The 72,089-nt window shown below is 43.9% G+C and overlaps 4 protein-coding genes across 7 annotated transcripts in view; 3 read left to right on the top strand and 1 right to left on the bottom strand.

The window, feature by feature from the left end:
- LOC109891348 (zinc finger and SCAN domain-containing protein 2-like) overlaps positions 1 to 1,708 on the top strand; it is a 5,656-nt gene extending 3,948 nt beyond the window's left edge. Inside the window, exon 2 of the mRNA XM_020483818.2 lies at positions 1 to 1,708. This exon is cut by the window's left edge and continues 2,309 nt beyond it. The gene's annotated coding sequence lies outside the window, so the exon portion shown is untranslated.
- A 10,370-nt stretch (positions 1,709 to 12,078) lies between these two features.
- LOC109891347 (zinc finger and SCAN domain-containing protein 31-like) lies at positions 12,079 to 19,586 on the top strand. Its single transcript, XM_020483817.2, has 2 exons — positions 12,079 to 12,370; positions 17,648 to 19,586. Exons 1-2 carry the CDS (start codon positions 12,178 to 12,180, stop codon positions 18,967 to 18,969), a joined length of 1,515 nt encoding a protein of 504 aa, XP_020339406.1. The 5' UTR covers positions 12,079 to 12,177; the 3' UTR covers positions 18,970 to 19,586.
- Positions 19,587 to 29,874: 10,288 nt separating this feature from the next.
- On the bottom strand, positions 29,875 to 54,467 carry LOC109890277 (transketolase). Of its 4 annotated transcripts, XR_004210095.1 has the most exons (15): positions 54,035 to 54,352; positions 51,822 to 51,939; positions 51,222 to 51,335; positions 48,548 to 48,660; positions 47,404 to 47,595; positions 46,965 to 47,083; positions 46,273 to 46,469; positions 44,281 to 44,445; positions 36,477 to 36,633; positions 35,419 to 35,549; positions 34,502 to 34,585; positions 34,021 to 34,114; positions 33,366 to 33,488; positions 30,638 to 31,605; positions 29,875 to 30,602 (listed from the first exon to the last, which is right to left on the bottom strand). XR_004210095.1 is itself a non-coding variant. In XM_031825537.1 (14 exons), exons 1-14 carry the CDS (start codon positions 54,139 to 54,141, stop codon positions 31,418 to 31,420), a joined length of 1,893 nt encoding a protein of 630 aa, XP_031681397.1. In that variant the 5' UTR covers positions 54,142 to 54,467; the 3' UTR covers positions 29,875 to 31,417. The 4 variants fall into 4 exon arrangements, 3 of the variants coding, with proteins under 3 accessions (XP_031681397.1, XP_031681398.1, XP_031681396.1); XM_031825537.1 differs by having other exon boundaries at positions 29,875 to 31,605; positions 48,548 to 48,651; positions 54,035 to 54,467; XM_031825538.1 differs by having other exon boundaries at positions 29,875 to 31,605; positions 48,548 to 48,645; positions 54,035 to 54,353.
- A 3,752-nt stretch (positions 54,468 to 58,219) lies between these two features.
- Positions 58,220 to 60,329, top strand: LOC116374117 (extensin-like). The gene is made up of 2 exons (XM_031823908.1): positions 58,220 to 59,492; positions 59,614 to 60,329. The coding sequence occupies exons 1-2, from the start codon at positions 58,220 to 58,222 to the stop codon at positions 60,327 to 60,329; spliced, it is 1,989 nt and encodes a 662-aa protein (XP_031679768.1).
- The last annotated feature ends 11,760 nt before the right edge of the window (positions 60,330 to 72,089 follow it).

Genomic DNA, 72,089 nt, shown 5'->3' with positions numbered 1-72,089 from the left:
TGATCATGTGTAACATTTAAAACGTGAAGGCTAATTTAAAGAAATGTGAATGATTACCTTGTTTATTCCTGTGATTGTTGAGGGTGGTCTGTCCATTTCCTGATCAGAGTTTGACAGGTAAACAGTGGGAGTGTTCGAGTGCATGGTTAATTCATGGTACGGGGTACTCGGAAGAAGCATATTCCTGGGAGGGACTTATAAAGCATGTTGTAGCACCTTTATAAGTCCCTCCCGGGAACATTACACATGTATTGTAATAGTTGCCTTTGTCAATTGATCACCATTTTGTGAATGTATTCTCATTGGCCGTTGCATTATGGGTAGCGGTATTTAAACCTTGCCATTTCGTTGTTTGAGACAGGACAGAGCCAGGGAAAGGTTGGCATGCTGCTGGGTTAATTGACATTATTGTAGCCTGGATTTTTCTTTGAACAAGCTCTTATGTGGAACAGTTTATGATCCTGTTGCAACCAACAGTCTATTTGGTTTTGTAAATATTGTAAAACTTTGCCCACTATTTCCTCACTGCAAATAAAAAGCCTCACCCTGAGCAGAAAATCAGTTTTATATTGTCTTGCCGATTCCGGATAAAAGTCCAACTGCTGGGTCACCCTCAGGGAGGGGAAAGGGCTTCAGATTTGAAAACATGCTACCTTTATACCTGTAGTAGGAGGACAAACAAACCCATCAGGTCAATGATATTGGCTGAATGTATTAAGGGATAAACATGCACTACATTGTAGAATCCCGCAATGTTGTGCTTAACAGAACAATGCATTTTTAAGCATACATGTATGTAGTTACCTTCCTTTTGCTTAGAATTATACACAATACATTTCAGTGACTGTCTTGTAGCTGTACTAAAATCAGCACATATTTTGTTTCATGCAGAAGGCACCTGGTTCAAATGTTGGACTGTCACCTCACCAGCTCTAGTCTGTCATTACCTCTTATGTCTGTGTAGTGGGTTTGACACCACTGCATGGTGTTCTTTCTCATAAACCTGACATGGCATGGCATTACATGGACTGGGGCTATGTTGTTGTGAGTATCTTAGAGTGGATTGGTGTATCATGCTTCTTCTTAATAAAATGTTATTTTTAATTAGTTTATCATTTTTACGTTTTTGTTGTCGGTTATTTTTATAGATTTGTTAGTACAGGGGCTCAAATAAATTGAGTACTTTCTCAACCTTTATTATTAGTCATACATCAGGTAGAGATGAGTTGTAGGATATTTCACAGTGAATATATTTGTGAATATATATAGTGGAAAGTTAGTCCACAACTTTTGCTGTGTGTTTGATTTGCATTATAGAATTGGAACACAGCCAGGTGGAGATTGTTGAGTTCAGATGCGCTACATTTCCATTACAGCAGGTGGCGGTATAACAATTTTACCTCGTGTAGGTTCAAAAAGACAAGCCGATATGGGGGGTGATTCATGCCAGAATTAAGTCTCGTGAAGCTACTGATACCTCTCACCAAGTCACCTAACGTCTTCCTAGCGCCATAATAATAACGCCATGAATTAACATGGACTGTCAATGGAGACAAGTTTGTTTCTAAAGAGTCAAACTGCAGACGGTTTCACAACACGTGACACATACACGTCATGTAGACGTGGTGTTCACTTCTCGCAACGTGTCACTGACACGACGCGTGTAACTTCATTATGAATGATCTTACCATAAAAGCCTTAACGTCTACATGTGTTACGTGTTAGTTTGTGTCTGTTCAGTTAATCAATTTCATTTTCGATTTAGCTAAAATAGGCCTATCACCCCAATGCAAAAATGATTAGGCTAGTTAATATTGCAGCCATCATTACTGTGTAGATAGGCCTATTTCTCGCATCAATACAAACACAAAGGCTTCTTGGTAGCCTAGTGTTAGAGCGTTGGGCCAGTAACCAAAAGATTGTTAGATTGAATCCCAAAGCTGACAAGATTAACTTTCTTTGTAGTTTTGCCCGAGCCAGGTAGTTAACCCACTGTTCCCTGGGTGAGGAATACGTGGATTTTGATTAAGGCAGCACCCTGCAACTCTTTGATTCAGAGGGGTTGGGTTAAATGCGGAAGACACATTTCAATTGAGTGCATTCAGTTGTACAACTGACTAGGTATCCCCTTTCCTTTGTTAGAGGTAGCCTAGGTCTCTAGTGGCCCATTCAAAACAACTCGGAAGTCGGCAATCTCTGACTTTTGACTTCAGTGTGTTCAAGACAACTGGGAACTCTGGGGGGGAAATGAGCTCAGACTGGGATTTTTGTTTTGTTTTGAACAGTCATTCAACTCAGAATCTCTGGCATCTTAGGCAGTAGCCTAGTGTTTAGAGTGTTGGACTAGTAACCATAAGGTTGCAAGATCGAATCCCGAGCTGACAAGGTAAAAAAATCAGTCGTTCTGCCACTGAACAAGGCAGTTAACCCACTGTTCCTAGGCCGCCATTGAAAATAAGTATTTGTTCTTAACTGACTTGCCTAGTTAAATAAAGGTTTTAAAAAAGTATTTCTCTGACCTGAAAATCACTGATGTCATGATTTGACCTCGATTTCCCCCCTTTACCGGATTAACAGACACAATCACTGTCACCATGCAATCCTTCGTCTATACATTTGTAGAGATGTCTTATGGTTAAAAACAGGGTTCGAATTGAGGGGGTATGTGAGGATATAGGCTTTGTTATAGAGACGTGCAAAAAGCATGTGCTACCACTTGTTTGCTTAGCCATAGGAAAAGCAACGGTCCAGATTTTATACAGCAATCTATGCTATAACAATGACGCTGGGCCAATTGTGCGCTGCCATATGGGACTCCCAAACACAGCCTGGAAACGAACCAGGGTCTGTTGTGATGCCTCCAGCACTGAGATGCAGTGCCTTAGACTGCTGTGCCATTCGGGAGTCCCAAGCATGTATTTTTTGTTGGTCCTGTCAATGTTGAGTGATCACACATGCCTCAGCACAAATAGGTGACTTTGCCTGCTTGCAAATGTGTGCTAAAAGTGGGGATGTTTCATAGTATTTCTGATTATCTTAACTTACCAGCACCATTTTATTTTACACAGATATCCACAGAACCACAACTGCCAGATAAGGCTACACTCATATACAAAGGTGCTATCTATAAACTAACAGTATTCTTCCACTGTCCACATAGGAGAACCCTTTTTGGTTCCAGGTAGAACCGTTTCTGTGTCTAGGTAGAACCCTTTTGGACTCTTTTGGTTCTACATGGAACCAAAAATACTTCTACCTGGAACTAAAAAGGGTTCTGTTTGAACCCCTTTCTCAAAGAGTCTCAACCAGTTTAGCCTGTTCAGTTTACACCATTTGATTCTGTATTCAAACATCTGCCTGGTATTCAAGATAACATGCAACAGCACCACCACCTTTGAAGGTTTTCGTCAACCTCTGCTCAGACTTAAATCACAGTGTTCCAAGAACCTCCACCAGGGGTGACTGTAATATCCTCAAACGGACAAAAAGGAGACAAGAGGCACCCCACACTCATTTTAGATCCCAAGGGGTCTTTATTTCCATACTGTATGCTCTCACTCTCATCACTATTTCCTTTGCCATCTTCTCAAGTCTTTACTTGGAACTCCATACATACATACATACATACATACATACATACATACATACATACATACATACATACATACATACATACATACATATCGCTTACATTTCAGGCATCCAGCTGAGGCCTTGGATGGATCATGTTACACTGAGATGGGCACAGGGGTATATGTACAGTCATTTTTAGTGGGGTGGCACAGTAGTTGAACAGGAGAAGAGGATGTGGTTACTTGTGGAGGGAGAACAGTGAGAGGGTGGTGGGTTGAGCACCTGCAGTGAAGCTGATTGGTTGCTCTGGCTCATCACATCTTGATAAAAGAAAGAGATTTAGAAATTAGTTTGACACTGGCATAATTCAACAGCTGAAAAGCCTTCATTAACATACTCCCAGAGATAGCAATACATGCAGTATTCACTGAATGAAGTAGGATACCGTTGTGATATTGTCAGGCATGATTTTAGGTATTCGATTGAAGTTGCATGTTGTACCTCGTTTCCCTTCAGTGAAAAGTAGTTATTTCATTTACAATTGAATGAATCCATTAAATAAATAATACTAGCACATCAAATGATGTTATTGTACACTAGCCTACTGCGCTATCGACACAGTAAATAATATTGCCTTCATGCTTTTGACAATACATTATAAACAAAAAAATATTATTTTCAAATAAACCACATTTACCTTAACACGGTAGCCCTAAATATTTCCTTACGATATCACAACTTAAATATAGCCTACTTACTCCTCAATTGGATCAAGTACATCTGGGTAATTGTTTTCATCGTCTCTAATGAAACTATCTGGGGCAGACACTCAAATCGCTTCTGCAGCTTGTAAAAAAAATAATAAAAATGAATGTCTGTGTCGCCGCCGAGCTCTCAAATACCGTGCCAGTCTCTCACTCTATGAACGGTCACCGCAATCCGGATTCCTTTGGATGTCCTTACTCTGAACCCTAAGTTAACACTAAATTTAACCAATGTACATTTATACTTGATAGAGGTATGGACATCCCGAATAGCACGAACCTCTGGGGAAGTCTATGAACTGCTCTATTCGATTGAAGGGACATCCCAAGGATTCCGAATAGCACCTATGAACTCCTCTGAAAGCCGTGGACACAACTTTTATTGGTTGTCTGATGTGGAACTGGTAACAACACAGTCTGTGATTGGCTAACAACATTTAGATTTGTATACAGCTAGATAAGATAACATACATACCATGAGGTGTTGAGGGAAAGACAGATTATCTATAGATTGGGCATCATCTTCTCTAGGCCATTAGCGATAACAGGAAATACACAAGCCGTAGGCTACACTATAGTTCAAGGTGGCTATTGCGGAATGTCTGCTTGCAGTCAAAAATAGTAAGTTTCTAACATTTATGGTTAAGATTGAATTAATATAAATGATGTGAATTATGAATCTCATTAACACGCGATGTGGGCGTTGGTATCATGTCAGCTGGTACGGTTGCCTAGGCTTATATATGTCCCTTATCACCCCCCATACTATAAACTGATATCTTTGACTAGGAAGCGTTTGAATTGTTTACACTCTTGCATGCACGTCAAGGCAGCAACATTAACCAGATCCTACCCGCATTTATACTTCCTGCTTTTGGATTTCGCCTTCAAAATAAAAATCTGCTGTAAACAATATTTTTTTTATTTAACCTTTATTTAACTAGGCAAGTCAGTTAAGAACAAATTCTTATTAACAATTATGGCCTACCCAGGCCAAACCTGGACAATGCTGGGCCAATTGCACACCGCCCTATGGGACTCCCAATCATGGCCGGATGTGATATTTTTTTATTTTTACAAGTCAGTTAAGAACAAATTCTTATTTTCAATGACGGCCTAGAAACAGTGGGTTAACTGCCTGTTCAGGGGCAGAACGACAGATTTGTACCTTGTCAGCTCGGGGATTTGAACTTGCAACCTTCCGGTTACTAGTCCAACGCTCTAACCACTAGGCTACCCTGCCGCCCCTACAGTCCCTGGAATCAAACCAGGGACTGTAGTTGACGCCTCTTGCACTGAGATGCAGTGCCTTAGTCCACTGCGCCGCTCGGGTGCCCTTAAGTGCTGTGCATAATGCAAAAACAAATATAACTCCACGGGGAAAATCTCAAGGATAATTGCTACTTTCTTTATAAGATTTATAAGATAAAGAATATTATAAGGTGGAGCACATTGAGAAATAGATGGAGCTTAAGTAAATGAATGTCAAGAACATAATAGCCTACTGGTAAAAATATGATATACAATTAAAATTAAAACAAAATAATCATTATTTTGACTGTTTGATTCTTGTTTATTTATATAATTGTATCATGTCATACGTAGTAGAAAGCGATGGGTTAGAAGAATCCGACATAATCAACCCATAAAGACATTTTTGACATCTATATATGGGCAGCTATGTAAACGTTAACATTGATTTATCCTGCAATAGATGTCATTCAATTGGTAACATACATTTTTGTCTTCATCTAATGCCTCTTAAGGGGAAAGTAATATAAAAGTAACTCAAATCAAATCAAATGTATTTATATAGCCCTTCGTACATCAGCTGATATCTCAAAGTGCTGTACATAAACCCAGCCTAAAACCCCAAACATCAAGCAATGCAGGTGTAGAAGCACGGTGGCTAGGAAAAACTCCCTAGAAAGGCCAAAACCTAGGAAGAAACCTAGAGAGGAACCAGGCTATGTGGGGTGGCCAGTCCTCTTCTGGCTGTGCCGGGTGGAGATTATAACAGAACATGGCCAAGATGTTCAAATGTTCATTAATGACCAGCATGGTCGAATAATAATAATAAGGTAGAACAGTTGAAACTGGAGCAGCAGCACGGTCAGGTGGACTGGGGACAGCAAGGAGTCATCATGTCAGGTAGTCCTGGGGCATGGTCCTAGGGGGGAAAGAAAGAAAGAGTCCTCTGAGAGAGAGAAAGAAAGAGAGAAGGGGAGTATTAGAGAACACACACTTAGATTCACACAGGACACCGAATAGGACAGGAGAAGTACTCCAGATATAACAAACTGACCCTAGCCCCCCAACACATAAACTACTGAATGTAATCCGATTACAATTTGACAGGTAACTAGTAACTGTAACGGATTACATTTAGAAAATAACCTACCTAAACCTGATGTTATACCATTGCTAGCACATAATTTATTTTTCATCTGTTACGGATACAGTTATCCTGTGTGTGTGTATCCTGTGTGTGTGTTTCTTTTCTCTCCTTCTCCCCTCACAGGTGAAAATCATCACTCCCCAATCAGTCAACAATCAATCATCAATCAGAAGACACACCTCCTCCTGTTTCCTACCGTATCACAGTTCCTTCCCCATGGTTTAAAAACCCCATCATTTGTTTGCTCTAGGGCTAGCTCAATATCTCTCTGTAAATGCCATGTCTGTAGGTCTCTGTGTTTCACTCTCGCTTTGTGTCTTAACCTCTTGTTTGTTTGAGCATCTCCATAGCACTTTGTCATCACCTGTGAGTATTGTTTTTGTTATGGTGTTTGTTTGTTGCTGGTGGGAAAAGGGGGAAACCAAGACAAGTCGCCCATGGGCATACACTACCCGTAGGTGAACTTTGTTAAATACACTAGTTAGAACTGGGCGGACCACCCACTGTATTTTTGGTTAGTTAGCTGTTGTTAAAGTAGGCTAGTCTAGCTTAGGGGTGTTTTTGTATATTTATTGTTTCTTTCCTTGGGTCCAGCTCAGCCCCTTTTCCTGCTCCCCCCATTACCGTGTGTTTATAAATAAACTTTGAGTTTGACGGTAGATTTCAGTTGTCCTGGTTATTTCGTTCACACTTTTACTTTGTCACAATTATAATTTGCATGAGTTGTTACGGGTCTCATTACCATCCCCCCCTAGACTGTCGGGCCAAAAGGGATTCGTAACATCATCCAATGTGCTTTTTTCCAATGTGCTTTTCACAGCTATTATTGCATTCTCAAAACGAAAGTGGAGAACCTCTACACATCTTATGCTGTCATATGCAACTAGACAAAGTGTGGCTTTGTGCAGCAATTTGTTGAGTAATTCGAAAACTATAGCCAACTGACACTTTTGTCTTAGTGCAATTTACATGCCAAAGCTGGTCATTACTAGTGTACATTTTCACAAATTGGTATTCCTCTGAAAATGTGACTATGCTGGAAATAGTATATGTATGTTTGCTAAATATGCAAGGTAGTGTAAAGCTTTCAGGTCATTTGCCGTGTCCATTTTTACAAGCAAAGTCTATGGGGCATGGGTTACATAAAAGCTTGAATGTTGACAGAGAGCCATTTGAATGTGTAGATATATCACATGCTCTGTTCTATTCATTTGAACCAAAAAGGTATTGGCCTATGCTTTCTGCACATGTCCCTCTGTTCTACAATCAGTTGTTTTGTATTCTAACCATACACTGCCTGTGCATCACACGTTGAATGTAACAAATTATCTGCCAAACATTCACAGTCTAAGAAATTTGCAGGTAGAACAACATTTTCAACTATGTCCTTTGCACCACTGTAATGAAGTTGCTCTATGGATTGTGAATATCCCGAATTCAATGCTTCAATGTCACGATCGTCGTCACGGAAATGACCGGACCAAGGTGCAGCGTGGTGGCCATACATTTTCCTTTATTATGAATGTCGCCAACAAAACAAGAAACAACCGTGAAGCTTACTAGGGCTATACAGGCCACTAACAAAGACAACTTCCCACAACTAAGGTGGCAAAACAGGCTGCCTAAGTATGATTCCCAATCGGAGACAACGATAGCTGCCTCTGATTGGGAACCACACTCGGCCAAATACAAAACATAGAATGCCCACCCCACATCACACCCTGACTTAACCAAATAGCAAAATAAAACGGCTCTCTCAGGTCAGGGCGTGACATTCAAACTGTGAAGTGGCCTTTTTAAAGTGAGGAGACCTGTTTCACTTGGTCAGCTCTAAGTAATCTCTTATGGCATTCAGAAAATACTGATGTAGTATTCAGAAACATTCAAATGGGTAACACTTTATCCACTGTGTGATTTGTATTTGTTGTATTTATTATGAATCCCCATTAGCTGCTGCTACTCTTCCTGGGGTCCAGCAAAATTAAGGCAGTTTATACAATTTTCAAACATTTCAATACATTCACAAATTTCACAACACACTGTGTGCCCTCAGGCCCCTACTCCACCAGTACCACATATCTACAGTACTAAATCCATGTGTATGTATAGTGCGTATGTTATCATTTGTGCGTGTGTGTGCGCATGTGTCTGCCAATGTTTGTGTTTCACAGTCCCTGCTGTTCCATAAGGTGTTTTTTTTAATCTGTTTTTTAAATCTAATTTTACTGCTTGCGTCAGTTACTTGATGTGGAATAGAGTTCCATGTAGTCATGGCTCTATGTAGTACTGTGTGCCTCCCATAGTCTGTTCTGGACTTGAGGACTGTGAAGAGACCCCTTGTGGCATGTCTTGTGGGGTATGCATGGGTGTCTGAGCTGTGTGCCAGTAGTTTAGATTGACATGTTGAATGCACCAAGCTGTCTATCTCAATCTCTCTTCCACTTTCAGCCAGGGGAGATTGGCATGCATAGTATTAATATTAGCTCTCTGTGTACATCCAAGGGCCAGCAGTGCTGCCCTGTTCTGAGCCATTTGCAAATTCCCTAAGTCCTTTTTTGTGGCACCTGACCACACGACTGAACAGTACTCGCCTGTAGGACCTGCCTTGTTGATAGTGTTAAGAAGGCAGAGCATTGCTATATTATAGACAGACTTCTACCCATCTTAGCTACTACTGTCACGACTCCTACCTAAGGTGCCTCCCCTTCCTGTTCGGGTGGTGCTCGGCGGTCGTCGTCACCGGCCTACTAGCTGCCACTGATCCCTTTTCCCCCTTTTCTGTTTATTGGTTGCACCTGTGTTTAGTTTAGGCTATTGGTTGGGCCCGCCTGCTGGTTGTGCGGGATTATTTCAGTGTACATGTGCACATGTCTGTATGTCATGGTTGTCCGGGCATTTGTTTGGGTTGGCGTCTGTTCACCGTTGTGGTGCATTAAAAAGTAGCGCTACCCTGAACTCTCTGCTTCCTGCGCCTGACTTCTTCCCCACTACACCCCGGGCGTTACAACTACGGTACCAACATGTTTTGACCATGACACTTTACAATCTAGTGTTACACCAAGCAGTTTAGTCATCTCAACTTGCTCAATTTTCACGTTATTCATTACAAGATTTAGTTGAGGTTTAGGGAGTGTTTTGTTCCAAATACAATGCTTTTAGTTTTAGAAACATTTAAGGCTAACTGGCCTAATCAGCCACCCACTCTAGAACTAACTGCAGCTCTTTGTTGAGTGTTTCAGTCATTTCAGTCGCTGTAGTAGCTGACTTGTATAGTGTTGAGTCATCCGCATACATAGAAACTCTGGCTTGTGATTAGTAAAAATGGAAAAAAGCAAGGGGCCTAATCAGCTACCTTGGGAAATTCCTGATTCTACCTGGATTATATTTTATAGGCTTCCATTAAAGAACACCCTCTGTGTTCTGTTAGACATGTAACTCTTTATCCACATTATAACAGGGGGTGGAAAGCCATGACACATACATTTTTCCAGCAGCAGACTATGATCAATAATGTAAAAAGCTGCACTGAAGTCTAACAAGACAGCCCCCACAATCATTTTATCATCGATTTCCTTCAGCCAATCATTAGTCATCTATGTAAGTGCTGTGCTTGTTGAGTGTCCTTCCCTATAAGCATGCTGAAATTCTGTTGTCAATTTGTTTTGTGTAAAATAGCATTGTATAAAGTCAAACACCATTTTTTCCAGAAGTTTACTAAGGGTTGGTAACAGGCTGATTGGTCGGCTATTTGAGCCAGTAAAGGGGGCTTTACTATTCTTGGGTAGTGGAATGACTTTAGCTTCCCTCCGGGGCTGAGGGCACACGCTCTCTAGTAGGCTTAAATTGAATATGTGGCAAATAGGAGGGGCAATATCGTCTGCTATTATCCTCAGTAATTGTCCATCTAGATTGTCAGACCCTGATGGCTTGTCATTGTTGATAGACAACACTCATTTTTTCACCTCTTCAACACGGACTTTACGGAATTCAAAAGTACAATTCTTGTCTTTCATAATTTTGTCCGATATACTTGATATATTTGTGATTGGAGAAGTATTCATACTGTGGAATGACAGAAATCTCTGATTCTGAATCAAGTGTTTGTACATCAATGCAATTTGTTTGTGTGAGGCTCATTAACTACTTCCTAGAAATATATAATTCCTTCTGTTCTCGTGCCAACAGAAATGTGTTAGTCATCTGCTCGTATATTGGTGTCAAATCCAGCTCTGCCCCCTCTGAGATTTTGCACCTGAGTGACATATTACAGAGCTCAATCTGTACATCTGTTTCTTGTTGCCAACTGGGATTTTAATTGCAATGGATGGAAGAACTGGGTTTCTCTTAACTCTACCATTTTCTGCTACACGGGGCTAAAAAATAACAAGAATATCTGGTGTGGTGGTCCAAACAGTCTGTCTAATCAATACGCCATCACATTGACTGCAATTTGTGGGTGCACCCTCTTTTGTGATTAATTGCCTGAATAGAATATCAAGCGATGTGTCTATTTAGTTTAACCTGAAATGTTGTTGAAGTAAAGCTGATTGTGTGAGATGCTGATCACAGCTATCAGCATGCATGGCACTGACCACTGTTTCATGCCCAATTCTTGTAACCAGGGAAGTAATTGATATATACAATCTAGTGGGTCATTATGCTGACCTATTACCAATGATGGATTGACATGCTTTGGGCCACATATTTGCCACATACAGTATTTGAAAATAGGCTGACAACATAACATTCTAAAATGATAGCTGTCCATGGTGCTGATATGTCTCTCACTGTTCAAATGTCAACATAAAGCTTCCTATAACATAGCTTTTTGTTCAAACTCACCTGTTTTGTATTTTAGGGACTCTAGGGAGTAGACTGGACACTGGTTTTATGGACACACAATTGATGGTTTTTCCTGTACAGTGCTAAATTTGAACCATATAGTATCAAACCATCCAATTTTAAGCTTTTTGACCACAGTAAAAGGCCAGCAATAATCTGTATTTTTTGGGAGCCCCATGAAATGACACTATATTTAGATTCTACAAACCCTACTGAATACTCCCCACCCCACTTTTACAAAAATAATCATTTTTTCTCTATAAGCCAATATGAGCTGAATGCATATATAGTGATTTGAATTGGGGGCATTTATTTGAACATGTTTTAAAACCCAAATTGAATGTACATTGAATACTTAACAATTGCTCATATTTGTTAATATTTAATATTTTGACAATTATGTTCCATACATCATGAATAAATACAGGTTACTATTTTCTACTATTACATGGGACCTTTATTTTGAAATTGGTTAATTTCCTGACGCGGAAGTACTTTTTATTTTATTTCGCTGATAATGCTTGCTACCATTAGACACCTTGTTAGCAGCAAAACACATATCTTCATAGTAAAACAAAGTGTACTTAGATTTCCATCAAAATGTCGAAAATTCAGCTTTTGCAGGTTTTTCTAAACGAGCGCTTAACAGCAGCGGCAGTTGAGATATTAGGGGCTGTGGAAAATACCATAGCAGAGTACCAGGAAGAAATCTCCCGTGCGAAGGAGGAGATCGAACGTCTACAAAGGCTGCTGGATTTGGCTTTCAATCCCGACATAAAGTTACATATTGCAGGTTAGTAGTGAATAGCTATGACCCCGTTATAACAATCTAATTGAACCACCTAGCAGGCCATAGCTTTGTCCGGCAACTAGCTACAGTAGCCATTTAAATAATCATTTATAGTAACTTTTATTGTTACAGATATCATTGTAACATTCAAAGGAAAAGTCAAAATTGTTAATTTTAAATGGCTAGTTGCGAGACGAAGCTAGTCAGGCCACAGCTCATATTTTCTAGCTGGACCTTAACATGGTCCACCTTGTGAGTTATTTGCCAACCCGTGACTGTTTGGCAACTTTTCCAAGGTCCGGGCATATATCGGTAGAAGGTTCTGATTAGGAAGTCCTCGTTTGTATCACAGATCAGTGCCCAATAAATAATTAGGCCTAAATATAATTGTAGATGCTATCACACCCAGTCCCCCATCGAAATGAAAAGCAAACAGATTTCATGTTGTGTTCTTGCTTTGTGTGCACACCTGTCTTTTTCCTAGTCAGCCTCGCAATTAGCTACAGATTGATACAACAGAATGTGATTTAACCAGATCTTTTTAAGAGGTAGGTACAGTTTGGTGTAGCCAAATATTGGACTTAAGAAGCCCAACGTTGCTTCTTAGTCCAAGGACCTTACATTTTCCGTTTAAAAGGCCAATTGGCTCTAGAAGCTAAATACTAAACATGAATCGATTCTCAATCGCGGTACGGTTCTAGAAACATAAATCCCTCTACTTTTATATCACATCAAAATTATTTAACAAATGCAAAATACACTACACTATTTTACCCGTTTTTAAGTTTGGCCGAGAGTGTTTTTCAGTGACAACACGTTTGTGGCGTCTGTCTTCCGTTTACACACTGGTGTTCAGAGATACATATGGCTAATTAGCACAGATAGGCCACTGTCTAACGTCCGTTTTCCGTAAACAAGCACTGCCATATGGCGGTGTGGGAACCCGAACCCTATAAGTGTGTATCAATTTAATTGTTTTTAAAAAATTATGTATTGCCAATATGAAAGATAATCCAAGCAAGTCACATCCCTACACAGGCGCAGGGCCCTGTGAGGATGGAACGTTAGTTGATAGTATTCTTTGTAATTCCTCTGCTGTAAAATCCCCAAAAAACATTCAGCCACACTCGCAACCGGAAGCTGCACTTGACACATTTATGCAATTCCTTATTCCAGTTACTAATATGCATGCAATCATTAAGAAAATGACTAAAAACTATTAAATCCCCTTGGATTGATGAGGAATTGTATGGTTGAGAGGCAAGAGGCAAAAGGAATGGCAAAGAAGTCTGCCATCCCAATCAATTGGCAAGCGTACTGCAAATTTAAGAAAAAATAACTATACTATGAAACAAAAATATGATAGTTAAAAGCTTTGGAGGACCTTAAATTACAAGTTTGGAAAAAAGGCAAACTCTGCTCTGTCATTCATGGAATCAGATGGCTCATTTATTAAAACCCACTGATATTGCCAACTACTTTAATGACTTTTTCAATGGCAAGATTAGCAAACTTAGGCATGTCATGCCATCAACAAACGCTGACACTACACATCCAAGTATATTTAACCAGATTATGAAAGACAAGCATTGTACTTTTGAATTCTGTAAAGTGAGTGTGGAAGAGGTGATCTAATTATTGTTGTCTATCAACAATGACAAGCCACCAGGGTCTGACAATCTGGATGCAAAATTACTGAGGATAATAGCGGACGATATTGCCACTCCTATTTGCCACATCTTCAATTTAAGCCTACAAGAAAGTGTGTCCCCTCAGGCCAGGAATAGTAAAGCCCCCTTTACTGGCTCAAATAGCTGACCAATCAGCCTGTTACCAACCCTTAGTAATAAAATACATTTCGGTAACAAATTGACAACAGAATACACCATATTTGTTTTTCTGCACCTTTGAAGTCACAGTGCATAAGAATGTAGTACAAAACATCAGTAGAAAAACTAATACACATACACTGAGTGAAAAAAACATTAGGAACACCTTCCCAATACCCAGTTGCACCTCCTTTTGCCCCCAGCATGCATATAGGGAAGGGCATTCAACAAGCACAGGACTGACGATAAATTGATGATAAAAATATTTGGGGGGCTGTTTTATTAGACTTCTTTGCAACTTTTGACATTACTGATCATAGTCTACAGCTGGAAAAAACGTATGTGTTATGGCTTTACACCCCCTGCTATATTGTGGATAAAGAGTTACCTGTCTAACAGAACAGAGGGTGTTCTTTAATGGAAGCATCTCCAACATAATCCAGGTAGAATCAGGAATTACCCAGGGTAACTGTTTAGGCCCCTTACTTTTTCCAATCTTTGCTAACGCTATGCCATTGTCATTGAATAAAGCCAGTGTGTCTATGTATGCGGATGATTCAACACTATACACGTCAGCTACTACAGCTACTGAAATAACTGCAACAAAACATATTGATACAACAGTAGCTAAGATGGGGAGAAGTCTGTCCATAATAAAGCGCTACTCTGCCTTCTTAACAACACTATCAACAAAGCAAGTCCTACAGTTCCTATTTTTGTTGCACCGAGACTCTACTGTTCAGTAGTCTGGTCAGGTGCCGCAAAGAGGGATTTAGGAAAATTACAACTGGCTCAGAACTGGGCAGCATGGCACGCCCTTAAAAGTATACGGCGAGCTAACATTAATGATATACATGTCAATCTCTCATGGCTTGAAGTGGAAGAGAGATTGACATGTTGAATGTACCGAGCTGTCTGTTTAAACTACTACCATACAGCTCTGTCACCCATGCATACCCCACAAGACATGTCACCAGAGGTCTCTTCACAGTCCCCAAGTCCAGAACAGACTATGGGAGGCGCACAGTACTACATAGAGCCATGACTACATGGAACTCTATTCCACATCAAGTAACTGATGCAAGCAGTAGAATCAGATTTTTTTTTAAACTGGTAAAAATACACCTTATGGAACAGCAGGGACTGTGAAGACACACACACAAAGGTACAGACACACGTGTACATTGTAATATTGTTGTATGGTGGTATTATACATTTAGTATGGTAGATATGTAGGGCTTTTGTCTTTTGTTTAATATGTCATGTAAGTGCTTTAATGTGTCTGAAACCCAGGAAGGGTTTATATACAAACGCAACGATACCTATTTTCTCAGATTTCCTCATCGTTTGCGCTATCAAGTTTAACTAGTGCAAGAAACGATACAAAGTCCACCTTTTTAACATGCATCATGTCAGGATCCTGTTGGCGAGTAACATTTTACGGTTGTCTCTAATCCAACTAGCATGGTTTCTTCAACGTTACTCCCTTCTACTCTTCTCAACGCCTCCAGATAGGAGACATGCTGGACAGCCCTTACTCTTGTCACCTCTGTCTCCTTCACTCTAACAGGGCACTTCAGGAATCAGGTGTTTGCTCACTACCATAATTGCAACATTTTGCCTCAACTGGCATACAATACTCCTCCTGTCTACATACACTTGACACATGTCCAAATAGTTTTATCACACTTCATGGGCTTGGGCACGAAGTCTCTTACAGGGTATCTCACATAACTGAAATATACACTACTGTTCAAAAGTTTGGGGTCACTTAGAAATGTCCTTGTTTTTGAAAGAAAAGCACATTTTTGGGGCCATTAAAATAACAGATCAGAAATACAGTGTAGACCCTGTTAGTGTTGTAAATGACTATTGTAGCTGGAAACGGCTAATTATTTTATGGAATATCTAGAGGCCCATTATCAGCAACCATCACTCCTGTGTTCCAATGGCACGTTGTGTTAGCTAATCCAAGTTTATCATTTTAAAAGGCGAATTGATCATTAGAAAACCCTTTTGCAATTGTTAGCACAGCTGAAAAATGTCATTTTGATTTAATGAAGCAATAAAACTGGCCTTCTTTAGACTAGTTGAGTATCTGGAGCATCAGCATTTGTGGGTTCGATTACAGGCTCAAAATGGCCAGAAACAAATAACTTTTTTCTAAAACTCGTCAGTCTATTCTTGTTCTGAGAAATGAAGGCTTTTCCCATGCGAGAAATTGCCAAGAAACTGAAGATCTCGTACAACGCTGTGTACTACTTCCCTCACAGAGCAGCACAAACTGTCTCTAACCAGGATATAAAGAGAAGTGGGAAGCCCTGGTGCACAACTGAGCAAGAGGACAAGTACATTAGTGTATAGTTTAAGAAATGGGCGCCTCACATGTTCTCAACTGACAGCTTCATTACATAGTACCTGCAAAACACCAGTCTCAACGTCAACAGTGAAGAGGCGACTCCGGAAAGCTGGCCTTCTAGGCAGAGTTCTTCTGTCCAGTGTCTGTGTTCTTTTGTCCATCTTAATCTTTTCTTTTTATTGGCCAGTCTGAGATATGGCTTCTTCTTTGCAACTCTGCTTAGAAGGCCAGCATCCTGGACTCTTCATTGTTGACTTTGAGACTGGTGTTTTGCAGGTACTATTTAATGAAGCTGCCAGTTGAGGACTTGTGAGGTCGTCTGTTTCTCAAACTAGACACTCCAATGTACTTGTTCTCTTGCTCAGATTTTGGCAATGATGCCATTTATCTACTTCCCCAAAATCAGATTAACTTTTGGATATAATTTTTATGTCTCTGTGTCCAGTATGAAGGAAGTTGGAGGTAGTTTTGCCAGCCAATGCTAACTAACATTAGCGCAATGCCTGGAAGTCTGTTTCACGTTTTAATGTGACATGCACAAGTATAGTGAAATACCTTCATCTTTGGTTAAATCACGCTATCTGGTGTAACAATCTACCTCGCAATATGGTCACCATGCTGCCGCAGACGAAGTAGAATGGAGCGCACGCAATCATTGACATCCATGTTTGGTTTTAATTTGGAGGGGGGTGGTAGCATCTAACAATTAGATGTAATTATTTCCTGGGCATCACACGGTGATGCAAACAACACATTCTTTATCAGAACGGTCCACCGACCACGGATATACCCTTCAAAGTGGGAAAAGCGTTGCCAAACAGACACAGGTCGGTAAATAAATCCCACTGCATTGTGGGCTAGTGTTATAATGCTAGACTGAGATATAATCTTTGTCTAGAGAAGATGGGCTAGCCAGGCCACTGCCACTAAACACCTGATTCATTCAATTGTTTAGCTGTAATGTTAGAACTATTTACAACTGATGAAATTGAACATTCCAATTGTAGCTTACTGTCGTTAATCTAATAATTGGGCTCAAGTCCACATTGAACTTGAAACTACATCTTATTGATACCCTATTCTTCTCTTCAGACTCCCAGCAGCTCACTCTCCCTGTCCCTGAAGACGTTCCTCCTGAGCAGCAGGACTGGAGCCCCAGTCTGGACCAGGAGGACCCAGAGCCCACTCAGATTAAAGAGGAACAGGAGGAGTTTGTGACCAGTCAGGAGGAAGAGCAGCTTGAAGGGCTGGAGTCTGATATCAAAGAGTTCATATTCACTCTACCCTGTGTAAAGAGTGACTATGATCCGGACCCTCCTCAGCCCTTATATCTTCCCCAAACCCAGACTATGGAGAACAGAGAGAGGGACTCTCTTCCCACCAAAACAACTGAACAAGACATCAAAACAGAACCTAATGGAGAGGGCTGCAGTGCATCAGAACCAACATGTGAATCTCAACCCCTCTCTACAGTACACTCAGACTGCTCTGCAACTCAGATTGGTAACAGTGAAAGTGACAATGGGGTGGATGGTGGAGGATTAATGTCAGGGTTACAGCCACTCAAATCAAAGACAACATGGACAAATAAAGGACTAAGCTCTAAGACCAGGGAAGCCAGTGAGTTGAACGTTCCATTGAGGGAGGCTCATTCAGGGGAGAGACCACACAGGTGTCCTGTCTGCAGGAAATGCTTTCTGAAAAGTAGCATTTTAAAAGCACATCAGAGAATTCACACTGGGGAGAAACCATATTTCTGTAATGTATGTGGCAGAAGTTTCAGTCAGAAGGGAACCCTAACGGAACATATGAGAATTCACACTGGGGAGAAACCATATCAGTGCAAAGATTGTGGAAAATGCTTCAGCCGAATGAGAAACTTGGCAGGACATATGAGGATACACACTGGAGAGAAACCATATAAGTGCAGTGATTGTGGCAAGTGCTTTAGTCAGAAGATATGCCTGAAAGATCATATGATGACTCACACAGGGGAGAGATCATATATTTCCCCGCTTTTGCCATCAAACCCCTGCAACATATCCAGATCGCCGCAGCACGCCTGGTGTTCAACCTTCCCAAGCTCTCCCATGTCACCCCGCTCCTCCGCACACTCTACTGGCTTTCAGTCGAAGCTCACATCATCTTTGAGACCCTGGTGCTTGCCTACGGAGCAGGAAGAGGACCTGCCCCTCCCTAACTTCAGGCTATGGTCAAACTCTACACCCCAACCCAAGCACTCCGTTCTGCCACCTCTGGTCTCTTGGCCCTCCCACCCCTACAGGAGGGCAGCTCCCGCTCAGCCCAGTCAAAGCTCTTCTCTGTCCTGGCACCCCAATGGTGGAACAAGCTTCCCCCTAAGTTCAGTACAGCGGAGTCCCTGCCCGAAAACATCTGACACCCTACTTAAATAACCCCCCCCTAAGAGTATAGGTTTAATCACCGTGCACAATGTCAAGCGTCGGCTGGAGTGGTGTAAAGCTCGCTGCCATTGGGCCCTGGAGCAGTGGAAATGCGTTCTCTGTAATGATGAATCACACTTCACCATCTGGCAGTCCAACGGACAAATCTGGGTTTGGCAGATGCCAGGAGAACGCTACCTGCCCCAATACCGAATGCAAACTATAAAGTTTTGTGAGGGAGGAATAATGGTCTGGGGCTGTTTTTCATGGTTCAGGCAAGGCCTCAACTGTACAGCATACAATGACATTCTAGACAATTCTGTGCTTATAACTTTGTGGCAACAGTTTGGGGAAGGCCCATTCCTGTTTCATCTTGACAATGCCCCATTCACAAAGCAAGGTCAATACAGAAATGGTTTGTCGAGATCGTTGTGGAAGAACTTGACTGTCCTGCACAGAGCCCTGAACTTCTATCCATGTTGTGAAAATATTGAGAAATTGAGGTTGTCCCTTGATGTTCAATTCATTTTAGATTTTTTTAAATTTACATCTCAAATGTTATTCTTGCTGTTATTTACGTATCAAATGTTGATACTTTTTGATGTAATAAAAATGTGCTTCCATGTGTATAAAAGGGGCTGAAGTCTTTCAGAATAATTAATGTAGTTTATTCATACAAAATAGACAGAACAACACAAAGGACACTGAGAGACGATTTTTATTTAACATTTATTTAACTAGGCAAGTCAGTTAAGAACAAAATCTTATTTACAATGACAGCCTAGGATCAGTGGGTTAACTGCCTTGTTCAGGGGCAGAACAACAGATTTTTACATTGTCAGCATAGGGATTCGATCTAGCAACCTTTTGGTTACTGACCCAACGCTCTAACCACTAGGCTACCTGCCTATAAGAAGATTTTATGTGGTCCAGAGTTTCCGTATGGAGGGTGTGACGCAATTGCGGATGTCAAATTAAGCTCTGTACCGCATTGTCCATATTATGTAATGATGCAGAGGGTTCCGTAAAGCTCCGCATTGATATGATTGGTTGAAGGTAGGTGGGGGCGGTACGTCCTGTAGAAACAAACTCACTTCCTTGACAGCTTCCTTCACAACAGCTCTCTGAGAAGTGCAAGAAGTATGAATGCCCTGACTTCTGCAGAGGCCGCATCGCAGTAAATGCTGCATGGCTAATGCAGACTCCGGATTGACCATCATTTGGCTTTAAGTGTTCAATTATATGACATGTCCAAGAAGATGTACACTGAGTGTACAAAACATTAAGAACACCATCCTAATATTTCCCTCAGAACTTGTCAGGGCATGGATTCTACGAGGTGTTGAAAGTGTTCCACGGGGATGCTGGATGTTGACTCCAATGCTTGGTGGCTGGATGTTCTTTGGGTGGTGGACACTATTTCTATCCCTCTCACTCTCTCCCCCTCTTCTCTTTCCCTATACATTCTCCCTATAGCTCTCATATCTCTCCCTCTATCTTTATTTCTCTCTCCCTCTCCTCTCTTTCTATGTCCCCCCTATCTCTCCTCGATCCCTATATTGCTCCATATCTCTCCCTCTCCTCTCTCCATACATCTCTCCCTTTATCTCTCCCTCTCCTCTCTTTGTATCTCTCCATCTCCTCTATTCATGTATCTCTCCTTTACATCTCTCCCTATGTCTCCTCTCTCCCTATATATATCTCCCTCTCCCCCATCTCTCCCTTTCCTCCCTATATCGCTCCTCTCCCCCTCCATGTGCCCCTATCTGCTATTGTCCTCCCCATCTCTCATTGTCTGTCACTTAGGATAATGCTTTATTAATGTGCATTACTCATCTATTATCATAATTCACAGTTCAGCACACACATTGCTTCCCCTGAAAGTGGATGGATGACTGTATGTGCCTTTGAGTCTGTCTGGGTACGTGTTTGTTAGTGTTTGGCGGGGGAGGAGCGAGTGTGGATTTATGTGCAGGGATGGGTGCATGTCTGTGTTAGGGGCGGCAGGGGGTAGAAATGAGCAGGGGTGGGTATGTGAGTGTGTGTATGTCGTGTGTACGCACACGTGTGAATGGAGGAGATCTCATACGGGATGTTTCCAGTCAAAGGAATTCTAGAGCCACATTGCAGAGAGATTAAATACAGTCCATCTCATTTGTGAACACATGCTGCCATTAAACAATTTCCTTTTCAGAGACCCATCGCTCAGAATCATAGTCATTATATATTTTTTTATTTAACCTTTATTTAACCAGGTAGGCAAGTTGAGAACAAGTTCTCATTTACAATTACGACCTGGCCAAGATAAAGCAAAGCAGTTTGACACATACAACGACACAGAGTTACACATGGAGTAAAACAAACATACAGTCAATAATACAGTAGAAAAATAAGTCTATATACAATGTGAGCAAATGAGGTGAGATAAGGGAGGTAAAGGCAAAAAAGGCCACGGTGGCGAAGTAAATACAATGTAGCAAGTAAAACACTGGAATGGTAGATTTACAGTGGAAGAATGTGCAAAGTAGAGAGAGAAATAATGGGGTGCAAAGGAGCAAAATAAATAAATACAGTAGAGGAAGCGGTAGTTGTTTGGGCTAAATTATAGATGGGCTATGTACAGGTGCAGCAATCTGTGAGCTGCTCTGACAGCTGATGCTTAAAGCTAGTGAGGGAGATAAGTGTTTCCAGTTTCAGAGATTTTTGTAGTTCGTTCCAGTCATAGGCAGCAGAGAACTGGAAGGAGAGGCGGCCAAAGGAAGAGTTGGTTTTGGTGGTGACCAGAGAGATATACCTGCCGGATCGCGTGCTACAGGTAGGTGCTGCTATGGTGACCAGAGAGCTGAGATAAGGGGGGACTTTACCTAGCAGGGTCTTGTAGATGACCTGGAGCCAGTGGGTTTGGCGACAAGTATGAAGCGAGGGCATAGAGACTTCCAGAGGCCTGGACAACACGCCCTCCTATTTGACACACTGAACTCTATCAGAGAATTAGTTGATGAACCAGGGGAGGCAATCATTTGAGAAACCAAGGCTATCGAGTCTCCCGATGAGGATGTGGTGATTGACAGAGTCGAAAGCCTTGGCCAGGTCAATGAAAACGGCTGCACAATATTGTTTCTTATCGATGGCGGTTAAGATATCGTTTAGGACCTTGAGCGTGGCTGTGGCGCACCCATGACCAGCTCTGAAACCAGATTTCATAGCGGAGAAGGTGCGGTGGGATTCGAAATGGTCGGTAATCTGTTTGTTGACTTGGCTTTTGAAGACCATAGAAAGGCAGGGTAGGATAGATATAGGTCTGTAGAGGTTTGGGTCAAGAGTGTCCCTCCTTTGAAGAGGGGGATGACCACAGCTGCTTTCCAATCTTTGGGAATCTCAGACGACATGAAAGAGAGGTTGAACAGGCTAGTAATAGGGGTTGCAACAATTTTGGCAGATCATTTTAGAAAGAAAGGGTCCAGATTGTCTAGCCCGGCTGATTTGTAGGGGTCCAGATTTTTCAGCTCTTTCAGAACATCAGCTGACTGGATTTGGGAGAAGGAGAAATGGGGAAGGCCTGGGCGAGTTGTTGTGGATGTCTATCCATCTTGTACTTAAAACAGTATGTCAAATTAAGATATACGGTGCAATCGGAAAATATTCAGACCCCTTGACTTTTTCCACGTTTTGTTACGTTACAGGCTAGTTTTAAAATGTATAACATTTTTTTCCTCCCCCATCAATCTACACACAATACCCCATAATGACAAAGCAAACACAGGTTTTTAGAAATATTACATTCACATAAATATTCAGACCCTTTACTCAGTACTTTGTTGAAGAAACTTTGGCAGTGATTACAGCCTTGAGTATTCTTGGGTATGATGCTACAAGCTTGGCACCTGTATTTGGGGAGTTTCTCCCATTCTTCTCTCCAGATCCTCTCAAGCTTTGTCAGGTTGGATGGGGAGCGTCACTGCACAACTATTTTCAGGTTTCTCCAGAGATGTTCGATAGGGTTCAAGTCCGGGTTCTGGCTGAGCCACTCAAGGACATTGAAAGACTTGTCCCGATGCCACTCCTGCGTTGTCTTAGCTGTGTACTTAGGGTCGTTGTCTTGTTGAAGGTGAACCTTTGCTCCAGTCTGAGGTCCTGAGCGCTCTGGAGCAGGTTTTCATCAAAGATCTCTCTGTACTTTGCGCCGTTCATATTTCTTTCGATCCTGTATAGAGCTGCCACCACCATGCTTCATCGTTGGGATGGTGCCAGGTTTCCTCCAGACGGGACACTTGGCATTCAGGCCAAAGAGTTCAGTCTTGGTTTCATCAGATCAGAGAATCTTGTTGCTCATGGTCTGAGAGTCCTTTAGGTGCCTTTTGGCAAACTCCAAGTGGGCTATCGTGCCTTTTACTGAGGAGTGGCTTCTGTCTGGCCACTCTACCATTAATGCCTGATTGGTGGAGTGCTGCAGAGATGGTTGTCCTTCTGGAAGGTTCTCCCATCTCGACAGAGGAACTCTGGAGCTCTGTCAGAGTGACCATTGGGTTCCTGGCCACCCCCCTGACCAAGGCCCATCTCCCCCGATTGCTGTTTGGCCGGGCGGCCAGCTCTAGGAAGAGTGTTGGTGGTTCCAAACTTCTTCCCTTTAAAGAATGGAGGCCACTGTGTTCTTGGGGACCTTCAATGCTGCAGACATTTTGTACTACCTTTCCTCAGATCTGTGCCTTGATACTCCTGTCTCAGAGCTCTACGGACAATTCCTTCGACCTCATGGCTTGGCATTCGTTCTGACATGCACTGTCAACTGTGGGACCTTATAAAGACAGGTGTGTGCCTTTCCAAATTGTGTCCAATTGAATTTACCTACAGGTGGACTCCAAGTTATAGAAACATCTCCAGGGTGATCAATGGAAACAGGATGCACCTGAGCTCAATTCTCATAGCAAAAGGTATGAATACTTATGTAAAAAAGTTTTATTTTAGTTTTATACATTTGCAAACATTTCTAAAAATCTGTTTTTGCTTTGTCATTTGGAGTATAGTGTGGAGATTTTAGAATAAGGCTGTAACATAACAAAATGTGGAAAAAGGGAAGGAGTCTGAATACGTTCCAAATGCGCTGTATAAAAAAGTTTGTGGACACCTCTTCAAATTAGTGGTTTGACTATTTCAGCCAGACCCGTTGCTGACAGGTGTATAAAATCGAGCACATAGCCATGTAATCTCCATAGACAAACATTGGCAGTAGAATGATTTTGCTGAAAGGCTCAGTGACTTTAAACTTGGCACCGTCATAGGATGCCACCTTTCCAACAAGTCAATTTGTAAAATTTCTGCCCTGCTAGATCTGCCCCAGTCAACTGTATGGGCTGTTGTTGTGAAGTGGAAACATTTAGGAGCAACAACGGCTAATCCGTAAAGAGTTAGGCCACACAAGCTCACAGAACAGGATCGCCGAGTGCTGATGAGCGTAAAAATCGTCTGTCCTCGGTTGCAACACTCACTGCCGAGTAACAAACTGCCTCCGGGATTCAACATCCGCACAAGAACTGTTTGTTAGGAAGTTCCATGAAATGGGTTTCCATGGCCAAGCAGCCGCACACAAGCCTAAGATTGCTAAGCATCGGCTGGAGTGGTGGAAAGCCTGCCGCCATTGGACTCTGGAGCAGTGGAAACACGTTCTCTCGAGTCACGCTTACCCATCTGGCAGTCCAACGGATGAATCTGGGTTTGGCTGATGCCAGGAGAACACTACCTGACCCAATGCATAGTGCAAACTATAAAGTTTGGTAGAGGAGGAATAATGGTCTGGGGCTGTTTTTCATGGTTCGGGCTAGACCCCTTAGTTCCAGTGAAGGGAAATCTTAACGCTACAGCATACAATTACATTCTAGACGATTCTGTGTTTCCAACTTTGTGGCAACAGTTTGGGGAAGGTCCTTTCCTGTTTCAGCATGACAATGCCCCCTGACAGGTTGACTGGCCTGCATAGAGCCGTAAACTCAACCCCATCGAACACATTTGGAATGAAATGGAACGCCGACTGCGAGCCAGGCCTAATCGCCCAACATCAGTGCCTGACCTCACTAATGCTCTTGTGGCTTAATGGAAGCAAGGCCCCGCTGCAATGTTCCAACATCTAGTGGAAAACCTTCCCAGAAGAGTGGAGGCTGTTATGGCAGCAAAGGAGGGACCAACCCCATATTAATGCCCATGATTTTGGAATGAGATGTTTGTGCAGGTGTCCACATACATTTGTTCATGTGGTGTATTTTTGTTTGTGTTTATGGTAAGTGAATAGGAAAGTGATATGTCTGGGATTTTCCACTGTCCCTCATGTCGGAGCAGTATAGGACCTGTATACCAGTCTGACAAGTTGCTGTAGTATAGGACCTGTATACCAGTCTGACAAGTTGCTGTAGTATAGGACCTGTATACCAGTCTGACAAGTTGCTGTAGTATAGGACCTGTATACCAGTCTGACAAGTTGCTGTAGTATAGGACCTGTATACCAGTCTGACAGGTTGCTGTAGTATAGGACCTGTATACCAGTCTGACAAGTTGCTGTAGTATATGACCTGTATACCAGTCTGACAAGTTGCTGTAGTACAGGACCTGTACACCAGTCTGATAAGTTGCTGTAGTATAGGACCTGTATACCAGTCTGACAGGCTCTGACAGTTTTACACTGCCTGTCTGGCTTCACTTGAATGTTACCACCCCATCATACACTGAGGGGCCATGAGCTAGTGGCCTACTACACCCTACTACTCCTTCATGGTAGGTACCTCTCACCATGCGAGGCCCCTGGGTTGGGAATGGGATTTTGGTTAATAACCATGGGTTTGCATCTTCTTTCTGTCTCAAACAATCTCAAAGTTAAAATGTTGATCTTTTTCCTGTATTGTATCAATTGTCTGGACCAAGGACAATACTTTTAAAAAATCTGTTTCTTCCACTACTGTAAGTTCGCATGCTTGCTTAAACTAAAATAAGAAAATGCAGATCATTTTAATCTTTTGACCAACATGCTTCTTTTTTGAAGATAACTTTTAAAATGTATTCTCAATTTGCTTTGGACTGTGTTGTGGTATGGCAGTCTATGGACCATATTACTGTGAGTAAATGTCATTGACTATTCAAAGAAACCTGAGTAATTGTTACTTTGTTTTCTCGTCACTCAATATGGGCGGTTTTGTGTCTACAATCAGTGTCCTTGTCTTTCCAGTCATTATGACGGCAGCATTTCTCTGTCGTTTCGACGCTTGCATTTTTCATTTGTGGTCAAGCTCTCTGGTAAGGTCACCTGTACTGTCCGTCTTGTGTGTATGTTTACACTGTAATTTGAGGTGTTTATAGTCTTATGTATAGTAAAAAGCATGAGCTTCTTGTGTATAGTCTTGTGTGTGTAATGGCTTACTAGTCAATGACAATGAGAAATAACACAATACATTCCATCTCTGCCAGCTCACACTAAAGATGGCCCTCCCTATCATAGCAGAGGTACTGCATGTTGTATATATACTCTCACACGAACCTCAAGTCCATCCCAAATACAGAACAACAGGATGTCCAAAACTCTTCTTCACATCCATAGTGAACTTCAAAAAAACTACCTTTTTGACGAATGCAACGATATCTCATTCTGCCTCTACCTTCCTAGTATCTTTAACAACCCACAGCATATTACTGTCTTCTCTGAGGTCTACTGGGGGTTGTCTGTTGCTCTGTTTGTGGCTGTTTTAAACCTTCCCTCATATTATGGTACAATTGATTATTGATTGAAGTAATTGTGATGAATACAGTGTAATATGATTGTAATAATGTAATACAAATATAATCATGTTGAACTCACTATTGATTATAATTCAATGTAAATGATTATTTCCCCTGTCTACACACTGTCTTATGGATGTGGAATCATGGAGTTTGCAGTTTGAGGAGCCAAGCAGAAATACAGTTATCTATGGTAGGTAACTGACAACAGACCTACTGTATATAACACAGCTGTCTAGTGCACAATGAAAGCTTCCATAACTCGTGTGAATTGACGGAGACGCTTGTGATACAGGATGTTATTCTGTGTACTACAGCGTTACACTGTATATGCTGTAAAACGGTGTGGCAGCTGTGGTATCATTGACAAAAGACCCTGCTAAATGGAACCTATAACCAACTAAACTTGTATTATTTACATTTTACATTTACATCTTATCCAGAGCGACTAAGTTTAGTAGGGAGAACAACCAGTCATCCTATCTAAGTAATCTATTCTAAATAATACTGTCAAATGTGGTGGCAGGTAGCCTAGAGGTTAAGACCGAAAGGTTGCTATTTCGAATCCCTTAGCCCAGTGTTTCCCAACCCTGGTCCTCCAGTACCCCCAACTGTACACGCTAGTATTGTAACCTTGGACAAGCACACCTGATTCAACTTGTCAACTAATCATCAAGCCCTCAATGAGCTGAATGAGGTGTGTTTGTCAAGGGGAACACTTCCCTAGCAGACTAGGTGACAAATCTGTCGATGTGTCCCTGAGCAAGGCACTTAACCCTAATTGCTCCTGTAAATTGCTCTGGATAAGAGTCTGTTAAATTACTCAAATGTAAGTATGATGCACTGTTGGTTTTGTCCAGGGAAATAATACCAAGGTGGTGACCCAGGTGGCCCATGCCGTTGTCAACAATAGAACACTGTGTTGACGTTGGCCTGTTGGGGGAGGTTTATGACCCCCATAAATATCTACCCCATTTTCTCTCTCTCTCTACTCTACCGATGTGAATATTGAAAATCCCTTTGTTAACATAGAGTCTGGTAATATCAAAAGGTGGGAAACAGAACCATATTTCGGTATTCCAACCAGTTGAAAATATGCGTTGGTACTTAATGAATATGATGTCAGATCAGTTGGCGTCTGAGACATTATTACGGATGATAGGATGACATAAACTGTATCTTGGAAAGTCTACACGTTCTAGTTATCAGATTCACATGGAATTGTTGTGCAATTTAAATGTTTAAATATGAAATTATTTGTGAAAATTATTATTTATATCAGTCAGAATATAGCATGAGCTTAAAGTATGGCATCTTGGCATGAACTTTGAACTCTTATTCACTAAAGAAATGATACCTCCTAGCCGATTGAGTTAGCCGCAGCAACTGTAAACGTGGGCTAGGAGAGGACGGACAGAGTCCATTCTACCACGCTCCAGTTCACCACTAGAGATTCTTCAGAGGACAAGAGATCCATGCTGGACAACCCGGCCTTCTATCTACAACCAATCTACCGAAGCGCAGCTCAGAGTAAATATTTATTGCATTTTCATTTTCCAAATGGGCAGTTATTTAGAATGCATAAGATACTGTATTTACGATAGCATAGCTGCCTACTGCCCGATAGAGACACAAAATATTTTTGTTCCTCAGTCCTCCCGCTCTTTCATTCAAAACCCACCCCCTTTCTTTCTGTAACCAACCGTCATATCTGTTCCGTCAGCTAGGGACGTTTTCCTTTATGACATCATTTGTAATCAATGTATGATCTATTCTGTGTAGATGTAATTCTGTGTGATTATTTAGGTATTTAGTAAATAAATCATTAAACCAATTTTTGTATTACTTGTTAGCCAGGGTTCGTGAAGATAACCAAGAATTTACAACTTTCAGATGAGACTGAGGAAGGTGATGATTAATAATTGACTGCTACTGATGTAAAAGACTACCAGGTCTTTAAGAGTTTATTCGGTAGATAACAGCTCTATAAACATTATTTCGTGGTGCCCCGACTTTCTAGTTAATTACATTTACATGATTAGTATAATCAGGTAATATTAATTACATATTATTCTTTTATAGAATAGCATGTCATATCATTTAATCCAGCATAGCCAAAGACACGACAACAAAGTAGAATGGGCAGTGGCATTTACTGTGCTACCTACGCACATTACTGCGCTACCTACCTGTGCACATTGCCGAGCTGCCATTGGATGAACTGATCTCAGGACTTGATATATTCAAACTTATACTGTCTGCTGATAGGATCTCAGCATAACCATGGTGACCGATGGACCAACTCTGCTCTGTCATCTGTCAATCTTTCCCGATCATATCTGGATACTCTCTGTAGGTGCTGGTTTTGATCAAATGGAAAATTTGACAGAGTTTTAAAATGTACAATTATTTTTTACACGGATTTGAACTATTTTCTAAGTTTTTAATATGAAGTTTATTTCCAAAATGCTATATGTACCAATTCTTCACATGTGTTTTTTTCATCAGAAATGGTTGCTTATGGGTACCTTCATGTGTGTGTAAAATATTACTTCTCTCAGATTTTTATTAACAGATTTTAGATGTATGAATTTTTTTTTTTTTTATGCTAAACGCTATATATCTATTGTTTAGCTGGAATGGAACTTTTGTATCCTGTATATTTGACTGTGATATGGGATTGTCTCACCAAGCTATCTTAAAAGGAATGTACTTACAGTAGTGTCAGTCACTCTGGATACAAGCATCTGCTAAATGTAAATGTTTTACATATGGATTTTTAGCATTTAGGGAAAAAAACATGGTTATTTGTCTCTCTGAAATGATTTTAAACAAATACTGTATATGTCTGTCATTCAACAGCCCCATGCTATGATTAGATAGTGAAAAAACACACCAAAGCTCATTTACCAAAATTTCTGAAAAATGTATATATAGTGTTTTGTCATGAAACTCTTCATATTGTTTTATATTAGTTTAGTAGTCTTATCTATTGAAAATGTACGCTTTGGTTAGTCTTCCGTGTACAATAGTCTAATACGAATGTTTTGAATAAGCAAATACACCAACCTGCCTTTCAATAGATCTACACTCTGATATGCATGCACACATACAGAACACACAGATACACAGTCAAAAAAACACACAGAACTACTTGCAAACTCTAAAATTCAAATGCAGAGGGCTTTAATAAATAAAAGTATAAGGTACATACAGAAGTTCAAGTAACGAAGGAGGTGTTTGTACTAGGTTCACAGTTCAGATGTAACAGCATGCTCCCAACATCACCATGGCCACAAGCACAGAGACTCTCTCTAATCCAGGGTTAGGATCAATTCACTTCCTGAATTGACTGAATTCAAATGGAAACGCTGAACCCTACTGTAAGTCCTAGCTGGCCCTGTATCCCTCTCCCCGACCAAGTCAAACTATTTGCTGTAGAGAACACATTGATCCTGCTCCTGTAAGTCACTCTGGATAAGAGCATATGCTAAATGACAAAAATGTAAATGGAATAGAAACATTATTGGTATGTTCAGACAGCTCGGGCTAACGTACTTCTTCTTGTTTGCTCATCCAGGTAAAAGGTGTTAATATGGAGTTAGATATCTGCCAAAGGTTGAACGCACAACATTTTGGCAGTTCTCTGACGCCATATGTTTAGCTAGTCTACGCCTGAGCTGTAGAGATGAAAAGAAGTTCATGTGTGCTGTGCTAACACGAGCTGTCCAGTACAAGTTGGGTGTTGTGGTTTAAAGAGACATATGGTTCAAACTGTATGGTCTTTTCACTTCACTGATATTTATGGCCCACATACATTTCTATTTGATTGTCTGTATACATTTTTTATTGGACTACGTTCTACAAACATGTCATGGAGACGACACCTAGATTTCACTACCACATGTCATGGAGACGACACCTAGATTTCACTACCACATGTCATGGAGACGACACCTAGATTTCACTACCACATGTCATGGAGACGACACCTAGATTTCACTACCACATGTCATGGAGACGACACCTAGATTTCACTACCACATGTCATGGAGACGACACCTAGATTTCACTACCACATGTCATGGAGACGACACCTAGATTTCACTACCACATGTCATGGAGACGACACCTATATTTCACTACCACATGTCATGGAGACGACACCTATATTTCACTACCACATGCCCCACCCTGTCTTCAGAACTACATCAGAACAATATAAAAGTATTAAAATAGACTGCTGCTGGTTGTTTGGGGTTGAAAATATCAAAGAGGAAGAGATTAAAAACACATGAGCATCACATAAAGGTACCTGCATTGAGTAACAACATGTACAGTCTTTATTGGATTGTTTGGTATGGAGAATGTCCATCTACACCTGCCAACCGGGTTTGAGGACTAATGACTACCTCTCATTTTAATTTCTAAACTTGACCCTGTGATGACCCATGGTTACCAGGAAGTGGGAGTGGGGTTTTGTGTGTGCGTGCGTGTGTAATGTATGAGGGAAAAAAAGTGAAATGTGTGACGGTTACGTCAAAATGTACATTCAGCACAAACTCACGTTACTTCAGTAAACACAGGGGTGGACTTTCACAGTGAGGGGGCGAGGTTACCAGGTGGAGTGGTGTCATGTGACATGAAACGTTTATCTGAGGGGTGGTAGAATTGGGTGGGGCTTAAGCAGGAAGGGGTGGAGCTACTTGGCGTTGGCAGAGCCGCTGAGCATCTTCCTGATGGCCTGGCAAATGGCTTCGCGGTCGATGCCGTAAATCTTGAGCAGCTCGTTGGGCTTGCCGCTGCGGGGAACGTGGGCCACGGCCAGCCGCTGTAGGGTGAAGCCCTGCTCGTTCACCACCGCTGAGCACACTGCCTCCCCCAGACCACCTGAGGAACAGCAACAATACATTAAATATGTGACATGAGAAAGGGAAGGGACAGGAAGAACCTTCTCTGCGACAGGGTTATGGTCAATTCATATTCAATTCAGTCAATTTGAAATTCGATTTCCTTCCCAAAATGTGCTGAATTTAAATGGAATTGACCCCAATCTGAGACACTAGGATTAAGTTGAGCTCAAACACTGACCTAAGGTCAGCTTTGTGTTTATCCCGCTACACTTAAAGGTTATGATTGTGGGTAGATAAGCTGATCCTAGATCAGTGCCCACTGCCTAAAGGTTCTCCCTGAAGCCACTCATTGCTCATTGGTCATTTGGATGAAACCATTGATCTATTTCTGCTGCTATGCAAGCCCCTCCCCCCCATATTCTCACCCTCTATCTGTCCTTCGTTCTCTGACTCTTTTTCTCCCATGCTATCCCTAGTTTCTCTCCCCTTAGGGGACAGAGAGGGGGATGCTACTGATTTTGGATGCCACACATCTTTGGTCCAGTCTGTCCCCCCCCCCACTCTCATCTCCTCCGGACCTAACCTACACAGACACAGGCTGGGCAGGACTAGGCATGGCTGTCTGTGTTGGACATAGCTGTCTATGTGATATCTGGGTCACAGAAAGCCCCATGGGAACACACTTCACTAAGGAAATCTGACAGCACTCTGCTTCTCTGGCCCTCACACACACACACACACACACACACACACACACACACACACACACACACACACACACACACACACACACACACACACACACACACACACACACACACACACACAGTCTCCCTCCTCAGAAAACAAAATACACCAGAACAGAATATATCTCGCCCACCATGACAGTACCTAGCACGTGGTGCCTTTCGGGCCAATGAGAACATGCCACTGCATCACTTCTCAGCCACTCAACCAATTGGAACATGCCACCACAACACACCCCAGTGTCTATGGGCCAATGAGAGGACACTGGCTGCATATTCATAAATAAATAATGGCTGAAATATTTCAGGTTGCCAGGTTGTAAATGCCATGCAATATATATGGCTAAAACACTACAATGTGGCTAAACTACATAAAGTACCCTCGAGTGCTGGAGTCTGGTGAAGTGGTGTTTGGTTCCTCTCTAACCTCCTGGTGTTTGGTCCCTCTCTAACCTCCTGGTGTTTGGTCCCTCTCTAACTTCCTGGTGTTTGGTCCCTCTCTAACCTCCTGGTGTTTGGTCCCTCTCTAACCTCCTGGTGTTTGGTCCCTCTCTAACCTCCTGGTGTTTGGTCCCTCTCTAACTTCCTGGTGTTTGGTCCCTCTCTAACCTCCTGGTGTTTGGTCCCTCCCTAACTTCCTGGTGTTTGGTCCCTCTCAAACTTCCTGGTATTTGGTCCCTCTCTAACCTCCTGGTGTTTGGTCCCTCTCTAACCTCCTGGTGTTTGGTCCCTCTCTAACCTCCTGGTGTTTGGTCCCTCTCTAACTTCCTGGTGTTTGGTCCCTCTCTAACTTCCTGGTGTTTGGTCCCTCTCTAACTTCCTGGTGTTTGGTCCCTCTCTAACTTCCTGGTGTTTGGTCCCTCGCTAACCTCCTGGTGTTTGGTCCCTCTCTAAGTTCCTGGGGTTTGGTCCCTCTCTAACTTCCTGGTGTTTGGTCCCTCTCTAACTTCCTGGTGTTTGGTACCTCGCTAACCTCCTGGTGTTTGGTCCCTCTCTTAAGTTCCTGGTGTTTGGTGAAAGGAGGTCGAAACACTGGTCAGAAAAAGCGTACCTTCGTAGTAGTGGTCCTCTACAGTGAGGATACGCCCCCTGGTCTGGCGAGCATGCTCAATGATGGTCTTGGAGTCCAGGGGTTTGATGGTGAACGGGTCAATCACCCTGATGAAGATCCTTTCTGGGTAAACAACAAGGTGGAAAACATAGCGTTAATCAACAGTAGTGCAGAGGATTGCAGAATTCCCAGGTTTATCAGAAATCCTGGTTGGAAGATTCACAGAATTAGAAATTAAGAAGCAGGAAAACTGGAATCCTTCAACCAGGATTTTTGGAAAACCTGGAAATGTGTTACTGGAGTTACTGGAATTGTGGATCCTTGAGTAGAGTGTTTCAGTTGAGAAACAATAACAAGACACAGGCAGCTACACAGAGAATGACTCTGAAACCTGAACCTTAAATCACTGAGGGAGGGATAAAGCTTTCTAACCTGGATAAACTTGAACATATAGTTGAGAAAGTCTAACACTTATAGGAGAATAAGATGTTGTGCGCCAACGCTAATGAACTGATTGAATTAAATAGCAGCGCATAAGTGCATGGAGCCAATATTAGCATATGAAGAAAAGAGATCATTGCCTAAGAAAGGAGTTCCAAGTATTTCTCCACACCCACATAGTTATATCATTCATCTGGCTGTAGTTGTACTGTACCTTTCTTGAGCATCTCAGCTGCAGCCACGGCCTCATGCAGAGTAATCCCAGCTCCGATCACGGTCACCTTGTCCTCCGTACTCTGGTACACCACCTGAGATGGACAGGGAAGGGTTAGCAGCAAGGATCTAGCATATCTCATACAGCTCTTCCTGCTCGTGACTATTGGATGAGAGATTCATTGTTTATCCTACTAGAAGACAACCCTGTCTGTCTGCAGGCTTGTGTTCCAGCCAGTCAACCACTAGTACTGCATCCATAGTAGAAACTCTTTCAGTTGTCAGACAAAACATTCTCAGTGCGATACAGTAGTTCCTATTATGGATGCTGTACAACTGATTAAACTAATCCTTTTACTAATCATAGCACGTCCTAGCACGTCCTGAAGAAAGATAGAAAACTAAAGTGGTTTAGTCAAGGATGTGATTAGTCTGTGTAGTTAACGTAATGTAGAACATTTTCAGAGCTGAGTGGTGCTCACCTTAGCCTGTCCAACATGGAAGTCCTCATTGCTGCTGTAGATGATGGGATTCTCCGGGCGGCTGGTTCTTATGTAGCAAACACCCTAAAAAAAGATAACATAGTACAATGTATATTGGAATTCATTGTAAACAGGTATTACATTGTAGGGTGAGAACACAAAGCCCATCCCCTGGTTTTGGGGTGGTGTGGGAGGTAGAGGGATTACATTAATGTTGGAGGACAAATAACATAATGTGGGAGGGGATGAGAAACCAATAGCATTTTGGGAGTATGGAGGTAAGGACCAATAACATTTTGAGGGTATGAAGGTAAGGACCAATAACATTTTGAGGGTAAGGGGATAAGGACGAATAACATTTTGAGGGTATGGAGATAAGGACCAATAACATTTTGAGGGTATGGGGATAAGCGTAGCCTAGTGGTTAGAGCGTTGGACTAGTAACCGGAAGGTTGCAAGTTCAAACCCCCGAGCTGACAAGGTACAAATCTGTTGTTCTGCCCCTGAACAGGCAGTTAACCCACTGTTCCTAGGCCGTCATTGAAAATAAGACTTTGTTCTTAACTGACTTGCCTAGTAAAATAAAAAAAATAAAAGGACCCATATCTTTTTGGGGGTATGTGGATAAGGACCCATAGCTTTTGGGGGGAATGTGGATAAGGACCAATAGCTTCTTGGGGGTATGGGGATAAGGACCAATAGCTTTTGGGGGGTATGCACTTTGAGATATCAGCTGATGTACGAAGGGCTATATAAATAAATTTGATTTGATTTGATTTGATTTGATATGGGGATAAGGACCAATTGCATTTTAAGAACCAATATATTTTTGGAGGTATGGGGATAAGAATCAATATATTTTTGGAGGTATGGGGATAAGGACCAATAGCATTTTGGTGGGAGGATATAATAAGTACCTTTGTGCTGGCAGCAAGCTCCACTGCCTTTTCAATAGAAACGCCATCGCTGGGGTAGAAGATGGTTGCCGTGGGGATGGCCCTAAACATGGCTATGTCTTCTAGACCCATCTGAGACGGCCCGTCCTCTCCTGGAACACACACATACTCACATAGTTAGAATAATTTAATTCCAAAATGTTGTCAAATGTAGCAGAAAGCAAACAGTATGTTGTTTTTCAGGGACTTTAGACCTGCTTCATTGAGCGTGCCTGGTGAAAACCACATCCATCCCACACTCCAGGCAGGCTCAACAAAACTTGAATACTATTTCAACCCAATATAAAGCGAAAGGCCTGGTGAACTGACAGACATGCAGGTGTATAAGACCAGAAAGGAATGAGGACAATAGGACAGACAGACAGACAGAGAGAGTAGCATGCAGGTGTGCAGACAGACAGTAGGACAGACAGACAGACTGGCAGGCAGGTGGTCAGACAGACAGTAGGACATACAGTAGGACATAGAGAGTGTCATGCAGGTAGGCAGACAGACAGACAGTAGAGCAGACAGTAGGACAGACAGACAGAGAGTCAGACAGACAGACAGACAGACAGACAGACAGACAGACAGACAGACAGACATACAGACAGATTGAGAGGGTGGCATGCAGTGTACCTGAGGGACTAACAGAGGAGAGGGATATCAGGTCCTCCGGTGAAGGTGACAGCGTCCAGGACAGACAGGGTCAGGGGTCAGGGAGGGGGAGGAGAGAGGGAGGCTAGGGAACTCAGAGGGTGAAGGAGGAGGTGAGGAGGAAAACACAGAAGTGGAGAGAGAGAAAGAAAAATAGGAACTTGGATCAAGGAGGACGACAGTCACTTTAGGCTTTCAGAACATTCGAGGATGCGTTGACTTGAGGAGCCAATAGAAAGAGTGCAGAGTGAGTGAGGTCAATGGGGAAAGGGTGGGGTTGTGAGGTGATAGGTTACAGTTCATGGGGGTGATGGTGGGAGGTTGTGTGAGTAGCATGTAGTGAGGGTGTTTGGGGTGGATGAATGGCTGACAGACAGACTCACCGATGGACAGGCCGCAGTGGGAGCCACACAGATTGATGTTGCTCTCTGAGATGGCAGCCATGCGGAGCTGGTCGTAGGCGCGGGTGAAGAAGGAGGCCAGGGTGCTGGCGTACACAACGTTCCTCTCACGGGCAGCGCAACCAGTGGCAACACTCACCTAGAGGGAAAAGGGGAAGAAGGGGTTCCATCATACTATAACAATGGCGGCTGGTGACTTTGGCAAGATTAGTTAGAGCGAATAATGGATGGAAATTATTTTAATGAAGCCAAGGGTGACATCTTCCAAGTCAGCGTCTATTCATTTACAAGGGATGCATCCCAAATGGCCCCATATTCCCTATATAGTGCATTACTTTGTGTGCACCCTGGTTTTAAGTATACTATAAAGGCAATAGGGTGCTATTCAAGACATAGGCACAAATTCAGGAGGACCATCCTCCTCTTCCTCCCTGGATGAGCCTCCTCTGGAGCCAGGCAGTAAATCTAGTCCCTCTTGAACCCCTCGGGGACATGTCCAGTGACCTCCGCAATTATTGGGACAGTGAAGGATTTTTTATTATTTTGGCTCTATACTCCAAAGGTTTGGGTTTAAAATCAAACAACGACTGGGGGTAAAGTGCAGACTGTCAGCTTTAATTTGAGGGTATTTTCATCCATATCGGCTAAGCCGCTTAGAAATTACAGCACTTTTTGTACATTGTACCACCATTTTAGGGGACCAAAAGTAATGGGCCAAATTCAGTTATATGTGTATTAAAATAGAGTTACAGACGCACAAATGTCATACCTCCAAGACATGCTAACCTCTCACCATTACAATAACAGGAGAGGTTAGTATTTTATATCATACCTCCAAGACATGCTAACCTCTCACCATTACAATAACAGGAGAGGTTAGTATTTTATATCATACCTCCAAGACATGCTAACCTCTCACCATTACAATAACAGGAGAGGTTAGTATTTTATATCATACCTCCAAGACATGCTAACCTCTCACCATTACAATAACAGGAGAGGTTAGTATTTTATATCATACCTCCAAGACATGCTAACCTCTCACCATTACAATAACAGGAGAGGTTAGTATTTTATATCATACCTCCAAGACATGCTAACCTCTCACCATTACAATAACAGGAGAGGTTAGTATTTTATATCATACCTCCAAAACATGCTAACCTCTCACCATTACAATAACAGGAGAGTTTACTATTTTATACCATACCTCCAAGACATGCTAACCTCTCACCATTACAATAACAGGAGAGGTTAGTATTTTATATCATACCTCCAAGACATGCTAACCTCTCACCATTACAATAACAGGAGAGGTTAGTATTTTATATCATACCTCCAAGACATGCTAACCTCTCACCATTACAATAACAGGAGAGGTTAGTATTTTATATCATACCTCCAAGACATGCTAACCTCTCACCATTACAATAACAGGAGAGGTTAGTATTTTATATCATACCTCCAAGACATGCTAACCTCTCACCATTACAATAACAGGAGAGGTTAGTATTTTATATCATACCTCCAAAACATGCTAACCTCTCACCATTACAATAACAGGAGAGTTTACTATTTTATATCATACCTCCAAGACATGCTAACCTCTCACCATTACAATAACAGGAGAGTTTACTATTTTATACCATACCTCCAAGACATGCTAACCTCTCACCATTACAATAACAGGAGAGGTTAGTATTTTATATCATACCTCCAAGACATGCTAACCTCTCACCATTACAATAACAGGAGAGGTTAGTATTTTATATCATACCTCCAAGACATGCTAACCTCTCACCATTACAATAACAGGGGAGATTAACATTTCTGGGGGGGGTGTGATATTTGTGCGTCTGTAATTCTTTCACTCATAATTATTCACGGTTCAGTCAGAATTATCCATAGCATCCACATTAATGTAGAAGTATTTAGAAACATATTATATTCTTATTAACAATAAAATTGACTCCAAAATGACATAATACAAAATACATTATTTACCATTAATTTCTATTGGCCACAAAATTGTCTGAAACCAAAACAAACAGCAAATGCATTCAACAAATTTGTAGAGTCACAAGCTTGATGTAGTCATTGCATGCTATGAATATAGGAATAAATACTAAACTTTGTTACACATTTAATACACATGCAATCCGCCCAATCACCCACCATTAATTTCTCCTTCACCCAAATCTAGATTGCTAATGTTCTGAAAGAGCTGCAAAATCTGGACCCCTACAAATCAGCTGGGCTAGACAATCTGGACCCTCTCTTTCTAAAATTATCTGCCGAAATTGTTGCAACCCCTATTACTAGCCTATTCAACCTCTCTTTCGTATCGTCTGAAATTCCCAAAGATTGGAAAGCTGCCGTGGTCATCCCCCTCTTCAAAGGGGGAGACACTCTAGACCCAAACTGCTACAGACCTATATCTATCCTGCCCTGCCATTCTAAGGTCTAAAGTTGAAAGCCAAGTTAACAGATTACCGACCATTTCGAATCCCACCATACCTTCTCCGCTATGCAATCTGGTTTCAGAGCTGGTCATGGGTGCACCTCAGCCACACTCAAGGTCCTAAACGATATCATAACCGCCATCGATAAGAGACATTACTGTGCAGCCGTATTCATTGACCTGGCCAAGGCTTTTGACTCTGTCAATCACCACATTCTAATCGGCAGACTCAACAGCCTTGGTTTCTCAAATGACGGCCTCGCCTGGTTCACCAACTACTTCTCTGACAGAGTTCAATGTGTCAAATCAGAGGGCCTGTTGTCTGGACCTCTGGCGGTCTCTATGGGGGTGCCACAGTGTTCATCCTCGGGCCGACTCTCTTCTCTGTATACATCAATGATGTTGCTCTTGCTGCTGGTGATTCTCTGATACACCTCTACGCAGATGACACCATTCTGTATACTTCTGGCCCCTCTTTGGACACTGTGTTAACTAACCTCCAGACGAGCTTCAATGCCTTACAACTCTCCTTCCGTGGCCTCCAACTGCTCTTAAATACAAGTAAAACACTCTTCATCCGATCGCTGCCCACACCTGCCTGCCCACCCAGTATCACTACTCTGGATGGTTCTTACTTAGAATATGTGGACAAGTACAAATATCTAGGTGTCTGGTTAGACTGTAAACTCTCCTTCCAGACTCAAATTAAGCATCTCCAATCCAAAATTAAATCTAGACTCGGCTTCCTATTTTGCAACAAAGCATCCTTCACTCATGCTGCTGACCCTCGACTTCAGCAATGTCATTTCCAAAATAGCCCCCAACACTCTACTCAACAAATTGGATGCAGTCTATCACTGGATGCAGTCTAAGCCCCATATACTACCCACCACTGCGACCTGTACGCTCTCGTTGGCTGGCCCTCGCTTCATACTCGTCGCCAAACCCACTGGCTTCAGGACATCTACAAGTCTCTGATAGGTAAGGCCCCGCCTTATCTCAGCTCACGGGTCACCATAGCAGCACCCACCTGTAGCACACGCTCCAGCAGGTATATCTCTCTAGTCACCCCCAAAGCCAATTCCTCATTTGGCCGCCTTTCCTTCCAGTTCTCTGCTGCCAATGACTGGAATGAATTGCCAAAAATCACTGAAGCTGGAAACTCTTACCTCCCTCACTAGCTTTAAGCACCAGTCTGAGTAGCTCACAGATCACTGCACCTGTACATATCCCATCTGTAAATAGCCCATCCAACTACCTCATCCCAATACTTTATTTATTTATCTTGCTCCTTTACACCCCTGTATCTATACTTGCACATTCATATTCTGCACATCAATCACTCTAGTGTCTAATCAGTATATTGTAATTACTTCGCCACCATGGCCTACTTATTGCCTTACCTCCCTTTTCTTACCTCATTTGCACACACTGTATATAGATTTTCTTCAACTGTATAATTTACTGTACGTTTGTTTATTCCATGTGTAACTCTGTGTTGTTGTATGTGTCGAACTGCTTTGCTTTATCTTGGCCAGGTCGCAGTTGTAAATGAGAACTTGTTCTCAACTTGCCTACTTGGCTAAATAAAGGTGAAATAAAACATAAATAAAAATATAAGTGAATTTGTCCCAATACTTTTGGTCCCCTAAAATGGGGGGGACTATGTACAAAAAGTGCTGTCATTTCTAAACAGTTCACCCAATATGGATGAAAATACCCTCAACTTTAAGCTGTCAGTCCTCACTTTAACCTTTAACCCCAGTCATTGTTTTATTTCATATCCAAACTGTTGGGGTATAGAGCCCAAAAAAATCACTCTCTGTCCCAATAATTACAGAGGGCACTGTACTTCATTTGTATGGTGGTCATGCACCTGCAGAGTCTTAGACATGTAGGAAGATACTGAACACAAATCAGCTACAGATACACTACTTCTGAAGTTCAGCAGAACCACAGAATTACATAGAACAATATTTATTGTATCTCTATGACCTGAGGATCCAAAGGGTCAAGTGAGGTCTCCATGGGAACGACAACTGCTGAGCCAATCACAATCAAAGGTTCATGCCTCCAGAAGTTATGTAAATGTCAGTCAGTCCAAAAGCACAGGAGCTTACGGTACCATATGTAAGGAATCACTCTCATGCATTGTCATTTCCTGTTTCCTGTCTCCAGAGCCCTCCCCGATCCCCCTGCTCCTCTCCTCAATGTAATATGGACTCATTCATATTCTATAGCAGTACCAAACAGAGGTACTATTATCCCATGTCCCTATTCTCCACTACTTTGAATCTGGTCAAAGAGAACAGAACTCCTGTTATTGACTCCTGTCATTGTATAGAAGAAAATGTAATTAGTTTACTTTTCTGTATCTCTCTCGCAACATATATTTTTTATTTATTTTATGTTTACCAAAAACAGTGGCGGGGTGTCCACTGTGTGATTATTTGAATTGCAGCTTGCCCCTTTGATACAGTATTCACAAACACATGACATAATGCAGTCATAAATCAGTCATAACATTAACACCAGTGCCTCTCTGATTTGCTCATGCTTCTCTTGTCAATATTAATGATTCCTCATTAGAGAATCTGTCCGTCTCATTTGAACCTGTCATTCTGGCTCTTTTCTGCACATCGTCTTTATGATAATAGTCTAGCAGCCAGCGAGCCAGCCGTTCAGTCAACCAGTCAGTCAGTCAGCCAGGCAGTCACCTACCCAGTCAGTCAGTCAGCCAGTCTGCCAGTCACCCAGTCCATCAGCCAGTAAACCAGCCAGTAAACCGCCAGTCAGTCAGTCACCCAGTCAGTCAGTGAGATCAGCCAGACGGCCACACCCACCCTCCTCTCTGATTAATATTTCACCTCTCAGCTCAGCATGACTGACTTGTTATAACGGATGATCAAACACAGCCCTGACCTACATCTGAGCAGGCTACCATGAGGAACCAGACAAATGGCCAGGCATCTACTGTATACGGTACAGCCAGGCCTGAACGGCTGGCTCTTCCAAAATGTTAATGTACGGGCAGATTGCAATGAGAGGGTGAAATAAGTGGGGAGGGGAGAGAGAGAAACAGAAAGATACATTTTAAAAAATGTTTTTTTATATATATATATTTTTTCAACTTCAGTTTATTTAGTAAATACTTTGTTAACACTTATTTTTCTTAAAACTGCGTTGTTGGTTAAGGGCTTGTAAGTAAGCATTTCACTGTAATGTCTACACCTGTTGTGTTCGGCGCATGTGACAAATACAATTCGATTTGATTTGATTTTGATTTGAAAGAAAGAGACCTACAAAGACACAGATAGAAAGAGAAAGAGAGAAATAAACAGAAAGCGAGTGGTGGGCAGTATACTGTATGAGAGGCTGCAGAGCCAGCTGTGTGTAGGTAGGGAGGGAGGGAGCATGGCGAGGCATCGGAGGAATGGCGGGAGGGAGGGGGGGAGCATGGCATACTGTAAGTAGGTCATGTCGCAGCCTCTCTGCCTCTCTCTACAGTCCCAGTGTTACATTATGGATGGACCCACATCTCAGCCTCTCTGCCTCTTTCTACAGTCCCAGTGTTACATTATGGATGGACCCACATCTCAGCCTCTCTGCCTCTCTCTACAGTCCCAGTGTTACATTATGGATGGACCCACATCTCAGCCTCTTTCTACAGTCCCAGTGTTACATTATGGATGGACCCACATCTCAGCCTCTCTGCCTCTCTCTACAGTCCCAGTGTTACGTTATGAATGGACCTACATGCATTATTCATCATACCAGCCTCAGTAACACAGAGAGAGAACATTTTTTGATTCAGGCAATCAGAACTTAAAAAAAGTGTATTTCATGAGAAAGGACAGTGAAGAGAAGTCTAAAAAGCCCACATATCTCCCACCTCAACCAGGCTGGAGCAAATGCTCAAAGGATCTAAAAGATGTAATAATAATAATAATAATATTCAAACCCAGGTCTGGGGACAGGGCATTCTGTTCAAACCCAGGTCTGGGGACAGGGCATTCTGTTCAAACCCAGGTCTGGGGACAGGGCATTCTGTTCAAACCCAGGTCTGGGGACAGGGCATTCTGTTCAAACCCAGGTCTGGGGACAGGGCATTCTGTTCAAACCCAGGTCTGGGGACAGGGCATTCTGTTCAAACCCAGGTCTGGGGACAGGGCATTCTGTTCAAACCCAGGTCTGGGGACAGGGCATTCTGTTCAAACCCAGATCTGGGGACAGGGCATTCTGTTCAAACCCAGGTCTGGGGACAGGGCATTCTGTTCAAACCCAGGTCTGGGGACAGGGCATTCTGTTCAAACCCAGGTCTGGGGACAGGGCATTCTGTTCAAACCCAGGTCTGGGGACAGGGCATTCTGTTCAAACCCAGGTCTGGGGACAGGGCATTCTGTTCAAACCCAGGTCTGGGGACAGGGCATTCTGTTCAAACCCAGGTCTGGGGACAGGGCATTCTGTTCAAACCCAGGTCTGGGGACAGGGCATTCTGTTCAAACCCAGGTCATGGGACAGGGCATTCTGTTCAAACCCAGGTCTGGGGACAGGGCATTCTGTTCAAACCCAGGTCTGGGGACAGGGCATTCTGTTCAAACCCAGGTCTGGGGACAGGGCATTCTGTTCAAACCCAGGTCTGGGGACAGGGCATTCTGTTCAAACCCAGGTCTGGGGACAGGGCATTCTGTTCAAACCCAGGTCTGGGGACAGGGCATTCCGTTCAAACCCAGGTCTGGGGACAGGGCATTCCGTTCAAACCCAGGTCTGGGGACAGGGCATTCCGTTCAAACCCAGGTCTGGGGACAGGGCATTCTGTTCAAACCCAGGTCTGGGGACAGGGCATTCCGTTCAAACCCAGGTCTGGGGACAGGGCATTCTGTTCAAACCCAGGTCTGGGGACAGGGCATTCTGTTCAAACCCAGGTCTGGGGACAGGGCATTCTGTTCAAACCCAGGTCTGGGGACAGGGCATTCTGTTCAAACCCAGGTCTGGGGACAGGGCATTCTGTTAAGCATCAGAGAGAGAGATGTAAGTAGAGGAGAGAGGAGAGCTAAACTGAGCCACAAAATGCTGCTGCAATTGTATTTCTTATTTTAATCTGAGTACATTTCTACGATTCTTATTTAATATTTTACAAAAATATTTATTTGGAGGACAGGTCATCATTTAAAAGCTTGGTGAGGTTAGAGAAAGTTAGAGAAAGACACTTTAGAGAAAGTGTCTGTGTTTATAGAGTGTTCATACTTAGTTCCAATCGGTTTCATCTGACCCTGACCACATCACCTGTGACCAGGACCAACTCAAGAGGGTTTCATTTCCTACCATGTTCTGTTGAGCGATGTAACACTCCACAAAGCGGTTGGGATGTTCGTTCTTGAAGATCTCTGAGTAGGTGATGTTGTTGGTGTCTCCGTCCAGGACCACCACGCGCTCGTTGTAACGACCCAGTTTAGCCAGGGCCATGCCATAGGCTTTCCTGGTGGAAACCTGTAGAAAGACAACCATTCAATCAATTAATCAACCAATCAACTAATCTATCAATCAATCAACCAGTCATTAATAATAATAAGAAAGCAATATAAGAAAGCAAGTCAATAAGCCAATAAGTCTACCTGTTATTTATGCATCATTATACGACCTTCTAGTTGACAGTACTCAAAGTTACCTTTGTCTGCACATTATGCCATAAATCTATTCTATCGTGCCCAGAAACCTGCTCCTTTTACTCTCTGTTCCGAACGTGCTAGACAGCCAGTTCATATAGCATTTAGCTGTACCCTTATCCTACTTCTCCTCTGTTCCTCTGGTGATGTAGAGGTTAATCCAGGTCCCGCAGTGCCTAGCTCCACTCCCACTCCCCAGGTGCTCTCATTTGTTGACTTCTGTAACCGTAAAAGCCTTGGTAAAAGCCTTGGTTTCATGCATGTTAACATTAGAAACCTACTCCCTAAGTTTGGTTTACTCACTGCTCCCAGATGTCTTAGCCGTGTCTGAATCCTGGCTTAGGAAAACCACCATAAACCTTGAAATCTCCATCGCTAACTATAACATTTTCCGCCAAGATAGAACTGCCAAAGGGGGCGGTGTTGCAATCTACTGCAAAGATAGCCTGCAGAGTTCTGTTTTACTATCCAAGTCTGTACCCAAACAATTCGAGCTGCTACTTCTAAAAATTCACCTTTCCAGAAACAAGTCTCTCACTGTTGCCACTTGCTATAGATCTCCCTCTGTCCCTAGCTGTGCCCTCGATACCATATGTGAATTGATTGCCCCCCATCTATCTTCTGAGCTCGTGCTACTAGGTGACCGAAACTGGGACATGCTTAACACCCCGGCCATCCTACAATCCAAGCTTGATGCCCTCAATCTCACACAAATTATCAATGAACCTACCAGGTACAACTCCAAATCCATAAACACGGGCACCCTCATAGATGTAATCCTAACTAACTCGCCCTCCAAATACACCTCTGCTGTTTTCAATCAAGATCTCAGTGATCACTGCCTCATTGCCTGCATCCGTAATGGGTCTGCGACCAAACGACCACCCCTCATCACTGTCAAATGCTCCCTAAAACACTTCTGCCAAACATACCCTTGTAAAACTGACCATCCTACCGATCCTCGACTTCGGTGATGTCATCTATAAAATAGCCTCCAACACTCTACTCAACAAACTGGATGCAGTCTATCACAGTGCCATCCTTTCTATTTATTTATCTTGCTCCTTTGCACCCCAGTATCTATACTTGCACATTCATCTACTGAACATCAACCATTCCATTGTTTAATTGCTATATTGTAATTACTTCGCCACCATGGCCTATTTATTGCTTTTACCTCCCTTATCTTAACTCATTTGCACTCACTGTATATAGACTTTCTGTTTTCTTTTGTTCTACTGTATTATCTACTGTATATAGACTTTGTTTTCTTTTGTTCTACTGTATTATTGACTATGTTTTGTTTATTCCATATGTAACTTTGTGTTGTTGTATGTGTTGAATTGCTATGCTTCATCTTGGCCAAGTCACAGTTGCAAATGAGAACTTGTTCTCAACTAGCCTACCTGTTTAAATGAAGGTGAAATGAAAAATAAATAAATAACAGTTGTGACAGCTTTTTTTATGATATCTTGTTTGGGACTATGGGCTGAGTCCCAAGTGTCAGTGCAGTCAATAATGTTGACACCTCTGTCATTGGGATGAGAGCACAATCCCAGATGTACTGTAAATGGTGAGGTGCAATGGAGGCTGCTGAGGGGAGGACCACTAGCCTGTCCTCCTGTGGTGAGGTGTGTGTTCTATGTGTTACCTTCTCTCCCTGCTTGTAGGCGGGTGCGCTGGGCATGCGGATGTTGCACAGGCTGACTGGCGGGGCGTCCTCCATGGGCGTGGCAGGGTACAGGCGCTTGCTGCTGTTCATGATGCGCGCCTGCAGATCCTTCACGACTCCCTCAGCCATGTCTTTGGGCAGGGGCTTGGCATGCCAGCCCATCTTATCCTCCACAGCTGGCAAACGTGGACAGCAGAATACACAACATCAAAATACACAGTATACTCAACATTATATTGTATACGCATACATAGGCCCAGGAGTTTTTCCTGATCATGTGACCTGACCAATAAAAACACTGGTACTGAAACCAGGTCACATGGTCAGTAAAAGGTCCTTCGCAACACATTATACAGTAGTGACTTGTGTGTGCATATGCTGAGATAGAGGGAAGCCCATCACTGAGATAGAGGGAAGCCAATCACTGAGATAGAGCATAGCCAATCACTGAGATAGAGCATAGCCCATCACTGAGATAGAGCATAGCCCATCACTGAGATAGAGCATAGCCCATCACTGAGATAGAGCATAGCCCATCACTGAGATAGAGCATAGCCCATCACTGAGATAGATCATAGCCCATCACTGAGATAGAGCATAGCCAATCACTGAGATAGAGGCCTAGTATGAGTAATATAATGTAACCAGTAGCCATGTGAGGCTGAGAATACCTGGGATGCCCTTGCCCTTGGTGGTCTTGGCGATGATGGCAGTGGGCTGGTGGCGAGCCTGGCTCAGAGCCTTACACAGCTCCTCCACACTGTGCCCATCCACAATGATGGCATGCCAACTGTAGAAACACATCAGAAAACCCATTTCACATATGGAAACACATGAACACACTTTCTCTACTCATACACACATAAACAATACATTCCACATATGGAAACACACGAACACACTTTCTCTACTCATACACACATAAACAATACATTCCACATATGGAAACACACGAACACACTTTCTCTACTCATACACACATAAACAATACATTCCACATATGCCCACTAATGTTGACATATGCCTTCACACATTCACAGACTTGTTCTCCCAGCACATTCACAAAGATGATCACTCTCTCCCTGTAAACCCACTTTCACACACACTCACCCGAAGGCCTCACAGCGTTTCTGGTACTTCTCCACGTGGTGCTGCAGGGGCGCTGGGTCGGTCTGGCCCAGACGGTTGATATCCAAGATGGCCACCAGGTTGTCCAGCTGGTAGTAGGAGGCGAAGGACATGGCCTCCCACACTGCCCCCTCAGACAGCTCCCCATCCCCCATCAGACAGAACACACGGTAGCTGGGGAAGAGAAAGGTGGGTGAGACAGGTGTGTGTGTGTGTGTGTGTGTGTGTGTGTGTGTGTGTGTGTGTGTGTGTGTGTGTGTGTGTGTGTGTGTGTGTGTGTGTGTGTGTGTGTGTGTGTCTGACTAGGGGGCTGGATGGTAACCTTTACACCTCTCTCATTCTATTACACCTACACCTACTTTGTTCCCTCGTATCTCCACTGAGGCTTCTAGCCACACAGGCACCTTTGAACAGAACAAATGCTCATCTTTTAATCAATGGTTTGATAATCCGCTTATGTTATGAGTTTTAACCACTGTCCACACAACATCCTTCTCCAGTACAAATGTATCTAGGGCACATTTTGGACGTTGGCAATATCAGCATTCTGCATATCGGAGATCCACATTCCGAGACAAAACCTGAACCCAAACCTTAATTAGATTGAGGAATGTGAGTGTGGTTTTGAACAATAGACTGAGTGATGAATTCTAATGTAAACCTGATCCAATCGGATTCTGAGACAGAATCTTTCTGGATGGTAAAAAAGAACAGAGTTGTGTCTGCCAGGGCTGTGGTAATTAGAGCAGAACAATTGGGATAGCAGAGCATGCAGCCACTGTACACATGGAGAACATTCAAAAACCTCACTATGCTCTAAAGCAGTGTTTCCCAACACTGCTCCTTGAGTACCCCAACAGTACACATGTGTATTGTAGCCCTGGAGAAGCACACATGATTCAACTTGTCAACTAATCATCAAGCCCTCAATGAGTTGCATGAGGTGTGTTTGTCCAGGGCTAAAACTAACCTGTGTTCTGTTGGTACTGGAGGACCAAGGTCGGGGATCACTGCTCTAAAGACCTCTAAAATACCACAATATGAACTAGAGTCCACGCTTAACACTTTAGAATTCAGAGGCATGCAAAGACTTCAAATCTGTGCGTGCATGTGTGTGAACTCTTACCTGGACTTGTCAAAGTACTTCCCGGTGTAGGCCATCCCACAGGCCACACCCAGGCCTTGGCCCAGAGAGCCAGTAGCCACATCCACAAACTGCTGCTTCTGAAACTCCAACGCATACACAGGAACAGGACTGTTACTATCACCATAGAGAGCAGGTATGAGTTCAGTAGGTGGAAAATGTTGATGTATTATTATAAGTTACAAGTTATTGGACAAGTTTAGTGAGGCACTACCTGAACTTGTCCAATAAGAACACAGATTGTTGTTTACAGTTACAAAACCTTTTGCTACTGTGTCCTTTGGAATATGACCCAGTTTTAGAGCTGTTGTGTGGTCATATCTGTCTGGTCCTAATTGAGGCTGTTAAAGGTGATGGGTAGGTTAACTGTTAGGCTATTAAAGGTGAGGAGTAGTCTAAGGTCTCGTTCCCCTGCTCAGACGTTGCATGCATCAACCAATGCTTGTGTGCCACATCATCGACTGTGCAGTCGGGCACCACTATACCATATGATATGGTATAGTTAGCTGATACGTTAAATACCTATACAGGCGTTGTAAGCTCTGGCATGGCCATCAATGTCTGAGCAGGAGAACATGACCTAACTGTTAGGCTGTTAAAGGTGAGATGTAGGCTAAAGGTGAGGTGCAGGCTAACTCTAAGACTATTGAAGGTGAGGTGTAGGCTAAAGGTGAGGTGTAGGCTAACTCTTAGACTATTGAAGGTGAGGTGTAGGCTAAAGGTGAGGTGTAGGCTAACTCTTAGGCTATTGAAGGTGAGGTGTAGGCTAACTCTTAGGCTATTGAAGGTGAGGTGTAGGCTAAAGGTGAGGTGCAGGCTAACTCTAAGACTATTGAAGGTGAGGTGTAGGCTAACTCTTAGACTATTGAAGGTGAGGTGTAGGCTAACTCTTTGACTATTGAAGGTGAGGTGTAGGCTAAAGGTGAGGTGTAGGCTAAATCTTAGGCTATTGAAGGTGAGGTGTAGGCTAACTCTTAGACTATTGAAGGTGAGGTGTAGGCTAACTCTTAGACTATTGAAGGTGAGGTGTAGGCTAAAGGTGAGTTGTAGGCTAACTCTTAGGCTATTGAAGGTGGGGTGTAGGCTAACTCTTAGGCTATTGAAGGTGAGGTGTAGGCTAAGTCTTAGGCTATTGAAGGTGAGGTGTAGGCTAACTCTTAGGCTATTGAAGGTGAGGTGTAGGCTAAAGGTGAGTTGTAGGCTAACTCTTAGGCTATTGAAGGTGAGGTGCAGGCTAACTCTTAGGCTATTGAAGGTGAGGTGTAGGCTAACGCTTAGGCTATTGAAGGTGAGGTGTAGGCTAACTCTTAGGCTATTGAAGGTGAGGTGTAGGCTAACTCTTAGACTATTGAAGGTGAGGTGTAGGCTCACACCTCACCTCTAGTGGTGTGGGGGCTGTGCTTTGGCAAAGTGGGTGGGGTTATATCCTTCCTGTTTGGCCCTGTCCGGGGGTGTCCTCGGATGGGGCCACAGTGTCTCCTGACCCCTCCTGTCTCAGCCTCCAGTATTTATGCTGCAGTAGTTTATGTGTCGGGGGGCTGGGGTCAGTTTGTTATATCTGGAGTACTTCTCCTGTCCTATTCGGTGTCCTGTGTGAATCTAAGTGTGCGTTCTCTAATTCTCTCCTTCTCTCTTTCTTTCTCTCTCTCGGAGGACCTGAGCCCTAGGACCATGCCCCAGGACTACCTGACATGATGACTCCTTGCTGTCCCCAGTCCACCTGGCCATGCTGCTGCTCCAGTTTCAACTTCCACCTGACTGTGCTGCTGCTCCAGTTTCAACTGTTCTGCCTTATTATTATTCGACCATGCTGGTCATTTATGAACATTTGAACATCTTGGCCATGTTCTGTTATAATCTCCACCCGGCACAGCCAGAAGAGGACTGGCCACCCCACATAGCCTGGTTCCTCTCTAGGTTTCTTCCTAGGTATTGGCCTTTCTAGGGAGTTTTTCCTAGCCACCGTGCTTCTACACCTGCATTGCTTGCTGTTTGGGGTTTTAGGCTGGGTTTCTGTACAGCACTTTGAGATATCAGCTGATGTACAAAGGGCTATATAAATAAATTTGATTTGATTTTATTTTATTTGATTTAGGCTAACTCTTAGGCTATTGAAGGTGAGGTGTAGGCTAACTCTTAGGCTATTGAAGGTGAGGTGTAGGCTAAAGGTGAGGTGTAGGCTAACTCTTAGGCTATTGAAGGTGAGGTGTAGGCTAACTCTTAGGTTATTAAAGGCCCAATGCAGATGTTTTATATCAATATCATAACATGTCTGTGTAACAATTAAGTAACTTACTGTAATATATTTACATTTAATGGGTAAAAATAGCTTTTTATCAAAACTATTTCTCAAAAAATAATTTGCTAGGACTCTCTAGGAGTGGTCTGAGTGGGGAGGGGAAAACTGAAAACTAGCTGTTATTGGCAGAGAGGTTTGTAACACTCTTTGTTATTGGTCTATTAACCAATTTACCTCATGTTGATGTCACCATGGCAAGCTGGCAACCAGAAACTATCAGGAAATAACACTGATCATTTTTGTGGGCACTTTTACAATGTTAGTTTCAACAGCTGTTATACAATATGATACAAAACGGAGAAAAAACATAATTTAGTGCTAAGCTATTAAAGGTGATGTGTAGTAGTTATCACTTACAGGTATGGGGTGTCCCTCCAGGTTGGACTCCACCTGGCACAGAGAGAGCAGCTCACTCTCCTTCAGGAAGCCAGTCTCTGTCCACATGGAGTACAGGGCTGGGGCGGCATGACCCTGAGGAGAGGAACAGACATCTTACTGTAGTACTAGTATATGATACTATAACAAAACCTATAACACTATAACACAACCACAATATAACTGTATAACCAGGAAGAGTAAAATACACTGTTGCTGCTTGCCAGGCCTATAATCATACATATGCCTATAATCATACATATGCCTATAATCATACATATGCCTATAATCATACATATGCCTATAATCATACATATGCCTATAATCATACATATGCCTATAATCATACATATGCCTATAATCATACATATGCCTATAATCATACATATGCCTATAATCATACATATGCCTATAATCATACATATGCCTAAGACAATTGCAGACCAACTACAATACAGCCATAAAGAAGCAGATGTTGACCATTATGACTTTTATCAAACCAAAAGTGGCTGGTGGTCAAATCAATGAAATAAAATGTCAAACTTTAATTCAATAGAACTTTGTTCATCTACGGTGTCTCACCTTAGAGAGGATGAAGCGGTCGTTGTTGATGTTCTTGGGGTCCTCTGTGTGGTACTTCATTGTGTTGAAGAACAGGACAGACATGATTTCTGCCACGCTGCAGCATGATGTAGGGTGTCTGGGAGACCAGGGGTATATAGGAGCAGGGAGGGAGGTTACAGACAGGTTACAACAAGTTGGACACAGACTGTTTCTATATCTGATTCTCTCTCTCTCTGATTCTCTCTCACTCACTCACTCACTCACTCACTCACTCACTCACTCACTCACTCACTCACTCACACACACACACACACACACACACACACACACACACACACACACACACACACACACACACTAAGAACAGACAGACCACTTTACAAACTCATAAACATTCAGAATTGACACAGAGTCTCCAACTGGATTCGAAGTGACACAGTCTAAAGTCTGAGCTTGCCAATGAAATCTTAGGGCACAATGGGGAAGGATGGGTAGCACTATTTAGAGTGTACTAGTCTATCCAAAATACTCATGAGGGGGCCATGCTCAAACCGAGATGCCCTATTGGCTCTCTCTCACAGGAGGTTTGGTGGCACCTTAATTAAGGCTCTTGGTAATAACTGGAGCATTAACAGTGCAATGGTATCAAATACATCATGATGGCATTCCATTTCCTCTGTTCCGGCCATTATTATGAGCCGTTCTCCCCTCAGCAGCCTGCTCTCTCTTTATCCCAATTACAGTGACGTCAACATCAGAGAGGTAAACCCGCCCCTTGCAAAGTGCCAGTTCAGGTCACGGTCACAACACAGACCTATCCCTGCTACGATGAGACTAACCGGAGTCTGGGGAGAGATGGGGACCATTTTGGCTTCTGTGCGCACGGAGTCAGACGATCAGTCAGAGGGCGCCATTTGAAGTCACATTTATCACCGGGCCTATAACGGTTACCTTCCATCTCCAGCCAGCGAAATACTTAACCACGGAGGCATAATCTAAAAATATTCTGTTGAATGAATAGATGCTCTTTAAAGAATGTGTAAAGAACTGCGTAAAACTAAAAGTACCGACCAGATGCTCTAAAAACTCAACAAAACTCAGGAATGCTGGCAAGTAGCCAAGCCCAACCAAAAAAGCACACTTGACTTTCCCCGGGAACGAAATGCGTAGAGGGGTTTTCTCTCAATCATTAACTGCATGGCTGTTGCTTATATTGTCTAGGCTGTGTGCGCTCTTGGGCTATTCATGGATAGGCTACGGTCGAAGGATGGAGCCACAATGGAATTAATGAATGCGGTAGTTTGTGTATGTGCAATATATAGTGATTGATAGTTTACTCAAATAGATTTGTGATTTCCCCCACAAAAATCTAAATTAAATTCCGTTTTGTCCACTTGTTCGCACACAGGATGTTTATTTATTTAGCTATAATAATGCACTTCAAGTGGATGTTCACACAATAAGATGAATTGCTGACTATTTATTATGAATACTGAACAACATCCCAGATCACCATGCGCTATGTCCTGTGCTAACAAACTCCGAGGCGCTCCTCCATCACTTACTCGCACGGTTAGACAGATGAAGACGCAATATCATTTCCCGATTTGGTTCACAATAGAACATTTCTAATAACAAAAGAATTGAGCCACAGTGACCATAATATATCTTGTTCAATAGACATAAATAAATAATGTGTATAAGTACACAGTTTTCTGCTATTTAAAGATATTAAGCAGATTAAGTGTCAGAACTATCTCCTCGAATGACTCATATCATACATCCTGTTTCTGTTTCATCCATTCATTCGCCATAGCTCAAACAACAAAGAGAGAACATGCGCTTCACTTTGCATTTCACGTGTGTGTGGACCTGTTTACCCAGAAGTCCCCACTAGTATAGTAAACAAGGACAAATTTGACCAACTGGGTACATTTTGCAAGTCCCCACAAGGAAAATGCTATTTCTAGGGGGGGTTAGAATTAGTGTTCGGGTTCGAATTGGGGTTAAGGATTATAGGTTGGGTTTAGTGTTAAGGTTAGGTTTTGGAGTTAGGGTTAGGGGAAATAGTCATTTGAATGGGAATCAAATGTGTGTCCCCACAAGGTTAGCAAAACGAGACTGTGTGTGTGAATGAGTCTTTATACACTCTGCCCTAGATTTACGACTGTGTAATCTGTGTGTGTGTGTGCGTGTGTGTGTGTACGTGTGTGTCTGTGTCTGGGTCTTACCCGCTGCCCGTTGCGGTGGTAGCCTTGATGCAGTTGATTCGGAGGCGGTTGGCGATGTTCCTGAGCGCCTGCACTGTCTGCTGGTCGGGTTTGTGGTAGTCCTCCATGAATGCAAAATGTCAAAGCACCAAAAGAATCAATGTGGACTAGACTGCACAGAGGCTGGGCTGTGTGTGTATTTGTATGTGAGTGAGGTTTGGCAGTGGGAGCCCTGCTCGTGTGTGTGAGTGGCAAAGAGAAGAGGGATAGAAAGGAGGAGAGGCAGGATTTATCCCTAGTGAGAGTACACACACACACACACACACACAGAAGAAGGAGGAGAAAGAGGACAGGGTGCATGCATGAGTATGCAAGGAAGGGTTGTGTTAAGGGTGTGTGTTAGAAGGAGGGTTGTGTTAGGGGTGTGTGTTAGAAGGAGGGTTGTGTTAGGGGTGTGTGTTAGAAAGAGGGTTGTGTTAGGGGTGTGTGTTAGAAAGAGGGTTGTATTAGGGGTGTGTGTTAGAAAGAGGGTTGTGTTAGGGGTGTGTGTTAGAAAGAGGGTTGTGTTAGGGGTGTGTGTTAGAAGGAGGGTTGTGTTAGGGGTGTGTGTTAGAAGGAGGGTTGTGCTAGGGGTGTATGTTAGAAGGAGGGTTGTGTTAGGGGTGTGTGTTAGAAGGAGGGTTGTGTTAGGGGTGTGTGTTAGAAAGAGGGTTGTGTTAGGGGTGTGTGTTAGAAAGAGGGTTGTATTAGGGGTGTGTGTTAGAAAGAGGGTTGTGTTAGGGGTGTGTGTTAGAAAGAGGGTTGTGTTAGGGGTGTGTGTTAGAAGGAGGGTTGTGTTAGGGGTGTGTGTTAGAAGGAGGGTTGTGCTAGGGGTGTATGTTAGGAGGGTTGTGTTAGGGGTGTGTTAGAAGGAGGGTTGTGCTAGGGGTGTGTGTTAGGAGGGTTGTGTTAGAGGTGTGTTAGAAGGAGGGTTGTGCTAGGGGTGTGTGTTAGAAGGAGGGTTGTGTGTCTGAAAGAGGGGTTGCCCACAGTTGAACCATCTGCCCACAAATGTCTTAGGCTTCAGTGTCTAAACTCATTACCAGACTTGAGATATGTGAGTCTTGTCCTTTGTTCCTGTCAACCTCAGTGTGCGCCTCGTTGATGGTGCCTTTGTTTTGAGTGCTTCATGTCACAGAGATAAATATGTATGTGTCTATGTGTGTAGAGAGAGAAAGAGAGAGTAACAGAGAAAAAAAGCGAGAGAGAGGTAGGCTACGCTATAGAGAGAAAGTTAAATAATTTAAGTGGCACGCCAAGGTTTAAAGGTTTAATTTGTTTAAGAGAGAGAGAAAGAGAGTGAGCGAGAGAGAGAGAGAGAGAGAGAGAGAGAAAGAAAGAAAGAAAATGAAAGAGAGTGAGAGAGAATTGCTTTATTTCTCCTGTCTCACTTCACACACATCACTGAGCACTGGCCTGGTGTCATCCACACACACACACACACACACACACACACGTTTGTTTTACTATCCTTGTGGGGACCAAACAATTGTGACTCCATTCTGGAAACTAGGCATCTGTCGCATCACTACTACACAGGAGAGCCATTTGAATGAAAACTTTAAAAAAAATCTAAATTAGTTTTGGGGCAGACATGCCTTCTGGATTATGTGAAATTTCATGTGCCTCAATAACAAATGTGTTTGCCATCTGTACATATGAATAGAATTGTTAAATTATGAGCCTAGTTGGTTTAGCCACTGAAAAAGTCAGCAACCTTTCTGCTAGCCATGATTCGCTGAGATAATGAGTGGGCTGGACATGATGAGATGAGATCCAGATTGGTCTGCCATGCAGCCCTCTTCTGTCTATAACATAGGACAGTGTATTATTTTCCCCAACACATCCATGCAGCATAACCTCAATGAACTGATTACTAAATATTTTGCGCAGTGCTACCCCAACCACTAACCCTCTCCATCAGACTATCCTGTGTGTTTGTAGTCAGAGCAAAAGTCATGGAGTAGTAACAGGGTCCCGCTGTTAGACAATCTTTGCCTCATTATTTTCTATTGATCTAATTAGGACATGTGATTAGGAAACATATTCTCTTCCATACAGTCAAATCGATAGCTTTTCAAACTTGTTAAAAACAAGTAAATGCAATAGGTGTGCAATGTATTTGCTCAACTGTAAATGGAAGAAAGGATCATTTCTTATACAAAGTTATTAGAACTATTGCTTTTCTCAGAGTGTAACATTGATCATTTCTGATCTCCTATTGCATATGAACTAATATTAATTACAATTACATTGAGCTATTGGTTGATTTATTATATATTTTGAAAGGCTACTATAAGTTTTGATTCCCTAATTTTCTATATATGCGGTAATATTGCAGTTCCATTGCTGGTAAGGTCGGGATTGCGAGGCTGTGTACGATCCCCAGCTGTTGACAGGTGATGTACGTGGTGGGTTATACCTCCACCTGGTGGACAGGCAGTACAAGTACACCTGACCTGTTTCTGACGGGCAACGTCCACTCTGCAGCTGTGTGCTTCTTTCTCTAAATCAGTCAGGGTTTCCAAAACTCGATCCCCTGGATGCACGTTTTGTTTTACACAGATGATTCAAATAACCAACTCATCATCCAGCTTTGATTATTTGATGTAATGCTAGGGCCAAAACCAACACACTGCTCTATATGACAACACGTGAGGTGCAATGACTTCAATGAACCATAAAAAATGTATGTGCAAAATATAGTGTGCTTGTGTGTCAAAGTAAGTGTATGTGTGCAGATTTTGTCGGTGTATGTGTGTGTGTGCATATCTCTGTGTACGTCTTCACATAATTATCTTTGGATTACCCCTCATCCCTGTTGCTCAGTGGTCTGTTCTGGACTATACCATGAAGCAGACTCCAGATGGAGTCAACTCTAATCTTTGTGTGCAGTTGCTTCAGTCTGCCATTAGCTCTGATGCATTTGACACACACACGTTGTTACACACGGCACGTGTGTAACAACGTGTGTGTGTCAAATGCATCAGAGCTAATGGCAGACTGAAGCAACTGCACACAAAGATTAGAGTTGACTCCATCTGGAGTCTGCTTCATGGTATAGTCCAGAACAGACCACTGAGCAACAGGGATGAGGGGTAATCCAAACATAGATGTGTAGAAGATCATTTAAAAAATGTTGGTGAATAATTACAAACCTATTCTATCAATCCAGAGATAATGTAAAAGCATCAGTTTACAAACAAACATAATAGTATAAATGCATGTGTATAAACATTATGTTTACACAAACAAACTCTCTCTCTCACACACACACACACACACACACACACACACACACACACACACACACACACACACACACACACACACACACACACACACACACACACACACACACACACACACAGTGCGTAATGTTAACCACCAGAGGCCACTGTCTCCCCATAAGAGTGCTGTGTGCTACAGAGACTCCTAGAGCCGGTTTCCTCAGACCCAGATTAAACCTAGTTCTGGACTAAAAAGTATTTTCAATGGAGATTCTCCATTGTGTCTAGGAAACCAGTCCCTAGAGTATGAACCTACCACATGAAAGTAGGTGTATGGCTGCGCATAGATAGTAATGGATTGATATACAGTACTCTAAGTGTCTATGTGAGGTTTACGTTTCATCAGGAAGAACAGAAATGGATCGATGATTAGGTAGACATGGTTGTCTGTGTTTTAAACTGTGGCTTGAATCACAAGGGTGTGACAGTGCAATGGCACAAGTCAGTTTGCAATTTGAGCACCACATACAATTGTGCTGAGTAAGCATAAGACTTGATCCTAATTTTCTATTGGGAAAGAAAAGGGCCTGCGGTTGATCAACGAGCAGGTTGTTATGGCTGTGCTCCTGTTATATACTATATGTACCTGTGTTTCTTCTTCTGTCACTAGGATCACTGGAGCCTGGCTCTCTCTGTCCCTGCAGTGTCCAGATCCCGGCTCAGCACTGCTCCAGGTCCCAGCTGTCATCACCCTGCGTGCCTGCCCTCTGCAGCCAGCAGTGATGTCATCACCCTGCATCCCCTGCCCTCTGCAGCCAGCTGTGATGTCATCACCCTATATCCCCAGCCCTCTGCCACCTCAGAGCCACAGGGATATCTCCCTACACACACACACACACACACACACACACACAGACAAAAATTGATTAACGAATGAATGCAGGCACACACACACATAAACACACACACCACCACCACCCTGCACCATCACTGCTGCAGCCCTCACCACTCACCACCCTCACTGCAGCAGTCACCACCACACAACACCCTCACTGCTGCAGTCCCCACCACTCACCACCCTCACTGCTGCAGTCCCACCACTCACCACACTCACTGCTGTAGTCCCCACCAATCTCCCCCCTCACTGCTTCAGCCCCCACCACTCACCACCCTCACTGCTGCAGTCCACACCACACACCACCCTCACTGCTTCAGCCCCCACCACTCACCACCCTCACTGCTGCAGTCCACACCACTCACCACCCTCACTGCTTCAGCCCCCACCACTCACCACCATCACTGCTTCAGCCCCCACCACTCTCCCCCCTCACTGCTTCAGCCCCCACCACTCACCCCCTTCAATTCTTCAGTCCTCACCACACTCACTGCTGCAGCCCCCACCACTCACCCCCTTCAATGCTTCAGCCCTCACCACCCTCACTGCTTCAGCCCCCACCACTACCCCCTTCAATGCTTCAGCCCTCACCACCCTCACTGCTGCAGCCTCCACCACTCACCCCCTTCAATGCTTCAGCCCTCACCACACTCACTGCTGCAGCCCCCACCACTCACCCCCTTCAATTCTTCAGCCCTCACCACCCTCACTGCTTCAGCCCCCACCACTCACCCCCTTCAATGCTTCAGCCCTCACCACACTCACTGCTGCAGCCCCCACCACTCACCCCCTTCAATGCTTCAGCCCTCACCACCCTCACTGCTGCAGCCTCCACCACTCACCACCCTCACTGCTTCAGCCCTCACCACCCTCACTGCTGTAGCCCCCACCACTCACCACCCTCAATGCTTCAGCCTTCAGTACCCTCACTGCTTCAGCCCCCACCACTCTCCCCCTCACTGCTTCAGCCCCCACCACTCACCACCCTCACTGCTTCAGCCTACACCACTCTCCACCCTCACTGCTTCAGCCCCCACCACTCTCCCCCCTCACTGCTTCAGCCCTCACCACTCACCACCCTCACTGCTTCAGCCCCCACCACTCACCACCATCACTGCTTCAGCCCCCACCACTCTCCCCCCTCACTGCTTCAGCCCCCACCACTCACCCCCTTCAATGCTTCAGCCCTCACCACACTCACTGCTGCAGCCCCCACCACTCACCCCCTTCAATTCTTCAGCCCTCACCACCCTCACTGCTTCAGCCCTCACCACCCTCACTGCTGCAGCCTCCACCACTCACCACCCTCACTCCTGTAGCCCCCACCACTCACCACCCTCACTGCTTCAGCCCTCACCACCCTCACTGCTGTAGCCCCCACCACTCACCACCCTCACTGCTTCAGCCCCGACCACTCACCACCTTCACTGCTTCAGCCCTCACCACCCTCACTGCTTCAGCCTCCACCACTCTCCACCCTCACTGCTTCAGCCCCCACCACTCTCCCCCCTCACTGCTTCAGCCCTCACCACCCTCACTGCTGCAGCCTCCACCACTCACCACCCTCACTCCTGTAGCCCCCACCACTCACCACCCTCACTGCTTCAGCCCTCACCACCCTCACTGCTGTAGCCCCCACCACTCACCACCCTCAATGCTTCAGCCCTCACCACCCTCACTGCTTCAGCCCCCACCACTCACCACTCTCACTGCTTCAGCCCTCACCACCCTCACTGCTTCAGCCTCCACCACCCTCCACCCTCACTGCTTCAGCCCCCACCACTCTCCCCCTTCAATGCTTCAGCCCTCCCCACCCTCACTGCTTCAGCCCCCACCACTCTCCCCCTCACTGCTTCAGCCCTCACCACTCTCCCCCTCACTGCTTCAGCCCTCACCACTCTCCCCCTCACTGCTTCAGCCCCCACCCCTCACTACCCTCACTGCTTCAGCCCTCACCACTCACCACCCTCACTGCTTCAGCCCCCACCACTCTCCCCCCTCAATGCTTCAGCCCCCACCACCCTCCACCCTCACTGCTGCAGCCCCCACCACCCTCACTGCTTTAGCCCCCACCACCCTCACTGCTTCAGCCCTCACCACCCTCACTGCTTCAGCCCCCACCACCCTCCACCCTCCACCCTCACTGCTTTAGCCCCCACCACCATCATTGCTTTAGCCCCCACCACTCTCCACCCTCACAGCTTCAGCCCGCCAATCTCCAACTCCCTACCAACACCACCCCCACCGTGCTCCAGCCTCCTACCCACCAACACTGTCCTTCTTTCCCACTTCCACAACAACTCCTCTGGGCTCCTGAGTCCCGTCAGAAAGGCTTTCCTTCAAAGAGACCCACAGGTGCCAACCAATGGGAGCCTGAGAACGGGGGCGCCACATGACAAAAGGGCAGCCAATCCAATAACCCCACAGATGTGCACTTCCTGGAGGGAAAGTACATTGAGAGAGCATGAAAGTTTCTATTTTTACTCACTCTGGCAGAAAAAGAGAAGCTGGAGAACCACTTTTAAAACAATGCCTTAATATAACACAGAGGAGAAAAACAACTAGGCCCTGGAATAGCACCTAACAAGTGTCCTGCTGGGCTCTTCTGATTAATGGGTTCTGGATCAGAACAAAAGAAGTAAGAATACACACACACATACATTAATGAACCTATGAATATTATTTTATTCATGCAGTGTCTTCAGAAAGTATTCATACTCCTTGACTTATTCCACATTTTGTTGTGTTACAGTCTGAATTCAAAATGGATTTAAAAAAATTATAATAATCTCACCTATCTACACACAATACCTCATAATGACAAAGTGAAAACAGCAATTTACAGCAAGTACCAGTCAAAAGTTTGGGCACACCTACTTATTCAAGAGTTTTTCTTTATTTGTACTATTTTCTACATTGTAGAATAATAATGAAGACATCAAAACTATGAAATAACGCATATGGAATCATGGAGCAACCAAACAAGATTCCTCAAAGTAGCCACCCTTTGCCTTGATGACAGCTTTGCACACTCTTGGCATTCTCTCAACCAGCTTCACCTGGAATGCTTTTCCAGCAGTCTTGAAAGAGTTCCCACATATGCTGAGCACTTGTTGACTGCTTTTCCTTCACTCTGCGGTCCAACTCATCCCAAATCATCTCAATTGGGTTGAGGTTGAGTGATTGTGGAGGCCAGGTCATCTAATGCAGAACTCCTTCACTCTCCTTCTTGGTCAAATAGCCCTTACACAGCCTGGAGGTGTGCTGGGTCATTGTCCTGTTGAAAAATAAATGATAGTCCCACAGAGCCCAAACCAGATGGGATGGAATATCACTGCAGAATGCTGTGGTAGCAATTACTCGTTGGTTATTACTGCATTGTCGGAACTAGAAGCACAAGCATTTCGCTACACTCGCATTAACATCTGCTAACTATGTGTATGTGACAAATAAAATTGGATTTGATTTGATTTGGTAGCAATGCTGGTTAAGTCTGCCTTGAATTCTAAATGAATCACAGACAGTGTCACCAGCAAAGCACCCCCACACCATCACACCTCTTTCTCCATGCTTCACAGTGGGAACCACACATGCAGAGACAGTGGCGTGCCGTGGGCCAGGGGCCTGGGCCTTCAGTGAGGTCCTACACAGTCCCACCCGAATTAATCCACCTCTTATTACCATCATTATGATGCCATGGCTCTAGAAACGATACATTTAGACAGAAACGCAGTATAACCAGGCGTTGCGTCACCTTGAAATTGACATTTTTATTCAGAGAATTGCAGGGGAAGAGTACAATACCTTTTCATTGTGCAGCTCCGTTGCCCTGCGCGCTTGTTCGTTGAGCTGTAGATCCACTCGGGTGTCCCCAAAAGTTTTCAAAAGCACCATTGCTTGTAAGTGCCCACCCATACTTTGGTGTCTCGTTGCTGCCTTGGTTAGACAACTCAAGTTTGCAATGCCAGTGTGGCTCCAAACACCAAATCGATCACTTGCAAATAATAGGCATTCCCAGCAGTACAGTTTGCAGTGCTTCTCGGAGCCTTGTGAGCCATTGATAGCGCTCGTAGTTGGAACTTTGAAAGTGGCGAACGAACCCCTTTCCCGCCTGTGACAGGCTTTGTAGCGTCGGCGTCGACCTCTCCTGACAATGTCTAACTTTTCTTGAAAAGTTTGTCTTGAGAATGGCGTTATAATTATATCCTCGACCAAATCGATATCTTCTCCTCCTTCCGCCATTGTGGGTTGAAAAAACAGCTTAGTAGTACGCAAATTAATTTGTTTATCAAATTCAGTTTCCTAGTTCTGAGGTGCTGCATAGACCTGCCCATATAGGACCTGCCTCTCAATATTGGTAATCCAATCAAAGGACGTGCACGCACTACGCCTGCTAGCTGGCTCCTGTGTAACACTGGAGCCAGCCAGCAGGCGTACAATAGCCAACTCTAAAGCTGATTGGTTGACACAAAATTTTAATTTCCATTCACTTTAAGCTACAAGCGCCCGCACTGTTGATTCTGAAGGCCTGAGGGCAGATTTTAGACCCCTGGCAACACATGATGGCTGAATATGATTGGATAAAAGATCTAACATAAAGACCAGCCCTCCAAATCTCAACCTGGGGCTGGAAGCAGTGCAACCAAGAGGAAAGCTATGAAATGAAGAGTATAACTCTTACTCTGGGGAATAATTTAATACATATTTGTGGGAAAATATATTTGTAAAAAAAGTATATTCTGATGATGTTTAGGCCAGCAGAGAAGGCCTTGCTGGCCCTGACGGCCCACCACTGTGCAGAGATCATCCAAGATCACTGATTCTGCGTCTCACAAAGACACAGCGGTTGGAACCAAAAATCTCATCAGACCAAAGAACAAATTCTCACTGGTCTAATATCCATTGCTCGTGGTTCTTGGCCCAAGCAAGTCTCTTCTTATTATTGGTGTCCTTTGCAGCAATTCGACCATGATTCCTGATTCACCCAGTCTCCTCTGAAAAGTTGATGTTGAGATGTGTCTGTTACTTAAACTCTGTGAAGCATTTATTTGGGCTGCAATTTCTGAGGCTGGTAACTCTAATGAATTATCCTCTGCAGCAGAGGTAACTCCAGGTCTTCCTTTCCTGTGGCGGTCCTCATGAGAGCCAGTTTCATCATAGAGCCTGATGGTTTTTGTGACTGCACTTGAAGAAACTATCAAAGTTCTTGACATTTTTCTGTTCTTGCCATAATATGGACTTGGTATTTTACCAAATAGGGCTATCTTATGTATACCACTCCTACCTTGTCACAACACAACTGATTGGCTCAAATGCATTAAGAAGTAAAGAAATTCCACAAATGAACTTTTAACAAGGCACATGTGTTAATTGAAATGCATTCCATGTGACTACCTCATGAAGCTGGTTGAGAGAATGCCAAGAGTGGGCAAAGGCAAAGGGTGGCTACTTTGAAGAATCTCAAATATAAAATATATATAACACTTTTTAGGTTACTATATGATCCTATATGTGTTATTTCATAGTTTTTACATCTTCACTATTATTCTACAATGTAGAAAACAGTAAAAATAAAGAAAAAACCCTGGAATGAGTAGGTGTGTCCAAAGGTTTGTACTGTAAGTTTTCACGGCCCTTTGCTATGGCACTTTATATTGAGCTCAGATGCATCCAACATCCTTTTGTCATCCTTGAGATGTTACTACAGTGGTCTCCATCATTGGGAAATGGAAGAAATATACAACTGTAACGGCGTTCTTCGTTTGTTGAAAGAGAGGACCGAAATGCAGCATGGTGGTTACTCATGATCTTTAATGAAAATAAAGTGACGATACATGAAATAACTAATAAATACAAAACAACAAACGGAACGTGAAACCTAATTACAGCATATCTGGTGAAACTACACAGAGACAGGAACAATCACCCACGAAAGACAAAGCGAAACTCAGGCTACCTAAATACGGTTCCCAATCAGAGGCAACGAGAATCACCTGACTGCTGATTGAGAACCGCCTCAGGCAGCCAAGCCTATACAACACCCCTAATCAGCCGCGATCCCAAATACTACAAACCCCAATACGAAATACAACACGTAAACCCATGTCACACCCTGGCCTGACCAAAATATATAACGAAAACACAAAAACCTAAGACCAAGGCGTGACAGAACCCCCCCCCCCCCAAGGTGCGGACTCCCGGACGCACCTCAAAACCATAGGGAGGGTCCGGGTGGTCGTCTGTCATTGGTGGCGGCTCCGGCTCGGGACGTGGACCCCACTTCATTAATGTCCTCGTTCCTCCCCTTCGCGTCCTGGGATAATCCACCTTCGCTGCCGACCATGGCCTAATAGTCCTCACCCAGAACCCCACAGAACTGAGGAGCAGCTCGTGACTGAGGGGCATCTCGGGACTGAGGGGCAGCTCGGGACTGAGGGGCAGCTCGGGACTGAGGGGCAGCTCGGGACTGAGGGGCAGCTCGGGACTGAGGGACAGCCCGGGACTGAGGGGCAGCCCGGGACTGAGGGGCAGCCCAGTACTGAGAGGAAGCCCAGTACTGAGAGGAAGCTCAGGTAGGTAGTAGGCTCCGGTAGATCATGGCTGGCTGGCGGATCTGGAAGATTCAAGTTGACTAGCAGATCTGGAAGATTCTGGTTGACTAGCAGATCTGGAAGATTCTGGTTGACAGGCTGATCTGGAAGAATCTGGTTGACTGGCAGATCTAGAAGATCATGGCTGACTGGCGGATCTAGCTGCTCTATGCAAACTGACAGCTGTGACTGCTCCATGCAGGCTGACAGCTCCTTGCAGACTGGCAGCTCTGGCTGCTTCATGCAGACTGACAGCTCTGACTGCTCCATGCAGGCTGACAGCACCCTGCAGACTGGCAGCTCCTTGCAGACTGACAGCTCCTTGCAGACTGACAGCTCCCTGCAGACTGGCAGCTCCTTGCAGACTGACAGCTCTGACTGCTCCATGCAGGCTGACAGCTCCTTGCAGACTGACAGCTCCTTGCAGACTGACAGCTCCCTGCAGACTGGCAGCTCCTTGCAGACTGACAGCTCTGACTGCTCCATGCAGGCTGACAGCTCCTTGCAGACTGGCAGCTCCTTGCAGACTGGCAGCTCCTTGCAGACTGACAGCTCCTTGCAGACTGACAGCTCCTTGCAGACTGACAGCTCCTTGCAGACTGACAGCGTCGTGCAGACTGGCAGCTCCTTGCAGACTGGCAGCTCATTGCAGACTGGCAGCTCATTGCAGACTGTCAGCTCGGGCTGCTTCATGTAGACTGACAGCTCTGGCTGCTCCATGCAGACTGACAGCTCTGGCTGCTCCATGTAGACTGACAGCTCTGGCTGCTCCATGCAGACTGACATCTCTGGCTGCTCCATGCAGACTGACATCTCAGGCTGCTCCATGCAGACTGACAGCTCCTTGCAGACTGGCAGCTCCTTGCAGACTGACAGCTCAGGCTGCTCCATGCAGGCTGGCAGCTCTGGCTTCTCCATGCAGGCTGGCAGCTCCAGCTGCTCCATGTAGACTGGCTGCTTCATGCAGACTGGCAGCTCGGGCTGCTTCATGTAGACTGACAGCTCTGGCTGCTCCATGTAGGCTGGCAGCTCCAGCTGCGCTAAACAGGCGGGAGACTCCGGCAGCGCTGTAGAGGAGAAAGGCTCTGGCTGCGCTAAACAGGCGGGAGACTCCAGCAGCGCAGGAGAGGAGAAAAGCGCTGGCTGCGCTGAACAGGCGGGAGACTCCGGCAGCGCAGGAGAGGAGAAAGGCTCTAGCTGCGCTAAACAGGCGGGAGACTCTGGCAGCTCCAGCTGCTCCATGTAGACTGGCTGCTTCATGCAGACTGGCAGCTCGGGCTGCTTCATGTAGACTGACAGCTCTGGCTACTCCATGTAGGCTGGCAGCTCCAGCTGCGCTAAACAGGCGGGAGACTCCGGCAGCGCTGTAGAGGAGAAAGGCTCTGGCTGCGCTAAACAGGCGGGAGACTCCAGCAGCGCAGGAGAGGAGAAAAGCGCTGGCTGCGCTGAACAGGCGGGAGACTCCGGCAGCGCAGGAGAGGAGAAAGGCTCTAGCTGCGCTAAACAGGCGGGAGACTCCGGCAGCGCTGTAGAGGAGAAAGCCTCTGGCTGCGCTAAACAGGCGGGAGACTCCAGCAGCGCTGTAGAGGAGAAAGGCTCTGGCTGCGCTAAACAGGCGGGAGACTCCAGCAGCGCAGGAGAGGAGAAAGGCTCTAGCTGCGCTAAACAGGCGGGAGACTCCAGCAGCGCAGGAGAGGAGAAAAGCGCTGGCTGCGCTGAAGAGAGACTCCGGCAGCGCAGGAGAGGCGAGGCGCACTGTAGGCCTGATGCGTGGTGCTGGAACTGGTGGTACTGGATCGAGGACACGCACAGGAAGCTTGGTGCGGGGAGCTGCTACCGGAGGACTGGAGTGTGGAGGTGGCACAGGATGGGCTAGACCGTGAAGGCGTACTGGAGATCTTGAGAGTAGTGTTGGCACAGGACGTGCAAGGCTAGGGATGTGTACAGGAGGCCTGGTGCGTGAGGCTGGCACCAACTTCACCAGCCGACTAACACGCACCTCAGGACGAGTATGGAGCGCTAACTCAGGTGCCATCAAATCCCCAACACGTTCCGTCGGGCGAATTCTATGCAAAAAGCACCAACACAGCAACTCCCTCATTTCTCTCTCCTCCAATTTCCCCATTAACTCCTTCACAGTCTCTGTTTCGCTCACCTCCAACACCGGCTCTGGTTCTGGTCTCCTCCTTGGCTCTTCACGATAAACAGGGAGAGTTGGCTCAGGTCTATCTCCTGACTCAGCCACTCTCCCTCTGAGCCCCCCCCCAATACATTTTTGGGGCTGCTTTTCGGGCTTCGCTCTGCGCCGCCGTGTCTTTCTTTTCTCCAACTCCATTCGCCTATAGCCTTCTTCGCACTGCTCTAGCGAATCCCATGCGGGCTCAGGCATTCTCTCTGGGTCTGCCGCCCACCTGTCGATTTCTTCCCACGTCGTATACTCCATGCCATTGCTGTCCATAACGTCCTCCTTTCGATGCTGCCTGTTAACACGCTGCTCGGTCCGACAGGTGGGTGATTCTGTAACGGCGTTCTTCGTTTGTTGAAAGAGAGGACCGAAATGCAGCGTGGTGGTTACTCATGATCTTTAATGAAAATAAAGTGACGATACATGAAATAACGAATAAATACAAAAAACAACAAACGGAACGTGAAACCTAATTACAGCCTATCTGGTGAAACTACACAGAGACAGGAACAATCACCCACGAAAGACAAAGCGAAACTCAGGCTACCTAAATACGGTTCCCAATCAGAGGCAACGAGAATCACCTGACTGCTGATTGAGAACCGCCTCAGGCAGCCAAGCCTATACAACACCCCTAATCAGCCGCGATCCCAAATACTACAAACCCCAATACGAAATACAACACGTAAACCCATGTCACACCCTGGCCTGACCAAAATATATAACGAAAACACAAAAACCTAAGACCAAGGCGTGACAACAACTACCCGACTCTGCCTAGAGCTGGCCATCTCACTAAACTGAGCAACCTGAGCGGACCTTGGTCAGGGAGGTGACCAAGAACCCAATGACCACTCTGACAGAATTACAAAGTTCCTTGGCTGAGATGGGAGAACCTGCCAGAAGGACAACAGTCTCTACATCACTTCACTAATCAGGTCTTTATGGGAGAGTGGCCATACAGAGGCCACTCCTAAGAAAAAAGCACATGACAGCATGACAGCATGCCTGGAGTTTGCAAAAAGGCATGCGAACAATATATTATGTGGTCTGATGAGACAAAAATGTAACTATTTTGCCTGAATGCATGCACTACTGTATGTATGGCGAAAACCAGGCACAGCTCATCAATTGTCTGGTCCCATCCCTACTGTGAAGCATAGTGGTGGCAGCATCATGCTATGGGGATGCTTTTCAGTGGCATGGACTGGAGACTGGTATGGATAGAGGGAACAATGAATGGAGCCAAATACAGGCAAATCCTTGATGAAAACCTGCTTAAGAGAGCAAACAACCTTAGGCTGGGGCAAAGATTTACATTCCAACAGGACAATGACCCAAAGCATACAGCCAAAGCAATGCAGTGGTTTAATGCCAGCTCCTCCTCCAGGCCTAAGCCTCTTCCACTCTGCTCTTATCACTCCATTTCCCTAAATCGTTGGGCAGTCACCACAGCGACACATTGCTTACACTCCTCTCTGACGGCTGTCCGTCACTCATTGGCCCCGCCCCCTAACAGAACATGACAAGAGCAGAGGACTTGATTGAGTAATCAACAGAGCAGTCACTCAGTCAGGCCGACAGGCAGTCACTCACTCATTCACTCACAGGGCTCACAACTCTATTAACCAGTCATCATTAAGGGGGTGGTGGATGAAGAGAGAATGGGGGGGTAGTTCATTGGCGAGAAGGAAAAAGACAGGAATGGAGAGTCAGAGAAAAGAGGAGAAAATAGCTAATATAAAGATGAAGAAAGAAAATAAAGAAAATGAAATTCAACAAGAAAGTGAAGGGAAGGATTAATTATACCGGAGAAGAGAAACAGGGGGACTATTCCAAAACTACTTTGTAGATGGACGAAAAGATAGACCCGTATAAATCTGGATTTAGCTAAATAAGGTGATATATTCATTGGAGGAGAGGCAGAGCAAAGAGGAGCACAAGTGAGATAACAATGAAGAGAGAGAGAGAGAGAGAGAGAGATGCATGGCGAGAGTGAGATAAGAGGAGAGTGGGGGTTAGGGCTGGCAAAGCAGAGTGTTGTAGGCTCAGTGGTGAAGTTGACGATGCATTGGGAGAACAGCTGCGCTGCAGGGCTTTCAGGCTCCATCACTACTGCTCTCCTTCAAGCAGCTCCCTTCCTCTGCTTACACACACACGCACACACAAACACACATAAAACGTAGATGCACACCCACACACGTGCACATAAATACACACACACGCATGGACTAACAAATATGCAAAAACACTGATTATTACATCAGTGCACATAGATATAATAACAAGTAGTAGAGAAACTGGGCTGTAGTATTAATGTACCAGACTGTGAAACAAACACCTCATATATGAATACATCAAATCACTCTATACTAATTGCATTCACACAGTCTATTACCATGGTGTAATACACACACAAACAAGCATAGGAAGGTATACCGTGTAATCTACAGTATAAACTATAGCTGTATGTTCACACATGAACCAGTGTACAGTACAATTAGACATGCACAAGAGCACAAGCAACATATACACACCCACGGAGGCTACTAAGTGGAGGACGACTCATAATATTGTCTGGAATGGAGTAAATGGAATGGCATCAAACACATTGAAACCATGTGTTTGATGTATTTAATACCATTCCACTGATTCCGCTTTAGTCATTACCATGAGCCCGTCCTCTCCAATTAAGGTGCCACCAGCCTCCTGTGATACACACACACACACACACACACACACACACACACACACACACACACATATATATATATAAAACACAGACACTGCACACTTCCAGCTGCACAAACACACACTTCTGAATGGGATTAAATGAAAACACGATACCAAAGAAAGAGTAGTTTAGTGAGCGCTGCTTTAATACGTTAGCAAGAGATTACTGCAGTTAGATGAAAAAAAATATTTATGTGAGAAAGAAGGAGAGAGAGAGCGGTAGAGAAAGAGAGAGGGAGAGAGATAGAGGGAGGGAGACAGAGTGTTTGGCGAGAGAGGGGTTTTCACAGAAGAGCAAAGTGCACTGGCAGAGAGCCAGCAAAAATTAACAGCTGTTTACTGTGGATCACTTATGTAAATAAAATAAACACAGATTCTTTGTGCTGTTTTTGCTGCTACAGTAATACAACCGCCACAGGCTCAGTATGATCCCATTAGAGGTTGGCCAAACGTAACCTTGTCATGGGATCTCTGGGAGCTGAAGACCTAAATTAGAACCATAGAAATATAATACATTGGCCTGAATGGGGAGGCTATTCTATGGATTCTATTTCTATGGTGAGGAGGACTCTCCTCCTGTCTGTCCGGCTGTCTGGCTGTCTGGTGCCGAGTTGCCTTCTTTCAGTCTTGCTGCATGTCATTGTGACTGGGTTATATATTTTATATAATTGTCCAGTTCTTCTTTAGTTCACTTGTCCTGGTACACACCTAGGGCCTGTGAACTTAAACCCTGGGGTGTATTAACTAGGAACCAAGCAGAACCAAATGGAAGCAAATGGAAGCAAACGGAAGCAAACGAAATTAAACGGGCAGGGACCTACCTAAATTTGTCCAATAGAAACTCTCGCAACTGTTTGGACTAATGATTACAACCTTTCTGGCCACAACAGGAATGACAGAGATTATACAAGGCCTCTACTTTGCACTTATCAAATATCAATGGCTGAAAATAAATGGATGTACTCAGACAGGCCATCTGTGATACAAGTCAGTATTCGATGACTGAGGACGTCAGGAGATGATGTGGAAACCGGACACTAGGGACAGCAGTGAGTGCTGTTACCTTCAAGTAGGCTTTGGCTTTGCTAGGACATTGTGGATGGGGATGGCAGATGAGTTTAAGCTTCTGGATCAGAAGGATGCATGTTTGAATCCAGCAATAGTTGTTATAGATATTTTTGTTTTATCCCAAACCTTAACCCTTACCTTAACCATTTGGAGTTAATGCCTAAACTTACCCTGAAACGCTATAAAATTTGAACTTTGGAACAACTTCGAAATTTGAAGTTTGAAAAACATGGCTGAACCTCTAATTCTGACTTGAGACTGTGAGAGCCTGATGCAGTACTAGCCTACACATAAACACATTAAGGTAACACAGCCAATTACCATAAAAACGCACTCCAATAATAGTTTTAAGTACTACTTAAGTCATTTTTGGGGGTATCTGTACTTTACTTTACTATTTATAATTTTGACTTTGACTTTGACTTCACTACATTCCTAAATAATATAATGTACTTTCTACTCCATACATTTTCCCTGACACCCAAAGGTACTCTTTACATTTTTAATTATCCAATTCACACACTAATCAAGAGAACGTCCCTGGTCAACCCTATTCCCTCTGATCTGGCAGACTCATAGCACACAAGCTTTGTTTGTTAATTATGTCTGAGTGTTGGAGTGTGCCCCTGGCTATCCATACATTTTAAAAACAAGGAAATGGTGCTGTCTGGTTTGCTTAATATAAGGAATTTTAAATGATGTATACTTTTACTTTTGATATTTAAGGATATTTAAAATCAAATACTTTTAGACTTTTACTCAAGTAGAATTTTACTGGGTGACTTTAAACTTTTACTGGAGTCATTTTCTGTTATGGTATCTTTACTTTTACTCAAGTATGACGATTTGGTACTTTTTCCACCGCTGTAAACAGGGGTACACATCAGACCTACTCATTTAGCAGCATTGCGTTGCCTAAACACACAGAAGAGTCTGTTCCTCTGCTCAGAGGTCATAGCTAGAAGGCATCCAGCTTTTGTCAAATTAACATCAAAAGTTAAATTGGTTTAGCATTTTAGCTAACCCTAACCTTTTTCCTAACCTTAACCTAATTCCCTTAACCTGCTACATTAATTCTCCTCACCTGCTGCATAAATTCTACTAAGCTGCTAAGAAAAGTCAAATCTGACCTTAATTTCACAAAAGCTAGATCCCTTCTAGCCATGGCCCTGTTCAACACCTGGATAGGTATTTCACATATCAGCTAACCACATAATATGGTATAGCAATCTGGTGTCTGACTGCACAGTCGATGATGCAGTACGCCACCATTGGTTGATGCATGCAACGTCTGAGCACCGGTAGAAGTAGCAATCATTTCACCTTTTCAATTAGC

Source organism: Oncorhynchus kisutch, linkage group LG5, assembly GCF_002021735.2.
Source record: "Oncorhynchus kisutch isolate 150728-3 linkage group LG5, Okis_V2, whole genome shotgun sequence".
NCBI lineage: Eukaryota > Metazoa > Chordata > Actinopteri > Salmoniformes > Salmonidae > Oncorhynchus > Oncorhynchus kisutch.
This window is presented reverse-complemented; position numbering and strand designations above follow the sequence as displayed.

Coding starts and splice junctions, on each gene's coding strand:
- LOC109890277 (XM_031825536.1), bottom strand. CDS start 54,141: ATGGAGGACTACCACAAACCCGACCAGCAGACAGTGCAGGCGCTCAGG. Junction 35,550..36,476: donor CCACTGCGGCCTGTCCATCG/GTGAGTCTGTCT, acceptor TGTGTGTTCCAG/GAGAGGACGGGCCGTCTCAG. Junction 33,489..34,020: donor AGCTGAGATGCTCAAGAAAG/GTACAGTACAAC, acceptor TTGTTTACCCAG/AAAGGATCTTCATCAGGGTG.
- LOC109891347 (XM_020483817.2), top strand. CDS start 12,178: ATGTCGAAAATTCAGCTTTTGCAGGTTTTTCTAAACGAGCGCTTAACA. Junction 12,371..17,647: donor CATAAAGTTACATATTGCAG/GTTAGTAGTGAA, acceptor TCTTCTCTTCAG/ACTCCCAGCAGCTCACTCTC.
- LOC116374117 (XM_031823908.1), top strand. CDS start 58,220: ATGCAGGCACACACACACATAAACACACACACCACCACCACCCTGCAC. Junction 59,493..59,613: donor CACTCACCACCCTCACTCCT/GTAGCCCCCACC, acceptor TCACTGCTTCAG/CCCTCACCACCCTCACTGCT.